Source organism: Capra hircus, chromosome 10 (assembly GCF_001704415.2).
Source record: "Capra hircus breed San Clemente chromosome 10, ASM170441v1, whole genome shotgun sequence".
NCBI lineage: Eukaryota > Metazoa > Chordata > Mammalia > Artiodactyla > Bovidae > Capra > Capra hircus.
Genome location: NC_030817.1, coordinates 37,292,562 through 37,364,650, shown reverse-complemented (window position 1 = coordinate 37,364,650; position 72,089 = coordinate 37,292,562).

The window sequence follows — 72,089 nt, the reverse complement described above, 5'->3', positions numbered from 1 at the left end:
CCTGCAGCAGAAAACATCATCTGTCAGATTAATGAGGGAAGCTGATAAGGATCTGAGGGTAACAAGAAGAGAGAGGGAAATGGATTTTGTTGGCTATAGTTGCTGAAAGTGTGTGTGCATGTATAGGAAATAACTTGAAGGAAAGGTGGGAGGGAAGAAGGCCTTAATTCCACTATACGATGCTGGAGTAGAGAGTTCTTGGACCTTGGAGCTAGAGCAGCCTGTTTTATATCCTAGTTCTATTTCTTATTAGCTGACTGTGAGGTCTGTAAAGGAAGGATGAAGTATCACTTGGGAATATCTTCAGCTAAACATATAGGACACCCAACCAACAATGGCTTAAGTAGTAAAAACATTAAATCATATCCTTTTATGGGGTTCTCTGGTGGCTCAGTGGTAAAGACTCTGCTTGCCAATGCAGGAGACACATGTTCCATCCCTGATCTAGGAAGATCCCACATGCCACAGACCAACTAAGCCCGTTAGCCACAACTATTGAATCTGTGCTCCAGAGCCTGGGAGTACAAGAGAAGCCATCACAGGGAGAAGCCCATGCTCACAACTAGAGCAGCCCCCTGCTCGCTGCAGCTGGAGAAAAGCCTGCGCAGCAGCAAAGCCCCAGAACAGCCAGAAATAAATAGATAAAATTATTAAAAGAAAGAAAAAACAGAAAAGCTAATGTCAAGCTATAAAAAAAAAACCCCGATTAATTTATTTAAAAAATTATATCCCTTAAAAAGAAGTCCTAGGACTTCCTTGGTGATCCAGTGATTAAAACTTCGCCTTCCAATGCAGGTGATATGGATTCAATCCCTGGTTGGGGAGCTAAGATCTCACATGCCTTGTGGCCAAAAAATACCCCAGAAAACATAAAACAGAAGAAATATTGTAAGAAATTCAATAAGGAGTTTAAAATGGTTCACAACAAAATAATCATTTAAAAAAAGTCTGAAGGTCAGCTTTGCAGGACTGAGGCAGCATCTTAACAATGTCATCAGAGTCCAAGCTCTGTTTTTTTTTTTTTTTGTTTTTTGCTTTGACATCCAGAGTATTATTAGGCTTGTCAAGTCATGATCCCAAGATGGCCACCTTAGCTCAAAAACAATGCCTCCCATAATCATATTCAGAACAAAAAGGCGAAGTCTGGGAGAAACACAGCTCTCTCCTCACAAGGCTCTGGTCTTTATGTGCGAAGATACTCTTTCCCAAAAGTTATCTGGCTGACTTCTCTTTATTTCTCATGTCCAAGATTGGGTCATCTTTGGCCCCATCAGCCAGTGATTTAGTGTGGGAATGGATGGTTCCATCTTCTTGGCCAAGATCTGATAGCAACTAACTCAGTAATATCTGTAATATCTGTCTGATAGGGGGGTTAGCTTGGGAGATGCTGCATATAAATCTGGTAGCACTGTGCCTAGCCCATCTCAGATGCACTTTAAATGATCATTATTATAACTTTAAGCATAATTCACATTTTTCCTACAATCTTTTGTTGCCCTGTGAAGATTTAGATATAGTTGTACTCTTGCCTGGAAAATCCCATGGGCGGAGGAGCCTGGTGGGATGCAGTCCATGGGGTCGTGAAGGGTTGGACACCACTGAGCAACTTCACTTTCACTTTCACTTTCATGCATTGGAGAAGGAAATGGCAACCCACTCCTGTGCTCTCGCCTGGAGAATCCCAGGGACGGGGGAGCCTGATGGGCTGCTGCCTATGGGGTAGCACAGAGTCGGACACGACTGAAGCAACTTAGCAGCAGCAGCAGCAGCAGCAGCAGTACTTAGTATATAAAATTTTGGACTCTGCTTTGACTTCATCATATTTGTCGTTCAAGCATTTCCCAGTATTTCTACATAGTCTCACTAATATCACTTTAAAAATGATTGTGTGAAATACAATCTGTCAAATGACTGCAATAGACTTTATTTTCGTATATATTGTACTCTTCCAGTTAGTTTTTCAATAGTTTAAGACTTTGTGTAAAACCATGTATATTTTGGATTGATTATTTAGGATAGTCTAGGAATGACATTATTAGGTCAAAGGATGAGGCAGAGATTGGCTAGGTATTTACCAAACCATGTGGTTTCCCTCCTGAACCCACAGGTGCTAGGTGTGGCCAGTGAGCGGATTCTTGCCAGTGGAATGAGGGCATATATGATGTACCCTACTCTGGGGCAAAACACCTCTGAAATCTCCTTCTCTCTCTTCCCCTGGATGTCTATGCCCTGAATGACCTTGGTGAAGATGACAGACCTATAACAGCCTGGGACTCTGAATGGTCATGTGGGGCAGAGCCTCCCCTCCAGTTCCATGCTACTGCTTAGAATGTGGGAAACAAAGGCTCACATGTTAAGCTAGTATAGATTTTGGAGTTATTGGGTATGGCTGCTGTTGCCACAGCTAATGCAGAAAGTGGTCCCTTGAAATGGTAACCACTGCAATGAATGTCATAAAACTACATTTATTCCAATTTTCTCAAATTTGGAGCACAATCTTTCAGCATAAAAGAAGAACAACAAAAAGAATCATTTAAATGAAATGCATTAAAATAATCAAGTTGAAAAGTTAATGCGCATATAGGAAGAAAATAAACCCACCTATGCAAGTTGCTTGGAATGATGCATAATTAATGCTACTATAACTCAATAAAATTTACTTATAACACCAAGCTCTGGGAGATGGTGAAGGACAGGGAAGCCTGGCATGCTGCAGTCCATAGAATTGCAAAAAGTTGGACACAACTGAGAGACTGAACAACAACAACTTACCACAGTAATTTCTAAGCAGATCATATATTTATTTTAGTTTGAGGCTATCAATTAAGTAATAAATATTTTTAACTGTGATGAGTGTTTGTTATTTAAAACTTTTGTAGTGCCCCACGTCTGGAGCATGCTACAGCCACATGGGCAGGCAACTCAGGATATGTGAAGACTCTTAGTTACTTTGGTCTGCATCCCCAGAGTCATACTCTGAAGCTGTAGTTCTGATTCATGCCAGCAGAGGAAATTGTGTTACTTTAAACCACTGGGTAATCTGGAGAAGACTCTTGAGAGTCCCTTGGATGGCAAAGAGATCGAACCAGTCAATCCTAAAGGAAATCAACCCTGAATATTCATTGGAAGGACTGTTGGCTGAAGCTCCAATACATCGGCCACCTGATGATGGCCAGCTTCAGGGAAAAGACCCTGACGCTGGGAAAGATTGAAGGGAAAAGGAGAAGAGGGTGGCAGAGCATGAGATGATTAGTTAGCATCACCAACTCTATCGACATGAATTTGAGCAAACTCTGGGAGATAGTGGAGGACAGAGGAGCCTGGAGTGCTGCAGTCCACGGGGTTGCAAAGAGTAGGACATAACTTAGTGACTGAACAACAAAGACAATGATCTGGAGGGCTCCTGAGAGACTGGCTGGATTCTGGTTCCACTAGGGAGCTCTGAACTAAGGGAAGAAATAGTGGCAGAGGCTAATACATTGATTTTTGTTCCCTCTGGGAGGCACAACCTCAAAAGGATAGCTAGGGAAAGTCAGGCGGTTGGGAAGCTCATTTTGGGAGGGGGAGGAGGTTGCCTGAGTCTCTTGGTATGTAATTAATCATGCCCAACAGCTCTGAGTCAGGTAGCTATTTCCCAACTGTTCAGTGAGGAAACACTGATGAAAGTGCAACTCTATGCCTAGGGTGTAGTAAGCATCAGATGATGATGATGAAGATAACAACTAGGCCACTGGACTTTTCCAGTGACTTTGACTTCCAACTTCTGGGAGCAGGGAATCAAACCCTGCTGTGGCTGGTCTGGTGGGCTTGGTCCCAGCTTCAGTGAGGAGCTGAGAAGACAGCTGGGAGGTCTGGAGGGAAGAGATCTAGGCACTTGAGTTTGATGCAGGAATAGTACTACCCAAAGGTGTGAGCTGCAGTTCCATTTTGGAAAAACAAAAACAAAAATATCTGATACATCTTAACTCTCTCTCCCTAGAGTTAAATAAATTGTCACAGTGAATGGAATAGCTTTTGGTCAGGGAAAGAGTGAGGTAGACCTATGTGAACTGACTTGCTGCTACTGCTGCTAAGTCACTTCGTCGCGTCCGACTTTGTGCGACCCCAGAGATGGCAGCCCATCAGGCTCCCCCATCCCTGGGATTCTCCAGGTAAGGAACTGTGAACTGACTTAGGAACAGTTCTAGACTACAGTCTCAAGTGAAATTAACAAATTTCAAGCATGATATATACAGTAATATAGTTTTTTAAAAAATTGTGTATGAGGAAAAAACAATTCAGTCAACTTAGTTAGATCTAATAAAGTCTTCCCCTTCTCCCTTCTCTCTCTCTTTTTAAAAAAATAAGTTAGAAGTCTTTCGGACTTCCTTTCCTTTCCATCCTCCTCACCAAAGTGGTAACTCCAGACACCAAGGTACCTGCCAGCTCCTTGTGGTGGTGAGGAGCAGTGGTCCCTGTGCCCAAGGTCTCTCTTTAGCCCTAAGTATTCTGTACAGAGAGAATGTCCCTAATATTTCTGGCCACTGCTCACCCTACCAGCAACTGTGTCTTAGTTTGGCAGCTGGTAAACCCTTGATCTCTTCTTTCTGCTTAGCCTGTGGTCCTCCCAACTGCGCTGGGTGCTGACTGTCCCTTGAAGTCTGGCTGTGTCTCCAGTCAGGGTTAGCTATCATCTTCTTCAAACCACAGGATTGCCTGGCCCTGTTAAGCCACCCACTTCCCAACCTGTGCCATTTATCCATACTTTCAAGGGAAAATGGAAGCTTTTGAATAGCTTCCGTGCCACATGGCAGTAGAGGGAGCCCTCCAACTCAGAACTTCCTTTGGTTTCAATACTGTAATCACTTGAGGGGGTTTCCTCCTTTCAGAGCCTTGTTTTAGGAAGTGGGGGAAAGTCCTTCATACTGTGCCCTCACCTTCCTCCTCAAGCTAACACATTTCTCTCTCTTTCTTTCCACAATTTTCACTAGAATTGGAGTGGTCATCATACATATTTTTTCCATGAGTTCTTCCTGCAGCCATGTATTTCTTCTTTTCACAGTCCTTTGACAAGAATTGACAGGCTTTCTAATTCCTCTATATGGTGAGTTTGTTTTAGTAAAGCCTGTAATAAGCTCATGATCTAGGTCACTAAGGCTGAATCTAAAGGTGGCTAAAAAAAATTAAAAACTTTTTTCTCTGTCAACAATAAAGCCTTGATTTAGGGGTACCATATTTTATCAATTTGAAGATGCCATTGTTGTAAAATGCACTATTATTTTACATACCATTAAGACTATGATATACTGTCTTAATGATAGTTCTGTGGAAGGCATGAATTGATCATAGTACTCTCTTTTTGCAGTAGAATCTTTTTTAATCTATACCAAGGGACTTGGGATTTCCTTTTGCCTTTAATCACGATGCTTGGCAAGTGATGGGCAACACCTTCCTAAGTGAATCAGTAAAATAGTGTGACTGAGTTTCACAATGGCATGTGTGTATCTTTCTTTCTAGGTCGAGGAGAGCTCTTGATTTTTGTTTTGCACCAAAATAGAAAATGTAATCATTGATCTGAGTATTTACCTCCCTATATTAAATTTATTTGAGGAAAATTCCATTGCCTTGTTTCGCTGCCTTTCTGTATATGCAATATATGTATTTTTTTAATCCAATGACAAATCATATTGTAATATTTTTGAAGATAATTTATGCTATAATTGAACTCAACCCAGAAGAAGATGAATAGATTCAGGGAGCAAGGAGACCATTAATTGAGTCTTGAGGTGTTCTTGATGGTGGCCAGACTTGGGTGTCCTGCTGCTGCTGCACCCCACCAGCGTGTTAACATCTCTGAAGGAAGACCGAAGAGGAAAAGAGGAACACATAATAATAGTGGCTTGGACCGTTTTCAATTTCTGTCTTTCTTTAAGGCTCAGGCTGAATGCCCTGACTGCAATAAATCTTTTCTTGACCTGCTAGAGATCAGATTAGATTTTCTTTTAGGTTCTTCTCCTGTTATAACCCTTAGCACAGGTTAAAGGAAAAAAAAAAATGCTGGTTTAATGGTTTATCTTCTTACTGAAAAGGAAACTCCACAAGGGTTTGTGTAGTAGGTATTTAGTATAAATGTATATATGTGTTAAAAGGAAGGAATAAGGAAGTCATGTTATTCTTCTGCTATAATCCTTACATGGATTTCTATTTCCCTTGAAATAAAACCCAGACTCCTTATCATGGCCCACAAGCCCCCTCCAGCCCTCTCTAGAGCAGCCTCCTCCTCGCTCACTAAGCTCCAGTACAGAGTTGCCTCGGGCCAACCTCGGATCCCTTGCCACTTCTAAATCCAGCCTCCACACACGTATCTGATCATGACTCTGCCCTGCTTTCCTGTGCTTCTTGCGTCTCTGCTGCAAAGCAAACCTTCCACTATGACTTGCCCTTTTCTCCCTAAACAGCTTCCTCTTTCATCCCTTGGATTCTTGGTTTCTCAGGACACCATGCTGCTCCTCCCGCTGGTGCCCTGCTTCTGTTCTTCCTTTTATTTTCCTTCATCCTTTAATACTCAGTCTTTCCCAGAAGCCATTCTTAAACCCCATGCTAGCTAAAGTCCCTCACCCCCACCCCCACAGGCTCCTACATTGTGGATATCTTTGTATCTGGTCACTTACCACTTTGAATTAAAGTTATCTCTAGATAGCTGTCTTTCCTATTGACTGTAGAATCCCTGAGAGCAAGATTTATATTTTCTCCACCTTTGCATCCCTGGTGTTAAGCTGCATCAGCCGCACTGTGAATACCAATAAGCGTGTGTTGGATTCCCTGGCAATCCAGTGAAGACTCTGCACTTCTACTGCAGGGTGAGTGATTTGGTTCCTGGTTGGGGAACTAAGATCCCACACACTGTGCGGCATGGCATCCCCCTCTTCCCACCGCCCAAATGTGTGTGTGTTAAGTGGAATTAGAATTGAGCTGAGCATCACATACCAGCATACTATTTTCTGAAAGGCCAAGTATTCCCTGGGGTAGGGAGGATCACAGGTAACCCAGGGGAGAAGTTTTTCTGGGTAATCCTGGGGATGGTGATGCATTCGATTGCCAGGTGGTGCTTGACTAAGGTCCTCAACCACAGTAAGCGTGAACTCTGTCAGTTAGCCCAGGCTGTGACCCTTTGTGAGCAGGCTGGGGTTCCCTCAGAGCTGTAGCCCTTCCTCACATACTCTGGGATGGAGGAAGGGCCTGCAGGCAGAGTGAATAGTATGTGCAAAGGCATGGAGGCATAGAATGACTGGGGAAAGACTTGCAGTTTTATATGACTGGAGAAGGGGATTTAGGATGAGGAGTAGGTAATAAAGCTGGAAAATCCACACTAATAATATTCATAATAACTAGTTTACTGAGTATTTACAGTATCTAGGCACCGGGCCAAGGGCTATAAGGGTGACTGCATTTTGTTCTCCCTACCACACTGCCAGTCATTTGCTTTTGGCTCTTAAATCCATTCCCTCCCATCATCTGGCTTTGCTGGGGATCACAGGAGCTAGCAGTCCTCAGGTTTCATAGCTAACTTCCAGTCTCGCTGGCAGGGTCCAAAGAAGACCCTGATGGGAAAACAGAAAGCAGGGAGAAGGAAGAAGTCAGAGTATTTCTCCCTCTCTTACACTGTCTCCGATCTTTCACAGCCGCTGTGTCTCCTCTCTGGCCCTGGCTCTGGCTCACAGGTTGCTCCCATGTTCTTCTTGCTGGCCCAGCTCCCACCAGAAAGGCTCCCCGGAGTCCTGCCAGGGGAGGCTGGATCCTATGCTCCAGAATTATGTTCCTATGGCCCCAGGAGTATAGTAACACTCTACTGTTGCAAACCTCTGGCTTGCCTGACTGTCCCCTGCTTGACTTCTCAGTCCTTTTATCATCTGCTGAATAATACTCCATATGCTATATTAAATATCCTCTGTTTGAAATACTAGTGTGGTTTCTGCTTTCTCAACTGAACCTGGACTGACATACTACCCTCTGTGGGAGGCAGGCTCTATTAAGAATCTGTGTCAGGGCTGAGGAAGCTGAGGCTTGGAAGAGTGACAAACTCAGGCCTCATAGCTAGGGAGTGGGAGGGCAGGCTGTGCTAGCTGGGAGATGGCCTTAGAGTGCAGGCATTGGGTTCAAACCTGAGGAGGTGGAGACCAGGAAAGGCTTTACTCAGAAGAGTGACCCAATCAGAACTGTATTTTAGAAAGGACAGATTCTCTTCCATCTCCATCAGGGTTGCTTATCCCAACAAACTACCTAGTTTCACACAGATCTAAGTTGCAGAAAGGCACAAAAATGCCTTGATTGATACTGTCTTTCTGTTTTTTTGGTTTTCTTAACCATGTGCTATATTTTCCCACAGATTTAGCCAAGAATCATTCACTACTGAAAAGTCTTTTGTGTATCAAACCCACCTATTGCCACATGACCAATCAAAGTCTTTTGGTCAACAGATTGTTTCCAAGTCTCTGTATGTATTGTGAGAATCTGCAAATACTTCTTTTATCAGGATTTTTGGCCCCAAAGTGTACCGAATGCACAAAATGAATTGACAAGATACAAATTATTCATGAGAATGTAAAATTAACTCTACACATGTATACAAATAAATGAGGCAAAATTACGCTTTAATACCTACTTTTGTCTTACAGATATGCCTGAGGTACCAATAAATTTAATTATAAAAATTTATAATTTATAATGGCCAATCCTAATATATTTTCCCATGGAAACACTGTTCTTTGATATTTTTAGGTTCAGCCAGTTCAAAGTGTCTCTTGATGCTATACAGCCACTATGTATTAATATTTCATAGTTCTTTATTTATCTGGATAAAAACTAGACTCATACAACTCAAAGGCTGCATTTTTGATTCCAGCCCTTTCTATGTGTCTCTCACCTCTTTTTAAGCTTTCTAACCAGCATAGGATTATACAAAATGCAGGTATTGTTCAGTGGGAAAAATTGTGAAAAAATGAAAAAAAAATCTATTAATCTTTCAATGCCCATTGGAATGAAAATGTACTCTCGCACTTTACATTTCTGATGAAGAATCTTGTGAGCCCATGAAAAGCTGCATGTGTACTGATTAAGAGGGCTTCCCTGGTGGCTTAGACAGTAAAGAATCCTCCTGCAATGCAGGAGACCCAGGTTCAATCTCTGAGTGGGGAAGATCCCCTAGAGAAGGAAATGGTATCCACTCCAGTATTTTTGCCTGGATAAGTCCATGGACAGAGGAGCTGGTGGGCTACAGTCCATGGGGTTGCAGAGTCAGACACAACTGAGCAACTGAGCACAGCAATTAAGAACATGGATTCTGGATCCCAGGTGCAAATCCAGACTACCTACTTGCTAACGATTTGTAATAATTTGAACTCGTATAAATTGCTTAATCTCTCTATGCCTCAGTTCTGTCACATGTAACCTGAAGGTAAGAGTAATGCCTCTGTCACAGCTTTGTTATGAACATGAACTGAGTTAATTGGTGTGAAGCATGTGGTCATTATTTATTGCTATGAATTCTTGTGAGAGTCAGACCATGGTTTGGTGTGGAAAATTTTTATAAATATTTGTCTTTATAAAAGAAATAAATATATTTCTATTATTTACTTAATTATTTAATATATATATATATAATTTAACAAAAGGGGGAACATTAATATATTTATAGGTGGAGAAAAGACAATGGCAAGCAGTACATTTTTCAAACCCCAACTGATAACATCAAACAATTCAGGCTTCATTTTAGTGGATCACAGCACCATTCATTCTTCCCTGAAACGAGAATGGGAGTCCTTATACTCCATGAAGGCAAGTCTCCAAGTCTGGTGCAAAAGAGAGGATGGGGAACCGGTTGGAGACTGAGTGCTGTAAGACTCGAGGGAGAGGTGCTGGGGACCTCCTGTGGGATGCTCACTGCTGCACAGACCCTGAGGATTCCCTAGTGGTCCTCTTTCTTTCCTCCCAGCGGCAACAAAGACAGGGCGCCCTGTTTTTCTCTCTTCAGCACCACCTACTGCTTCTGCTCAGGGGTCCTTGTCTGAGCCCAATCCATTGTACAGGTGTCTCTAGCCCACTGAGGCTAGCACATTCACTTTTGGAATTTCTAAGTTTAAGAACGCATGCTGATAACCGGGAGAATGTAGAACCTTAAGAGGGCTTGGGGCTCTCCTCTCCACTCCTGTCTGTGATCCCCTCCTCACTTCATGGGTTCTGTGGCTGCTGTGAATTCTTTGCTCTGGCTCCTCATGCAGGAAAGATTGTGAATTTTTTTTCAATTGGAGTTTTAGCTATCCTGCAGGGATCTGACTGATAGCTCTCCTTCTGCTAGAAATTGTAAAATGAGAGAACATTCAGTGCCAGGCCCTTCTGGCTGACTCCCTTTAGGAACTGCTTGCTCTTGGTCTCTTTCCAGGGCCTTTAGCTAGTTGTTTTATAATTAATCTAGAGTTGTAATTTCTGAAATGGTTAGTATCAGAGAATTTTTCTTGGCTATTCACAGAAATGGAACCCTTATATTTGAACTTACCTTAAAAATTCATCCACTGAGTCCTTAACTTCATTTATTGTATTTTTTCAGTCATAGAGTTTCCTAGTTCTTTAAAAATAGTTAAATTTAACTGTTAAAGTAATCAATCTTGCTTGTTAATTCTCTTCAGTTCATTTCAGTTCAGTTGCTCAGTCATGTCCGACTCTTTGCAGCCTCATGGACTGCAGCACGCCAGGCCTCCCTGTCCATCACCAACTCCTGGAGCTTACTCAAACTCATGTCCTTTGAGTTGGTGATGCCTTCCAACCATCTCATCCACTGTTGTCCCCTTCTCCTCCCACCTTTAATCTTTCCCAGCATCAGGGTCTTTTCAAATGAGTCAGCTCTTCACATCAGGTAGCCAAAGTATTGCAGTTTCGGCTTCAGTGTCAGTCCTTCCAATGAATATTCAGGACTGATTTCCTTTAGGATGGACTGGTTGGATCTCCTTGCTGTACAAGGGACTCTCAAGAGTCTTTCCCAACACCACAGTTCAAAAGCATCAATTCTTCAGCACTCAGTTTTCTTTACAGTCCAACTCTCACATCCATAGGTGACTACTGGAAAAACCATGGCCTTGACTAGACGGACTTTTGTTGGCAAAGTAATGTCTCTGCTTTTTAATATGCTGTCTAGGTTGGTCATAACTTTTCTTCCAAGGACTAAGCGTCTTTTAATTCCATGGCTGCATTCACCATCTGCAGTGATTTTGGAGTCCAAAAAAAGTTAATTCTCTTAATATACTATAATTATTTTAAAGTTGTATCTGATATTTTCATATATGGATCTACTGTGGGTCTGGTTTTTTGGTAGTGAAATTACAATTTTACCCTCAACTGAAATTTTAAGATCAGAAATTGAAGAAAGGATAAGTTCATTTCTTGATCTTACCCTTCCTGTTAGTTGTATACCCATTTCTTTGCTTCTCTTTGCCACAATATCTTTAAAAAATGATTTAATCCAAAGCTTTCTTGTCTTCATTAATTTTTTCCTTAAACTCAGTCTGATCATTCTTCTCTCTTAAGTTCAGTTCAGTCGCTCAGTCACGTCCGACTCTTTGCGACCCCATGAACCGCAGCACGCCAGGCCTCTGTGTTCATCACCAACTGCTGGAGTCTACCCAAACCCATGTCCATTGAGTCAGTGATGCCATCCAACCATCTCATCCTCTGTCGTCCCCTTCTCCTCCTGCCCTCAATCTTTCCCAGCATCAGGGTCTTTTCAAACGAGTCAGCTTTTCACATCAAGTGGCCAAAGTATCGGAGTTTCAGCTTCAACATCAGTCCTTCCAATGAACACCCAGGACTGATCTCCTTTAGGATGGACTTGTTGGATCTTCTTGTAGTCCAAGGGACTCTCAAGAGTCTTCTCCAACACCACAGTTCAAAAGTTCTCTTAGCTCTTCACAAAAACCATTTTTTGGGGTCACTAATGGCCACCATATTGTTAAGTCCAGCATTGTCAGTCCTCATCTTTTTGGTTGGTCTGTTGATTATTCCTTCCTGCATGATAAACTTTCTTGGCTACGAAGACACTGAACACTCGCTGGTTGCTCCTTCTCTCTTCTCTTTTCTTTCATTGTTTGTTAAAGATGCAATGCTCTCTCTATTAAAAAGGATTTATTTATTTGACTGCAGGTCTTAGTTGCAGCATGTGGGATCTTTGATCTTCATTGTAGCATGTGGGATCTTCAGTTGTGGCATATGAACTCTTAATTGCAGCATGTAGACTCTAGTTCCTTGACCAGGGATAGAACCCCAGTTCCCTTCATTCAGAACTTGGAGTCTTAGCCACTGGGCCACCAGGGAAGTCCCTCCTTCTCTTTCTTCATTGCTGTTTTTCCACTGTTCTTCTCTTCCCTTTTCTCTCCTCTGCCCTCCCCCTTCCTTTCTTTTCATCTTTCTTTTTTTCCCAGGGCTAAATTCTCTACCTTGTCTCTTCTTTAGCTGTATTTATTCCCATGGTGATCACCACCTGTCTCACGGTTTTAAATTTCTTCCTTATATTATAACTCCAAAGTGTGTATTTCCAGCCCAGATCTCTCTTCAAAATTCTATACTCATCTATTCAGTTCTCTACTTGGTGTCTACACTGGATGTAAAACAGGCATCTCCAGCTCAGTAGATTCAAAGCTGAACTCCTGCTTGTCATTTTCCTAGACCCACTCCCCCCACGATTCCTCCATCTCAATTTTTGATGTTTCCCAAACTTTAGACTCTTGAGTCAAAATTCTCACAGTGATATCCTCCCTCCGATTAGTTAATGAATGAACTGTGAAAGAGCTTTATTGAGGTAGAATTTATATACTATAAAATTAACCTGTTTAAAGTGTACAGTTGAAAAGTTTTCAGTATACTTACAGTGATGAATAGCTATCACCATAGTCTAATTTTAAGACATTTTCATCATGTTCCCAAAGGAATCCCGTATCAGTTAACAATCACGCCCTGTTTTCTCCTCTTTCTGCTCTCCCAAGTCTGTCTCTATTATCTGCTTTTTTCCACTCTTGGGTTTCAATCATGTTGCAGTTTTGTATTCATTTTATAAATAAACTCATACAAACATTTGGAGAAGGAATGGCAGCTCACTCCAGTATCTTTCCATGGGAAATCCCATGGACAGAGGAACCTGGCAGGCTACAGTCCATGAAGTTGCAAAGAGTTGGACATGACTGAATGAATGAGCAGAAACATTAGTATCAAACATTGTATATGAAAACTCAGTAAAGATAATTACGGAAACAGTAGTATCAAACATTGTATATGAAAACTCAGTAAAGATAATTACAGATGCTCTGTGATGATATCTTACTCTAGAGAGGATTAACTTTTGCTTCTGGCATTCAGTTAGTCATGGCAACAGCAATCCCGGTTCATGACACCAATCAGGATTGAATGATTCAAACATGGTTTTCAGGTCCTGTGAGGATTGGTCTATTTCTGTGTTCATTCTTACCCTGGAGTAATTAAAAATCTGTTGTACTTACTAAGCCTATTTTTTGCCCTCCTGGCCCTAATTTATTGAAGTTGGTATTTGGAGGGATCCTTTCTTCTACAGTCATATGTTAATGTCCCGTGGGTCTGCAAATTAAACTGACAAAAAGTAGATTAGCAGGAGAAAAAGTTTACTTGTGTGTGTAATGTGCATACATGCAGGAGCACCCAGTTGTGACTAACTCAAATGGGTGGTTAGATTTGGGACTTACACACCTAACAGAGTAGGGCAGAGGGAGTCGGGAGCAAAGGCTCCTCTGGAAAGAACAAATAGGTTTCTTTAGGGAAGACAAATGGGTTTTTAGGAGAACAACAACAACAAAAGGCTAAGAAGGTTTGCAGTGTTTGTTTTTGCAGGTGCAAGTGGTCTTTCTGTCACAGCCATGAAACTCCCTGGAGGGATTTATGGTAGGTTTACTCTTGTTCTCTCCTGGTAATACACCTGTCCTGCAAAGGGAGTTTATGCAGACTCATTTCTGAGAAGTTTCTTCTCTAGTCAGATAAGTGAAGCTCCAAGGAAGCTTCTTTCTTCATCTGTTGAGTTTCAAATATTTTCTGCTTAAACTAATCCTCACACTAATTCTGGGGTTCTCAGTGAATACCTGCAAAGTCTTCATTCAGCTACTCAGACTCTCAGATGCTTTCTGAAATTAGAAAATTGGGAAAACCATCTTTAAATGCTATACTATTCTCTCTTGGTTTTCTTTCTATTTTGATTTTATAATTTTCTCCATCTAGAGGGATTTCCAGTGACTTTCAATAGAATAAAAAAAATTTTCATCCAACTTTTCTATTTGTACTCTGCCATTGCAAGAAGGAGGACATTTTAGGTATCATTTGAAAGACTAAAAAAAAAAAATATGAGGATAAGTACACAATAGTTCTCTATATACTGCTGTGCCTCTTTTACTTGCAGTTGTTAGCAATCCCTCAAAGTCTGCAACCTCTAATATTATGTTCTTTGAGTTCTAACTGGAGTCAGTTCCTGGCTTAATCACCTGGAGGCAGTGTAAATATACACTTGGTTTCTCACACGAGTTCATCAGAATATTTTCCTCTGATTAACAAGACAAGGGATGGGACTTGTGAAGCTACTTTGTCATACTTGCTGCCAGTGTGAACAAGCAGTCAGACATAGAATGTGGGAGAGTATCATACATTTTTCTCCATCCTCTTGCAAGAAAACGTTACTCAATCTAGGTCTCTGTTTTCCTCTCATCCTTCCATGGATCTCTGATGTCTATGAGGCTCTGAATACTTAATACATTTGAGCTTTATATACTCTTTTCATTTAACTGTTCCCCTAAAATCTTCTTCATTCTTAAGTGTAGACCACTCATCACAGATCTATTTGTATATATCATTTTGGAAGCTATTATTGTTCCTCATCAGAAAATATTATTATTACTTGGTTCTGTTTGCTACTTTTTCACATTGGTTGAAAGAAAATTGCTTTGAGAAATCTACTTTTCTCCCTATTATTTTGCTTTTTAAAATGACATTTGTCCAGGCAGACTAATTCCACTTTAATTGCTCAGAAGACTCCTTATCTTTTGACACTGTCAACTAAATTATTTGCAATTAGGTAGAACAAGATCCCTTAGAAGAAATGGAGTAGCCGTCATAGTCAACAGAAGAGTTCAAAATGCAGTAACTGGATGCAATCTCAAAAACGACAGAATGATCTCTGTTCATTTCCAAAGCAAATCATTCAATATTACAGTGATGCAAGTCTATGCCCCAACCAGTAATGCTGAAGAAGCTGAAGTTGAACAGTTCTATGAAGACCTACAAGACCTTCTAGAACAAACACCAAAAAAGATGTCCTTTTCATTATAGGGGATTGGAATGCAAAAGTAGGAAGTCAAGAAATACATGGAATAACTGACAAACTTGGCCTTGGAGTACAGAATGAAGCAGGGCAAAGGCTAATAGAGTTTTGCCAAGGGAACACACTGGTCATAGCAAACACCCTCTTCCAACAACACAAGAGAACCACAAGGACACACAAGAAACACATGAACATCACCAGATGGTCAATACCGAAATCAGATTGATTATATTCTTTGCAGCCAAAGATGGAGAAGCTCTGTACAGTCAGCAAAAACAAGACCAGGAACTGACTGTGGCTCGGATCATGAACTACTTATTGCCAAATTCAGACTTAAATTGAAGAAATTAGGGAAAACCACTAGACCATTCAGGTATGACCTAAATCAAATTCTACACAATAATACAGTGGAAGTGACAAATAGATTCAAGGGATTAGATCTGATAGACAGAGTTCATGAAGAACTATGGATGGAAGTTCACGACATTGTACAGGAGGCAGTGATCAAGACCATCCCCAAGAAAAAGAAATGCAAAAAACCAAAATGGTTGTCTGAGGAGGCCTTACAAATAGCTATGAAAAGAAGAGAAGCAAAAGGCAAAGGAGAAAAGGAAAGATATATCCATGTGAATGCAGAGTTCCAAAGAATAGTAAGGAGAGATAAGAAAGCCTTCCTCAGCGATCAATGCAAAGAAATAGAGGAAAACAATAGATTGGAAAGACTAGAGATCTCTTCAAGAAAATTAGATACCAAGGGAACATTTCATGCAAAGATGGACACAATAAAGGGCAGAAATGGTATGGACCTAACAGAAGCAGAAGATATTAAGAAGAGGTGGCAAGAATACACAGAAGAACTGTACAAAAAAGATCTTCAAGACCAAGATAATCAAGATGGTGTGATCACTCACCTAGAGCCAGACATCCTGGAATTTGACGTTAAGTGGGCCTTAGGAAGCATCACTATGAATAAAGCTAGTGGAGGTGATGAAATTCCAGTTGAGCTATTTCAAATCCTAAAAGATGATGCTGTGAAAGTGTTGCACTCAATATGCCAGCAAGTTTGGAAAACTCAGCGGTGGCCACAGGACTGGAAAAGTCAGTTTTCATTCCAATCCCAAAGAAAGGCAATGCCATAGAATGCTCAAACTACTGTACAATTGCACTCATCTTATATGCTAGCAGAGTAATGCTCAAAATTCTCCAAGCCAGGCTTCAGCAGTATGTTTACTGTGAGCTTCCAGATGTTCAAGCTGGATTTAGAAAAGGCAGAGGAACCAGGGATCAAATTGCCAACATCCGTTGGATTGTTCATGTTTGGGAACGCATGTAAGAATTTAAGATTTTAAAATTAAAAAAAAAAAAAAAAAAAAAAAAAAAAAAAAAAAAAAAAAAGACCTAGAGAAGGGAAAAAAAATATCTAGAGTGTGAAATTTTCTAGTTGGAATCTCCATGGGTCTCCACCTTAGTTCAGAAAACTAGAAAGACACCAACTCTTTCTGATATACAAAGCCATATAACATATAAAAATACCAAAATGAACCCTGCAAAAAAAAAAAAAAAAAGCAAGAGAGTTCTAGAAGAACATCTATGTTTGCTTTATTGACTATGCCAAAGCCTTTGACTGTGGGGATCACAACAGACTATGGAAAATTCTTAAAGAAATGGGAATACTAGACCGCCTGACTTGCCTCCTGAGAAATCTGTATGCAAGTCAAGAAGCAACAGTTAAAACTAGATATGGAACAACAGACTGGTTCCAAATCAGGAAAGGAGTACATCAAGGCTGTATATTGTCACCCTGCTTATTTAACTTCTATGCAGAGTACATCATGAGAAACGCTGGGATTGATGAAGCACAAGCTGGAATCAAGATTGCTGGGAGAAATATCAATAACCTCAGGTATCCAGATGACTCCACTTTTATGGCAGAAAGCAAAGAAGAACTAAAGAGCCTCTTAATGAAATTGAAAGAGGAGAGTAAAAAAGTTGGCTATAACTTAACATTCAGAAAACTAAGATCATGGCATCTGGTTCCATCACTTTGTGGCAAATAGATGGGTAAACAATGGAAACAGTGACAGACTTTATTTTTTGGGTGCTCCCAAATCACTGCAGATGGTGACTGCAGCCATGAAATTAAAAGACACTTGCTCCTTGAAAGAAAAGTTATGATCAACCTAAACAGCATATTAAAAAGCATTACTTTGCTAACAAAGGTCCGTCTAGTCAAAGCTATTTTTTTTCCAGTAGTCATCTATGGATGTGAGAGTTGGACTGTAAAGAAAGCTGAGTGCCGAAGAATTGATGCTTTTGAACTGTGGTGTTGGAGAAGACTCTTGAGAGTCCCTTGGACAGCAAGGAGATCCAACCAGTCCATTCTAAAGGAAATCAGTCCTGAATATTCATTGGAAGGACTGATGCTGAAGCTCCAATACTTTGGCCACCTGATGCGAAGAGCTGACTCTTTCCTGATGCTGGGAAAGATTGAAGACCGGAGGAGAAGGGGATGACAGAGGATGAGATGGTTGGATGGCATCACCAACTCAATGGACATGAGTTTGAGTAAACTCTGGGAGTTGGTGATGGACAGGGAGGCCTAGTGTGCTTCAGTCCATGAGGTCACAAAGAGTTGGACACGACTGAGCAACTGAACTTAACTGAAGTGGGAGCAATAAAACTATGTAATTAGGTCTGACATTTTAAGAATCTTTTGCATCAGACTTTTTAATCTGTATCTAGCCTGACTTTTTTCTACACATCATATAAATAATTTTATATTTCCAGCTGTTGATCTAACAATTGCTAAATTTTAAACAATTTATGTTATAATGTATTCCTTTAAAGGAAAATGTGACATCTTCCACTTATTAGAACTCTGGTGCCCCTGTTTTTTGTGCCTCTGGTTTCAGCTCATTGCCTGTGGGTTGAGAGTGTCCTCTAGGAACTAACATGATCCTGTGCAAGTTAGGAATTCGAGGTAAAAGCCAGGGATGAGGGAAAATGTGAGAATTGTCAATAGACATATGAAACGAAGTTATGGAATTGTGTGAGATCATTGAGGGGCAAGTATAAATAGAGACACAAAGAGATCCAAGGCTGAGTAAGGGGATTCTAACAACCAGAGTTCAAAGAGAGGAATTCTAGCAATGAAAAAGGATACAGAGCCATCAGTGAGTTAGAAGAGAACCAAGAGAGAGTGGTGTCCAAGAAACCAAGAGGTGAAAGCATAAATATGTTCAGAACTATAACGTTTCCCCCTGAGCGTGCACTAACTGCATTTCACAACTTTGCAAGCTTCATGTTTTCATTGTTATTCTGATAAAAACATTTCCCTATTTTACCCAAGATTTCTTGTTTAACTCACTGGTTATACAGACATGTGTTACTTAATTTCTGAACATTTGGAGATTTCCCAGTCATCTTTCTCTTACTGAGTTTTAATTTAATGAAGTCAGAGAACATATGCTATATGATATAAATCCTTTGGTTATTATTGCATAGTGTCTTTTCACAAACTGATTAGAGATACAGCTTTAAGTAGAAACAACATGACTTAGTGATGGATCGGTTGGTGGAAAGTGAAGCAAAATCAAGGTGTCAACTCTGTGAAAGTCATGTTTTTTAGTTTTTATCATCCTTGGCACTTTCTATCATATACAAGAGTTACTGAGATTCTATGAATGAGAACCTGTGTTTCTAGAACTTACTGGGTAGTGGACTTTTCAGAATACTTTGGGAAACACTGTGCTCGATCCTCCCTTACATAAAGGAAGGGTATTCTACATTAAAAATAATTCATGCTAAATTCCATTACTGTGAAAGCTTCCCTTTAAAGCAGTTTGTTTTTTTTTCTTTAGGATATATTTTATATCTGTATTTTTTTTAATGTGTGTGTGTGTGCTCAGTCATGTCCAACTCTTTGTTTACTTATTTCAATTGTAAGAGATATATATAGAAAACCCTTAGGATTTAAAGATTCAAAATCTTCAAATGGAATTTGCAGAAAGTATTTTGGAAAATGCTCTCCTTGCATTTAAGGAGGGTATGGGGCATTGAGAATAGGCCAAAAGTTAAATATCACAGTTACGAAAACCTCCCTTTAAGGCATTTGTTGTTTCCTCAGTTGTTCTCTATTAACTTTATCTACATCAGTTTCCTGAATTCTTACATTTTGAACTAAAATTTCAGAGTGGCCTCTTGCTGCCAAATTGCATTTTCTTTCTCACACACAGCTTGAGCATCAGAATTAATGGAATATGCAATGTGTATTTCCAATGCTGTAATTCTGGTGCTTGTTTTTAGAGTAAAGCCGCTGATTTGGCAATAAAATTCTACAGCAATAGCTGTCTTTCATCAGATAATAGACAAACACTGTCTTTGTGTTGCAAGATCAAAATGTTCCTGCTTTCCTGAATTAAATTTCCTCTTTGATTTCAATGACATGATCCAATTATTTTGATACATTGATAATACAGTGCCTTTTGCATATATCCTATCAAATGTAAACTTTGTTTGCATCCCATCAAATGTAATGATACCATTAAAATTTTCTCTTAAGTCGTTTAATTGCACTAGATAATAAAAAGCACGGTGGTTAGTCCAGTGGTTAGTCTTATGGTTTGAGCAGTCACAAGCTATTAAATTGGAAATCAATTATTTCTGTAAATTCCTTCTTTATCAAATACATTTTTATAATTCTTACATATGCAGTAAGAAGAAGACACAGGAAGCACTCAGAGTTTTCTGAAAGACAGGGATTTCTATCTAACTATTTAGAGTCGTGGAGAAGGCAATGGCAACCCACTCCAGTACTCTTGTCTGGAAAATCCCATGGACGGAGGGGCCTGGTGGGCTGTAGTCCATGGGGTCACTAGGAATCGGACATGACTGAGTGACTTCACTTTTACTTTTCACTTTCATGCATTGGAGAAGAAAATGTATTTTAGGACCATAAAGAAGGCTGAGCACCAAAGAACTGATACTTTTGAACTGTGGTGTTGGAGAAGATGCTTGAGAGTCCCTTGGACTGCAAAGAGATCAAACCAGTCAATCTTAAAGGAAATCAATCCTGAATATTCATTGGAAGGACTGACACTGAAGCTGAAACTCCAATACTTTGGCCACCTGATGCACAGAGCTGACTCATTAGAAAAGACCATGAATCTGAAAGATTGAAGACTGAAGACAGGAGGAGAAGGAGATGACAGAGGATGAGATGGTTGGATGGCATCACTGACTCAATGGACATGAGTTTGAGCAGGCTCCAGGAGGTGGTGAAGGACAGGGAAGCCTGGCTTGCTGCAGTCCATGGGGTCACAAAGAGTCAGACATGAGTGAGTGACTGAACAATAACAACATGTTTGTTATATACTTCATGACTTAATTTTATTGCCCAATATATGATAAAGGCCCTGTTGTGGCCTAGCATCTTCTGGTCATTTACTTGATACTTCATCTTTAGAACCTAGGATTTTACCAGCAATAGATTCTGAAGGCAACATGTAGGGCAAAAGGAAAAGAGACTGGAAAATCCTTAAAAACAGTTCTCAAAGTGTGATCAGTAGAAAAGCACATCAGCATCAGAGAGCTTATCTGAAAGGCAAATTCTCAGGTCCACTGAATTGGAATGGTGATATTGGAGCCTCAGAATCTGGTTTTAACAAGAATCTGGGTGATTCTGTTGGCTGCTCAAGTTAAATTCTCTGGCGATAAATTACTGGGCCAATGGGCTGATAATTTCTATGGTTCCTGATGCTGTTTCAGATCGGATGCCTGCTTAGAAAGGGATGCTGACTAAATCTGGAACTGTATGAGGTCACCACAGCATGATCTCTATGGCGATATCTTCCTGAAATATCAATTTATTGCTTACAATTGATTTTAATTAGAGGTTTATTTGCCTAGTGTCTTAACTTCCTGACCCTCCCTGTGGTTGTTCTATGGGTCAGTGAGGTTAGCTCTGGTGCATGACCCCACATCTATCTGAGACTTCTGCTCATGAGTTGCTCAGATGTTCGCTGTAAATTTGAATTGATGAAATAATCATAGGTCTATTTACTCTTATGGAAAATAATAAAAACATTTGAGAGGTCAAAACTGGATTAAATGCAAAAAAATAGAGGCACAGACAAAGGGAAGGAAGGAGCATGGATTACTTGTGGTCTTTGTTGCTCTGGGCCCACCCTAACTGCTGCTGTCCACTGTGCTAATCCATGAGGGCTGTACAGCTGGGCAACTAAGTGAGGTATGCATAACTTGCTTATTTCCAGGGAATCTGGATAACTTATACTGCCATTAGCTATAAATGTGCTGAGTTATCCAAACCTCCCCTGGGTTTAATTGAAAAGTCCTATCCACCCTGTTGTTTTTGCTCCTGCTTTTCTTCAGCTTAGCTGGCAGTCCTTGAACCCAGACACAGTGCCCCAAAGGGAGTGTTGTGTGGTGCTTTGGTCATGGCTCACGCCCAGGTCCTGCCATCTCTCATCATGTATCCCCATGCTCCAGAAACTCGATGGGCAATGCCTTGTTCCTTAGGCAGAGAATGCATCCCTAAGCTCTTGTTGGGGAATGGAGCCATTATTTCACAACATATCTATAGATTTAGAGATACCAAACTTAAGATGCTAATCAGCATGCGTGGGCCTAGAGAGTATTATACTGAGTGAAGTAAGTAAGACAAACAGCATACGATACTGCATATATGTGGAATATTAAAAAAGGGTACAAATGAACTGATCTACAAAAGAGAAACAATTCAGATGTAGAAAATAAATTTAAGGCTACCAGAGTGTAAGGGGAGGGAGGGATAAATTGGGAGATTGGGATTGACATATACATACTTCTATATGAAAAATAGACAACTAATATGAAACTATTGTATAGCCCAGGGAACTCTACTCAGTACTCCGTAATGGCCTATATGGGAAAAGATTCTTAAAAAGAACTGGTATATGTATATGTATAACTGATTCATTTTGCTATACACTTGAAACTAACATAGCATTGTAAATCAACTCTACTCCAATTAAAAAAAAGGATGTTACTATAATCTGTAAAATAGATAGCCAATGGGAATTTTCTGTATGACTCAGGGCATTCAAACGGAGACTCAGTAACAACCTGGAGGGGTGGGATGAAGTGGGAGGTGGAAGGGAGGTTCAAGAGGGAGGGGACAAATGTATACCTATTGCTGATTCATGTTGATATATGGCAGAAGCCAACACAATTTTGTAAAGCAATTATCCTTTGATTAAAAATAAATAAATAAACAAAAATGTTAATCATTGACTTGAAGCCTTTGGATTTTGGATCTGGTATCAGATTTCTCAGGGATATATTTTTGCTGTTGCTGATATGGCCAGTATTTCCCTTGGGCAGGCCTAGCTTCCATCACCTGGGGTTGAGGAGCAGTGGCCCTTGCTGGACAGGACATGCACTGGCCAGTTCACCGCAGGCACTGCTCAGTCCACAGAGCTCGCTTAAGAGTCATTGAAGTTTCCTGCGCTTGAACAGCCTCTTTGTCTCCAGCTGCAGGCTTCCTGTCCATCTGCCTTTTCTGAGTCCCCAGGATGGCATCTCTCATACTTGCTAAACAGGGGCTGTCCTTGCTTTGCTGCTCTGATTGGGTGCTGCCACCACAACGGCTGTTACTGGTGCTTTCTACCAATGACTCCAGCCTCTAGGGCTGGCAGTCTGCTCAGTGCTCTGAAGGTTCTATCTTTGAGGGCAGGGACACAGTCTCTCCCCAGAGAGTGCTGTGCTCTGTTCAATGGGTCTTGCAGTAAAGCTTGCTCGGCTCTGACCACTGCATAGTTTGGTGCGAGCTCTGCAGTCTCTCACCCGAGATGCACCCAGACCCAGCCAAGGGCCTGCGAGGGAAGGTTCAAGAGACAGACACAGGCCACCCCTGCATCTTGAAGCCAGCTCTCCCTTATGTGTGTTTTACTCTATCGGGGAGTCTGGCTTCCTTTAGGATGATTTTGTTTCAGAAGCTCTGAAATGGAACTCTTTCCAGTTTGGTTCTGTTGGGCCTTCCTGTCCTGCTTCTTGGCTCCCACATGCTCTTCTATTGCCAAAGCCCAACTTGCGGTTTTTAACTTTCCCTTCAGGAAGCTTCTCAGTCTCCACAAAAACCAGAGAATGCAACAGATATGGGGAACAAAAATTGTCTAGACTTACCTCCTAGACCTGAAATGCATTTATATCTCAGCCTCAGACAGCACGCATTTGATATTCATGATAACATGGCCCTGGCTCCCCAAACAGGCCACAACAACGTATCTGATTCATATTAGTGTCCCCTATGTGACTGGCACTGGACCTCGTGCTAACTGGTGTTTAATTAATGTTTTAATTGAATGAATAATACTTGATGGAATAAAGGAATGTTTTAAGACAAGGAAGAAAGTTGTACACAGCAAAGTTGAGGTCGGATTTCACAAGTTTTCAACCTGTGCCTTCAGATAGAATTATTTAGTTTCTAATTTAAAATGCTTGAGGGGCTTTTAAGTCACCTGAATAACAATGTTCTCTGAACTAGAAAGATGGGGACTGTCTGGTAGCTATATGTGGCAGAGCAAGTACTTATCGTTTGATGTTAAATGAAAATTTAGATTTAAAGCGGGGTGTAGAGCATGATCCCACTTAAAAAATGTATTTGCAGAGAAAAGAAGAACTGCAGGACTTATGACACGATTATTAATAGTGTTCCCTGCACGGTATGATTATAGTTATGTTTATCTTTTTTTGAGATATCAGTTCAGTTCAGTTCAGTTCAGTCGCTCAGTCATGTCCGACTCTTTGCGACCCCATGAATTGCAGCACGCCAGGCCTCCCTGTCCATCACCAACTCCCAGAGTTCACTCAGACTCACGTCCATCGAGTCAGTGATGCCATCCAGCCATCTCATCCTCTGTCATCCCCTTCTCCTCCTGCCCCCAATCCCTCCCAGCATCAGAGTTTATTCCAATGAGTCAACTCTTTGCATGAGGTGGCCAAAGTACTGGAGTTTCAGCTTTAGCATCATTCCTTCCAAAGAAATCCCAGGGCTGATCTCCTTCAGAATGAGCTGGTTGGATCTCCTTACAGTCCAAGGGACTCTCAAGAGTCTTCTCCAACACCACAGTTCAAAAGCATCAATTCTTCAGTGCTCAGCTATAGTTTCCTAAAATCTGTCTGTGATAACAATGGACACATACTATTTTTGTGTTAAAATGTTAGATACAATATCTGAAAATTTTTATTTTATTGATAATTATAAGGAGGCAAATAGAGTACAAGCAAATTGAGTTCCTCCAGGTAGTTCCTGGAAACAAAGTGATTGAAAACAAATGCATATCTAAATGAATTCTATTGCTTAAAAAATTCTAATAGAAAAGTGTATGAAGCCTCTCAGATATCCTCCTGGGAGGAAATATCAGGCAATGATAATGTTTATCAAAGAAATCCTCTACATAAGATAGAATGGGTAGCTTTTCACCATGCTTTTTTTTTTCTTTTTTTTTTTTTTCACCATGCTTTTTGTACACTGGGGAAAAAAAGACAGAAAATGTTCTCATGAAATTTCAGATGACCTTTGTGTAAGGAAAAGAAATCCTATGAAATATTTTTTATCATGATCGTTGTGATCATTATTCATGATAATAATAGCAGTTTAGGCATAGTGATGAGGATCACGGCATTGGCATGGCACATTCAAGTTTGGATCCTGGCTATTATCTACTGTATGATCCTGAGTCAATTATTTAACTTATTGTTAATGTCCTAATTTTTAAACTGATAGATAAAAATGTCAGCTTTATTGATAGAGTTCTTGTGAGGATTAACTGAGATAATGCCTGTAAAGAATGTATGCTTCTGATATTTAATACATATATAGTTGATAAAATGATAATGATAGCAATTGTTGGTACCATTTATTGATAGTTATATATCCAAAGCATTATTTTATTACCTTTATGTGTTTCCTCACATTAACTTTAGGACATAGATGACAAAACTAAGCCCCGGAGAATCTGAGTTACTGGTCCAAGGTAAAAAAACTGGTAACAAAAATTGCTGGAGCTGAAATTTGAACCAGTATCAACCTGATTTGGATATTTTCTCCAGTAGTTCAATATCCCACCAAATTAAAGGTTGATAAAGTATTCATGATTGTAATGATTTACTTTTGGTTCACACAAGAACTCTGATTCACTGTGGTAGAAAAATATTTATCTGACCACCAGGTGGCGCCTGACCAAGGTTCCCCAATAAAACACCGCTCAGAACCCTCACATAGTTTCATTCTGAATCATTTGCCAGGTTCTATCTAGGTGGGTGAAATCGCAAAAGGCAGCAGTTCATAAATGAAATAAATGCGTTTATTTTTAAAATGGGGACGATTCTATGTAGGCTATGAGACTAAATATGGGAATGACTTGGGACTATTTTGGAACTTCTGTTCTTAGGTGCACAATTTATTGGATGAATGTAATCCACTTTGATATATATATAGAATCTGATTTAATAATTTTGATGGTAGCTTTCAGTTCAATATGGTTTTTATGTACTTAGTTATATTACTGGAAACTTGAGATTTATGGTAGAAATGGCAGGTAGCCTTTAATTCTGGTTACAAAGTAGAGCAAGGGCATCTATTTTCTTGGCCCTGAAGGAACTGAACAAGCACACACCTATGTTTCATAAAGACAAAATGTGATCAAATAGAAGCAAGTATGTTGTCATTTAATTGGCAGTTTACCAATTACTTCTAGGGAGTGTTTTTTCCCCTGTTCAGTTCAGTTCAGTTAAGTCGCTCAGTCGTGTCTGACGCTTTGCGACCCCATGAATCGCAGCACGCCAGGCCTCCCTGTCCATCACCATCTCCCGGAGTTCACTCAGACTCACGTCCATCGAGTCCGTGATGCCATCCAGCCATCTCATCCTGGGTCGTCCCCTTCGCCTCCTGCCCCCAATCCCTCCCAGCATCAGAGCCTTTTCCAATGAGTCAACTCTTCGCATGAGGTGTCCAAAGTACTGGAGCTTCAGCTTTAGCATCATTCCTTCCAAAGAAATCCCAGGGCTGATCTCCTTCAGAATGGACTGGCTGGATCTCCTTGCAGTCCAAGGGACTCTCAAGAGTCTTCTCCAACACCACAATTCAAACGCATCAATTTTTCAGTGCTCAGCCTTCTTCACAGTCCAACTCTCACATCCATACATGACCACAGGAAAAACCATAGCCTTGACTAGACGGACCTTAGTCGGCAAAGTAATGTCTCTGCTTTTGAATATACTATCTAGGTTGGTCATAACTTTTCTTCCAAGGAGTAAGCGTCTTTTAATTTCATGGCTGCAGTCACCATCTGCAGTGATTTTAGTCTTGGCAATTTCTGAAGTTTATAAGTCTATAAAATCTTTCAATGAGCCACTTAATTAACTTGTAGCACTTTGTATCATTGTCATTACAAGAATATGCACAACCATCCTATAGTTGAAACCTATTGAGAATATTTGCAGCTTAAATTTGCCAAGATAGACATTACCCTATAATGTTAACAAATCGGAAATGAGAAGGATAAATTCTGAATGATTAAAAATTGAATTATTCAGTTTTTAGATCACATGGGGCATTTTGCTTCTTATTCAAATGTTGAATGGATAAATAATAAATGAATGAATGCTTTACAATGTGCAAGGCACAGACTTAGGTATTATAGGGAATACAAAACAATAGCTGCCATGGTCTCTAATCTCTGGAAGGTCAGAGGCATTAAAAAAAAAAAAAAACAAGAGAAGTAACTTAAGAGTTAAGTAACAGTAAAAGGCATCACAAGGAAGATAGAATTATATTCCGACTGAAGGCAACATAGGATGAGTGCCGTGAATCTGAAGGAGAGAGGGATTTCTCTGAAGAACTGTGATCAGGGAAGACTTCCTGGAGGAGGTGAAAGTTGGCTTTCAAAGATGGGAAAATTGGTGGAAGAAGAGGGCACTTCCAAATGGTGAAGAAAGTAGAAGATGAAAAAATGAAGTGAATCAAAGCAATGAAGATGGGAATATACAGTATATGGGTACCTGTGGTATTAGCAATAGCAGGCATCTGTGTGAGCTCTGTGGCTAAGTCATGTCCAACTCTTTGCAACCCTATGGACTGTAGCCCTCCCGGCTCCTCTCTCCATGGGATTTTTCAGGCAAGAATACTGGAGTGGGCTGCCAATTGCTTTTCTGGGGATCTTCACAACCCAGGAATCAACCTGCATCTCCCGCATGTCCTGCGTTGGCAGGGGATTCTTTAACCACAGAGCTACCTGGGAAGTCTCATAGCAGACATGGTAACAGGTATAACAGCCCATGCTTCTTAAACTGGGGCTCTTATTTCCCTGGTGGAATTCTTGACCTCACAGTGTAAATGGGGGAGTGGTTTCTTCAGTGCCAATCTCACTTGTTCAGAGGCAAATCCAGCTGAGAGGGACCACAGAGAAGGTTATTTCCAGCCCTTGAAAGTCATGGTCAAATGGTGCTTTTGCCTTGCCATTATTTCTTTTTTGTATTATCTAATAATTTTGCCAAAAGGTGGTCAGGGAAAATAACAAAAGGAATTTGAACAAATTCATCATTTTTTCCTTCCTGTTGATAGCTCTTGTATAAAGATTAAGAGATATTTTATGAATGATAAAATGAAGTTTGGGAATCATTTGTTAATTGCAACCTCTTGTGTGCTTTCTGGTCTCTATTGTTAGCAGAGATAATAGAGTTGGATATCAGCAAAATGTACTGTAATAACTACTAATAGGAGGATGTACATATTTTTCAGATCAAAGACACATTTGATTTTTGGGAAGAAACAACTGGTTCATTTGGCAGAAAGTACTGAATAAGTCAAGCCAACTCAAATACTTTTCTGGGTCCTGAAAAATAGGCCTCCATTTTTAACGATGACCTGGCTGAAAAGAGAATCTTGAGCCTCAGCGGGACGGGCTGGATTTCTTCTATAGTCATAGAACAAACCTCTAAAGATGTTTCTGAAACGTCTAGTCAGCAGAATGCTTTTAAGGGTTGGACTGCAATCTAGAGCAAGTGGCTGAGAAATGCTACATTATTAGTATGCAACAGATAGGGATAGACTTTGGTCCCAGAGTTTCAAATGACTTGGGAACTAACTAATGGATATATGTGGTATCTTTTGAGGTATTCAAGGCACATCCTGCCTTTCAGAAGTTTTTGAAGGGAAGGGATGATAGCAAAGTAATGCATGTTTTCATCTGGAATATTAAGAGTGTTGCAGAAGGCAGGTGTTGATGCTTTGGATGAAGATTCCAGGTGAGATCTAAGGTGAGGTGTTCACTTAGGGGACTGTGGTGTATAAAGCAGACCCGTGGACCTCGTCTACCCCATCCTAACCTGTATGCCCTGTTCCCACAGATCAAATGAGACTGGCTCCCCAAACTTCTGGCTCTTTTCCCCTTGTCCTCTGGGAATCTGAGCTTCCATGTTGTCACAGATGATTCTGAAAGCTCTTAAAAGAGTGTATCAATTCAGTTCAGTTCAGTTGCTCAGTTGTGTCCGACTCTTTGTGACCCCATGGACTGTAGCACACCAGGCTTTCCCAGCCGTCAACTCCCAGAGCTTGCTCAAACTCGTGTCCATTGAGTCAGTGATGCCATCCAACCACATCATCCTCTGTCGTCCCCTGCTCCTCCTGCCTTCAATCTTTCCCAGTATCAGGGTCTTTTCCAATGAGTCAGTTCTTCGTATCAGGTGGCCAAAGTGTTGGAGCTTCAGCTTCAGCATCAGTCCTTCCAATGAATATTCAGGACTGATTTCCTTTAGGATTGACTCTTTTGATCTCCTTGTATCACTGGTATATAATTTCTCTGTTGCTGCTCTGACAAATAGTTACTGTTGTTCCGTTGCCCAGATGGGCCACAGGGCAATGCTCGCTCCAAAGTCTCTATGGGAGAAGCAGTTTCCTTGCCTTTTTTTTTTTTAAACTCCTAAAGGCTACTTGCATTCCTTGGCTTGGGCTGGGGGTGGGTGGTGTGTGCGTTGGGGGGTGTGTTCTCCATCTTTAAAGCCAGCAATGTAACACCTTTAGATCTCTCTCTCTGCCCTCTGTTTCTATTGTTATATCTCTGATTCGGACTGTCCTGCCTTTCTCTTGTAAGTACTTTTGTGATTACATTGGACCCACCAAAATACTCCAGGAGAATCTTTCCATCTCAAGATCCTTTACTTAATCACATCTGTAAACTCCATTTTACTACGTAAGGTAATATATTCACAGGCTCTGGAGACTACGACTTGGGCGTCTTTGGAGGGCTTGTTCTTCAACCTACGATAATCAAGTACTCTGGGGACTAATTCTTCGGTCACCGCATGAGGTCTGCTGTTTTCTTCTTCCTACACTGGGTCTCTGGCATGTGGTTTCATTCAGTGCTGATGCCGCCTTCCCACCAATGGCAAAGGCAGTGGTGCCACAGGTATCCCTCTCCCCGCAGAGACAAGGTGTTCCTGTGGGGACTGCCAGCCCTCAGACTGAAGGTGGTGGTGTCAGCCTTGACACTGCCCAAGGCCACTGTTTCCCTTCTTCTTCTTTTTTTAAAAATTTATTTTGTTGAAGTATAGTTGATTTAAAATGTTGTGTTAACTTCTGTTCTATAGAAAAGTGATTCAGTTATATATATATATTCATATTCTTTTTCATATTCTTTTCCATTATGGTTTATCACAGGATACTGGGTAGTTCCCTGTACTATACAGTTGGACGTTGTTTTTGTCCATCCTGTATATACTAGTTTGCATCTGCTAATCCCAAACTCTTAATCCCTCCTGCCTCAGTCCCCTCCCTACTGGCAACCACAAGACTGTTCTCCGTGTCTGTGAGTCTGTTTCTGTTTCACAGATAAATTCATTTGTGTTATATTTTAGATTTCACATATAAGTGATATCATATGATATTTGTCTTTCTGTGCCTGACTTCACCTAGTATGATAGCCTCTCAGTCCATCCATGTTGCAACAACTGGCATTACTTCATTTTTTATGGCTGCGTAATATTCCACTGTATATATGTACCATGTCTTCTTTATACATTCTTCTGTTGATAAACATTTAGGTTGTTTCTATGTCTTGGCTCTTGTGAATAGTGCTGGGGCTATGAACATAGGGATGCATGTATCTTTTTCAATTATAGCTATGTCTGGTTTATACCCAGAAGTCAATTGCTGGATCATATGGCAACTCTTTTTTTAGTTTTTTGAGGAACCTCCATACTGCTCTCCATAGTGACTGCACAATTTACATTCCCACCAACAGTGTAGGAGAGTTCCTTTTCTCACACCCTCTCAAGTATTTGTTATCTGCAGACTTTTTAATGATACTCTGCTGCCCTTTGTGTTGTGACCATCATTCACACAACCACCACTGCAAAGGAGACCAACACCGTTGCCATGTTTCAGCGTTTTCTCCACCCTCTTGGGAATCAGATGCAAGCTCAGGAGTGGGGCTGCAAAGCAGGCAGAGTGAGTGACAGATACTATTCTCTGTGTGTTGAAGCAGTTTCTTTCTTTCCTCTTGAAATCAGTCTGTCCCAGCAGGCTCCCGTGTCCCTCCTCACGCTACCAGTTCTCCTTCCAGGCCCAGATATTTTGGAATCGGAGTATAAACACAGCTGGGACTCGGGCTGCTCCATAACACATGCTTCCCAAGTATTAACATTCCATGCTTGAGGAACTCTGGCTCCTCCAAGAAACTCAGAGAGAGAATCAGGAGAGTTCTTAATTTTTTCACACTTTCTACCTAGTCTAGGCTTAAGCATCTGGATCCCATTGGAGGCCATTTGTCCTAATTTAGCACTTCCTATTAATTTTGTAAGGGATTACTATTGAAATACATAATTGAGCAACTTCAGAATTTACAAGCCATGTCAAGTGCCATGCCAAATAGAGCTTGACTGGATTTATTACTGTTGAAAAGGAAATCTTTGATTTCACTCCTCCTAGCTACTATTGATTCATTTCATACCGGAGTCTGAAATTGGAGCCATAGAAAACATTTCCCCCCGCTCCTTTGATCTGGTTGGAATAAATGTTTTCAGTTCATGAAATTAATAGCGAAAGACTTTTCATGAATTTCTATGAATTTTTAATAAGTGTTACTCACGATGGGCTGTGTTGATATTTTGCACACTGTTCTCTCAGGAGATTGAGGCATCTGAGATCCTACCCCAGCTTCAGTTTGTCCAACAGGAATCCTATATTCATAATGTTCAGGGTAATGGATAAATCTCTGCGTATGTAGGTTGACCTTGTGGAGGAGGCAGGGGCAGGCTAGAAGTTTTTGAAGTAGGGAATTTCCCTGTACATCTTCCAGCTTCATCATCTTGATGGAGAGGCTACAGGTTTCTGATAACTGGGCAGTATGCACAAGTCTTTAAGGATTAATGAAGGGGAGGAAAAAGAGGGGTAGGTCTGGGAAAGAGTGAGTTTCACAGAGGTCATGAGAGGTGCATGAATAGTGTCTGACTTACTGGGCTGTGGTTCTTCCTTTGGCCATTTCACTGATAGCTAGGATTTTTAAATTTTTATTTTTTTGATGCTTACTGTTCCCCTGGGACATTGCCTCCTTCAAAATGAGATTGTCACTCGAGGTTCAGCTTATTCTTGTTTGGATATAATTCCTGATATCCTGCAAATGTATATTTATACCGAGATATACTTATTCAACATGAATTTTGTAGACAGAGCTGTCACCAGGTCCCGAGAATAGAAAGAACGCTTCTGCCATCTTCTGGACATCCTGGGGAACTCAAAGGATTTTTCCACAGGAAGAGAGAGAGTTTGATGAATTTCGTTTCAAATTTACTTCAACAGATGAAAATTTAGCCAAGTATTAAACAGATTAATTTTTGCCTTTGTGAAGGCTTGCACGCCTTTGATCATTTCGTTGTTTTAATGAACTCAACGTGGTTGTTTCCGATTTGGCCTTGGAGTCTTGGCCGGTGGCCACCGTCTGCGTGGTGGAGTCTCACCGCCTCCAGCTTGGGTTCCTCACTTTTGGCAGGGTTTGCCTTCCCACTGATGGAAGGTTTACAAAGAGAAAAAAACCATTATGTCTGAAATTCTGCCAGGACACATCAGCGTATTTCCAGGCTGCCATCTATCCTGTAACTCTCTTTAGATTTAATATTTAAAAAAAATTACAATGCACCTGTTTCTAAGGAGAACTACCTGTCATGCAATAGCATGCTTTTATTAAGTCAGCAAATTAAAAATTTTATTTATTAGAGTTTACAACTTGGGTTTCTTCCCTTAGGCGTTCTGATCTCTGGGTTAAGTACAGCTTGTTCCAAGGTCACCCTCCCACCCGCCATAATTAGCCCAGAGAGTTACCAGGGGCTTTTGACACCAGCTTCCCCCAGGGAGCTGAGTGCAGCAGCACCATCTGTGGTCATCACCCTAAGTGACTCAGCAGCTCTGCTATCTTTAGAGTCTGGTCTCATCCCACACAAAGGTCTTTTCAGACCCCAGTTTGACATTATAATATTGTACCCCGGCCCTGCAGGGTCAGAGAGTATAATGCGGTGATTCAGTATCTGTCTTACAGCAGAAAAAGGGCATTCAGTGTTCTGCTAAAGGGCAGGTTGACGACAAGGAGCGTGCAAGGCAGCATTCAGTGGATTCTGCCACTTTGCTTGGGTAGGAGGAAGGCATCTTACCCAAAAAAAAGAATTGGCTCCAAAAGCACACGGATTCTTTTCTGTTGATTTTTAGGTTTTTGGTATTAGGATCAGATCTAAGCTGGTTGGGTGTGGTGATAGAAGAGGTTTTTCTCTGTGAGATTCTGCTCTTGTTCTGTGGCTAGTCAACTGAAGAAGGATTTGTGGAAGCTAACCTCAGTTGTTGAGAGGGTCTGCTTAAGTTGTTGAATATTTAAGTTTTGGTGATGTGCTTGGAAGCTAAAATTGGTGACAGGTTTTTGAAATCTTATCCTCTAATCTTGTTTACTCTGACTAGTTTCTGTACCAGGTCCAGTTTCCCTAAGTGTTTTATGCCTGCCCATAAGTGAGAATAACAGAGTACTCAGGAAAAGTGGGATATTGGGTTTTCTCCATGGAATGTTTCATATCTAAAGTAGCCTTTTATTTCAGAGCAATTTAAAACCTAGATCCTCACTTGAGCACCAACTTATAGGTAGGAGAGTGAAAAATAGAATAGAAAATGTTCTTGCGGACATGATTTATCAAAACATACTATTTACCTTTTAGGGAAAAAAAAAACTATAGCCATAATTTGTCCCCTGCTAATTAGCATGCCATTTCTCAGCATTATTGACAAACAACAACACCAATAATAATATAGCTAACCATGTTTCTCAGAACTTGTATTAAGTAAACTTCTTCCAAGTTGCCTGTCCCACTTGGATGACAATGTCTACATTATTTGAGCTTTACTAATTTCACAGTAGTCATTTTTTGCTTGGGGCAGATTGAAAGAAAATTTACCATTTATGAAGATCTTGTTTGCTAAGAAATTTAATATTCCCAAGAACGACGGGATCATCTTGTGGAGAAGAGCTCTGCTGGATGTTATGACATTTGAGGCCTGGTTTCATTCTGCTACTTACCAACTCTGTGGTTCTGGCTAAGGGATCTCTTTAATCTAAATTCCCTCATCTGGAAAGTGATTGGCATAATGATTTCTATTGCCTCTTCCAGTTGTAGAAGTCTGTAACCTGTCTTCAGAAGAAGAGTCATTTTTGAGGCACCCTCAGAATGTAGATAACATTCTAACAAATTAATCTTTTCATTTAGTTTTGACTGTGCTGGGTCTTTGTTGCTCTGCATGGGTTTCTCTTGGTTGTGCGTCTCATTGCAGTGGCTTCTTTCATTGCGTAGCACAGGGTTTGGGGTGTGTGGGCTTCAGTAGCTACAGCACTCGGGCTCAGTAATTGGGGTTCACAGGCTCCAGAGCACGGACTCAGTAGTTGTGACACACGGACTTAGCTACTCTGCAGCATATGGAATCTTCCTAAACCAGGAATCCAACCTATAACAAATTAACCTTGTATCTATACTTAAGGAGGCTTTAACATATGTGAGCAGTTAAAATGTATCCCCTATCCATTTATATATCTATCTTTCATCTTCTAGCTACCTACACATATACATTATGTTAGGTTATCAAGGAAGCAGATTAAGCTGCTCTTAAGCATGGTACCAAAAATACTGAAAAAGAATCCAGTATTTGATAAATGAAAAGCCTGATCAAAATTATCATGAGAAAAATAATTATTAGATTTTCTTATACTTAAATACTCTCTATATTGGTCTTATAACTTTTAAGGTAGAGCTTCTTTAGGTCTTAAAGATTTTATCTCTATCTTGAGTTCTGTCTCTAGCTCTAGACTTCCCTTTCTACATACATACACGTGCACGCACTCTCCCACACATACACACACACATTTGACACATCTGCCAGGCACCCACTGAGCATTTCACATACAATGAATACGCAGATTAACTTTACGATATAATATAACGGATTTGGAGATTGTGGTTGTCCCCTCCGCATTCTCTATGCTCATCTGCATTATGTTTTGCTGTCTTAGAGCCATCTCTTTTGCCAAAGAGGTGGCATGTGGATAAAGTTGGTCATATTAATGGGAAGCCTAGCACTTCCCTGGTGGTCTAAGGGTTGAGACTCCACACTTCCAAGGCAGGGAGCACAGGTTCCATCCCTGGTCAGGAAACTAAGATCTCACATGGCTGCATGGTGTGCGACTAAAAAAATAAAACAGAACAAAAATAATAAAGAAGGAAAGCCCAGGCTTTTTATTAGATGACTTGAGAAGAGATTCCTCTGTTTATTGAATATAAATGAGAAAACATGAAATTCCAGAAGCCTCTGGTAGCCATCTTGTTACCAGAGTGCATCCAACCTTGGAATGATGTGGACGCTCCAAAGAACGGAGCAGACAACGCAAAGACGCTCATGAAATCCTTGAGCATTGAACCCTTCTCTACCACTGGACTTTTCAATAATATAAAACATTAAGTTCTCTTACTTAGTTGGGTTTTATGACTCATCACCAAAGGCATCCTGGCACAAGTAAACATCCTCCCCACTTTACTGATGAAGAAACTGAAGCTCAGAAAAGTTGAAGGTGGCTAGACACTAGGATTCAAACCCAGGTAGTCTGACCCCAAAGCCCAAGCACTGAACTGCTACATTATTTTTCCTCTTTGAGAAAACTTCTGCATAATTCAGATGTCAGCCACTTAACATTGGTTTACTCTCTACTTGGGGACTAAATCTAGAATATTAAAAGTGAAGTGTTTCATAAAGAATGAGACTTGGCTTGCTCGGTATAGGGGCTACTGTTTCTGCATGCCCAATCCCTCTCCTCTTTCCTGCTAATAGCCCTCCCGCACTCTCCTGCAACACCTACCCTCACCACGTAGCTCAGCTGCCAGTTCAGATTCTTGCCCCTAATCTCCTCTGGAACCTGTGTCTCCTGCAGGCAGAGTGGGTGGTGTGGTCGTCTATGGGAAGTACCACACAGAGAGGCCCAGAAGCAGCTGCAGGAGCTCCCAGGTGTCTGTTCTTCCCGAGGCCTGATTGTCCCTCTGTTCTCACAATTCTCTGAGCTCTTGTCATATCCTCCCCACAAATCTCTTTTGGCTTTAAGTTAACCAGACTTGGTTCCTGCTGGTGGTAAGGAAATGTCCCAGGCTATACTTCCGGCAATATTCAAGGCTCCACTCCCAAGGCCACGTATATATTTCAGTGATTGATGGACTGATAGGGTTTGTGGTTATTTCCATGCACCAGTAAGCCCCAAGAAGACGTCATAGATAGTCAGTTTTGCCTGCCTATCTCATGAGTTTCCAGTTTAGCAATATTCAAAACATTCTTTTAGGAGGGATTGTGAAAACTTCTGATTTGTTGAAAAGATATCAAATTACCAGAGAATTATGTACTTTACACTTAGTAATTAATTTAGTGGGGATATTAGAACTAATTAGTGTTCTATTATTCCGCAGTGGCTCAGTGGTAAAGAATCCACCTGCAATTCAAGAGACACAGATGTGAGTCCAATCCTTGGGTTAGGAAGACCCTCTGGAGGAGGGAATGGAAACTCCAGTATTCTTTCCTGGAGAATCCCGTGGACAGAGGAATCTGGTGGGCTACAGTCCATAAGATCTCCGAGTTGGACATGACTGAAGTGACTGAGCATGCAAGCACATATCCCTATTTAATTACCCATCCCCAACTCCACTCAATTCAGGACTGGTAAATTCTTCTTACTAGTGTCTCTGCTAAGTTGATTCAGTTGTGTCTGACTCTTTGTGACTCTATGGACTGTAGCTCGCCAGGATCCTCTCTCCCTAGGGATTCTCCAGGGAAGAATACCAGAGTGGGTTGCCATTCCCTCCTCCAGGGGATCTTCCCTACCCAGGGATCGAACTCGTGTCTCTCACATCTCCTGCATTGGTGGGTGGTTTCTTTATCATTAGAGCCACCTTAGAAGCCTCTTTTACTGCTGTTGGGCTGCCGTCTATGGGGTCGTACAGAGTCAGACACGACTGAAGCGACTTAGCAGCAGCAGACAAAGAACTCTAACCCACATCCTAATCTGTGTTTTTCCTTCCATCATTCTCTCCTCGAGTATCTGTTAGGAAAATTATAATGGAGGAAGTCTTGTTCAGGCTTCAGAAGCAGGAGAGCAGACTTCTGACCTGCTTCTGACCATCCTAAACACTGGCCAGATTTCATGTCTGCCTGTAAGTATAGCAAGTCAGGCAGCACTTGGGTAAGAAAGATAAGAAAGAGAGTGGGTCTTGGAATTCTTGAGCTCCTAGAGGTCTGGCCAGTCCCTTGGGGTCTTATGAAATCCCATGACTCACAAGGTGAAACAGACAGCATTGTGAAAAAGTTTCAGTAAAACCAGAGCAACATTTTTCTGTGCAAACTGATGGTGATATCAGTTTGTGGCTGGGGATTATAAGCAGGAACCCCTCAAAGTCCAAGCTGAAGTCTCACCCATGGGGTGGACACATTGCTTGGAGCCTTTCCCAATTGGGATTCCAGATTGCTGTCATTCGGGACTTCCCTGTGCTGTTCAAGTCTAGATGTAGGTCGGCCAATTTGGTGGGGTACACACTGTTACTTCAACAACCTATAAAAATTGAAATAGTTTATGTGTGTAAGGCATAGTTTCTTTTGTTAACAAATCCTTTGAAACTAAAATGGAAGCAAAACTTTCAGCAAAGCAGTTTCATGGTCAAAGGTATCAATGACTCCTCTGCTTTCTGTCCTCAGAATACTTAGAGAGACCATTTATCCTGCCCCTAGAGTTTGGGGATGGCATCACCGACTCAACGGACATGAGTTTGAGTAAACTCTGAGAGTTGGTGATGGATAGGGAAGCCTGGCATTCTGAAGTCCACGGGGTTACAGAGTCAGACATGACTGAACGACTGAACTGAACTGAACCAGAGTTTTGGGATCAAAAGAACAGTTTCTGGGGAAGTTTAGCTATGTGTACTGAACCCTTGGAAAATAGCAGGATTTTTTCTCTGAAATACTTTCCTCCTTGTTCCCTCTCCCTGACCATCTTTTACAACTGTGTATTTCCCTCTTACCTCAAATCTAGGACTAGTGTCAACTTGCCCTAGTCTTTCTCAGCTGTCCAGAGTATGATTTACTGGTGCTCAATTCTTGAGTAGGTCCTGAAAAATTCAGGAAGTTTATTAAGAGCCTCAGCTGTTTCAGGGGAGGAGGGTCAGGATTCCAGATGGAAGGGTGCTGCCACCAGGCTAGATGTCTGGGCAAGCAGGGCTGAGCTCTGACAACCCATTTAGCTCTCTGATTTGCAGTTGAATTTCCTGCTCTCATAGACTGTTTTTTCAGGGAGCTTGGTGTCCTGTACTGCCCTCTAGCTTCAGTAAAGAGCCATCCTAGTTCCCCAGAGATTTTAACCAATTTAAAGCTCAGAGTGAAGGGACTGGAATCTCTGTATTTTTTTTTTCTCTTTCAAAAAACCCCCTCTATCTCTTCATAAATTCTTGGGTACAAACTTCAACCTAGGTGGCACAGGCCTTTTAAACTTCCCCCAGCAGCATCCATGCTCTAAGCTGGATCAAAAGTTCTGTTACACCAACATATTACAGCATTAAGTGAGCAAACCATTCTCTACTACATTTGATGATATAGTTTCCTATAACACACGTCCAGTCTAACATAAAAGATCCAGATCCTCTTTTCACAAGTGTGTTCAGTCACCAAGCCGTGTCTGCCTCTGTGTGACCCCATGGACTGTAGCATGCCAGGCCTCTCTGTCCCTCACCATCTCCTGGAGTTCACCCCCATTCATGTCAACTTTTTAATATAAGGAGATCAATAAGTGATATCTAAAAGAGAAATATCAGGAAATATTAGAATCATATTAGTTAGAAATATTGAGGTAACTATCATAAAAAATATCTAAAAGAGCTGAAAATGTTTGCTTCTGAACAGTTATTGTTATAATCTTATGGCATTATTTTAATTTTTAAACTTTTAGCTTCTTGAGTTTTAAGAAAATGAACTTTAAAAAAAACAGCATCTTTTTTTTTTTCCTTTGAGGGACTCAAAATTTGTCTCCATGGGTTATGTATATGATCTCAAAGTCCTAATTTCTTTTTGATCTCACTCTTTAACGTTAGTAGATTTCCTCAAATATATGATAGCCATGGTTATTATTTCATATTGAAGCATGTGACACTGACTGTCAAAAAAAAAAAAAAAAAAGCTGATTGTAAGCTCTGTGTGTGTGGGACAGAGGCTTTTAGAGAGGTAGCCTGAACTGTTGAATAACTGGAATGAGCTTCTTCATTAGAGTCCCCAGATGATAATATCTTTAGGGGTTTCCTCCCTGAACTGATCTTTTTCCAATGTGACCTTGCTGCCTCTCAAGAGATGAGACACTGTTTTCAGTCCATTGAATCTGTTAGACCTTGACACTGTTTTGACCAATAGAATAAGTGGAAGTGATGCTGGGCCAGTTCTGGGCTTGGTCTTCAGCCTTGCAGCTCTGCTTCCTATGTCTGGAAGCCATTCTCCATGTAAGAAGTCCAACTCTCCAGTGGCCACTCTGCCTTGAGAAGCCCGTCATGAGAAGCCCAAGCTCAGATTATGGAGAATGAGAGTCTTTAGGAAGAAAGATACACACACACACACATGAGCAAGACTGAGAGAGAGGCCAAGGATCACTTAGGTGCCAGAACATGAGTGATGGAGATGTCTTGACAGTGGTTCCTCCCAATGTAGCTACTTCAGCTGATACTGTAAGGTTCAGAGATAGAACAATCAGTCGAGTCTTTCCTTAATTCCTGATGCATAAAATTGTAGCAAAACAAAATGGTTGTTTTAAACCATTAAATGTGGGCTGTGCTGTAACCTATATTCAGAAGGGAACTCAAAACCTGGAGCTTCTCCCTAAGGGGCAAAGGGCTTGAGCCTCACATCCGGCAGCAGTTTTTAAGATCTGCACCTGAGAGATGAGCCCTTCAAACATCTAGCTTTGAAAGCGAATGGGTTCGCATTCCAAGATCAGCGAAGCTCTAATGAACTGAGAAATGGTTTTTATTATAACAAACAACAAAAAAGTATAAAATTGGTCTTTTTTTTTTTTACATTCCAAAAGGCATAACTGAAACTTCCATTGAATTTTTGTCAGAAAATACTTGAGGTTGGCTGGTTGAATTACTTCACAATAAAAAAACAGATCCTCCAAACCGAAGACAGGTGAAGTCCTCACTGTTATTAATTTTTTCCCCTGATTTGACCCTCAACTCTTCTTCAGCATGAAAGCTATCTGGCTCTAAATTGGACCAGAGAAATTTTAAAATCAAATATTGAAGGTGTAATTTCTTAGGGGAGGAACAAAAGCAATAGATTGCAAAATCAAGTCTAGAAACAGAAATTCAGGTGAACAATGAGTAGGAGAGTTGTGGCATCTGAGAGTTGGGGAAAGGAGTATGAAAAGTAACAGGGCATTTTTGGAGAAATCTTCTTGTTGGGTGAACTCCAAGGGCAACAAAAGTACATTCAATGACTTGAGGTAAGTTGATTAGGAAAGACTTGGGTGTGAGGTCAGGTCCCTGGAGCTGTGCAACCAAGAAATGTGAAAGCCCAGTTAAAGGGGAGTTTGGTGACTGGGAGATTCAGTGATCATTAAATGAAAAGGCAGGATTAACTTAAAGGTATAAAGGAAGTTTATAAATTCTAGATAATTCTCCAACTTGTGAGGAATTCCAAGTTTTGTGATGAATAAGAAATTCTCTGGCAGCAAGCAACTCAAAGAGGAAAAAGATAATCAAATAACTATAGCCAAGCATAAGGGAAGCAATATGGAGTTAGTACTTGAGGACATAGGCTTTCTCATTAGATATTCTGGGATTTTGGTCTTTGTTTCTCCCTGGCTGGTCATGCTATTTTGGGCAAGTTATTTTCCCCAAGCCTCAGCTTTCTTGCCTTCAAAAGTGGGATAGTGAAATGTAAATCATAGGGCTATTCTGAAAATTCAATGAGAAATTATTTGTTAAGCACCTAGCAGGTGCCTGGTACATAGTAAGGCTTCCCTGGTGTATCAGACTGTAAAGAATCCGCCTTCAATGCGGGAGACCTGGGTTTGATCCCTCGGTTGGGGAGATCCCCTGTAGTAGGAAATGGCAACCCACTCCAGTACTCTTGCCTGAAGAATTCCCATGGACAGGGGAGCCTGGTGGGCTACAGTCCGTGGAGTCCCAAAGAGTCCAACATGACTGAATGACTAAGCATAGCATAGCATAGGTACATAGTAAACAGTAGCTGCTGCCATCACCAACACTATTATCTTCATTGAGGCAGGTCTGGGTTGCTGCCCACAAATTTGTCATGCTCCTTTCCCATAGGAAACTTTTTCTGGAAAGTGGCTGCTCAAACAGGGACTACAGTTCCCAACAATTCTTGCATTCAAGTGAGACCATGTGACCAAGTTCTGGCCAATGAAATGCCGTGTGTAATAATGTACATCACTTCCAGGCTGGCCTATGAACCTTTCCTGGGTAATCTGCCTTCACACTTTCCTCCTCTGCAAGCTGTGTGTCAGAGGCCAGTGTGACCTTGGAAACCATGTGTTGACAATGTGGATACTTTATTAGTCTGGTTCCTGAATGACTGTGTGGAACAAAGATCTCAGGGTTTATCTTCTACAGCAATTAGTGTTACCTTAATAACACAGATGACATCATTATGGCTCAGGTTTGCAGTAGCCTGGTCAAGTCCAAGCTCAAGAATAATCCTTGGAGAAACCATCCAGGAAGAATCTTAAATTGACATTTACCAAGATGGCAAAGAAAGGGGATGTGACTCAGCTCAGAAGACAAATTATGGCTGCTCTTTATACTTTAAAAATACAGATCACATTAGGTGTTTTGTCCTGAGATTTCTTTACATTGTGTTCTAAACTGCTGACTGGATATTTGTGTGGAGGATCTCGCACTACAGACAACCCTCAGCAGAGGGAAGCGAGGAAGAGGCCATGGCCTTTGCAGGGGAAAACCCAATTTCCTTGGGTGTTGGAGCATTCATTGTTAGTGACTAATGCCAGGAAACTTTGATTCTTGGACTCCTTCTTGACTGGTTTAATTCCAAGACACAGCAAGTCTTTCTACTACTCTATTGAGGGTTCAAGTTATTTTAAAAAATGAACAACTTTTAAAAATGTTAGGTGTTCAGATTTCATATCTAGCATCTAGACAGGCAAGATTATCTCAAGAAAAACCCAGTGGCTGGGAAGTCCAAGCCATTCAAAGACATGTATTGTTTTCCCTCTGTTGTTATTTGTAGCAGCTGTTCTCTCCTCTTTTTAACCCCATTCATCTCATTTATCATCTCTTCTCAAAGTCATTTTTAATGCAGCCTTCACTTATGGGCTCTGGGTGAGACGGTGAGGAAGAAAACCACTTTTAGAAAACAATTGTTGTCAGTTCTTTTGATTTACATGACCAGGAAGAAGTAAAAAGCATCAGGGGATACTCAGGAACTAATCAGAAGTGCAAGGCACTTGAATACCGTGGTGCATCATGGTTGAAAAACAATGACAAAATGGTACTCCTTCGGATTTTTCTCTCTGATAAGTCACCTTGACCAAGTGTGAGAATTATGGTCTGGCAGGTGACTGATTCTATGTGGAGGGCAGAATTCTAAGATGACCCCTAACGACCACACTCTTGTACAATGACCTCCCTTTGAGTGTGGGAGAGACCAGTGTATTGGATGGGCTATCACCCTTGTGATTAGTTGGTTCTGAGTTAGTCAAGCACTTCCCTAGTGGCTCATATGGTAAAGAATCAAAAGGGAGATTGTCCTGTGTGGGTCTGAACTAAAAATACGTACTTTTAAAAAGAGATTAACGCAACAAAGACCTTCCCCTGATGGCTGGAGGAAGCAGGTTGGGAACTACCCATGGAGTCCACATGATCAGGACCCTCCCAGGGAGCAGCCTCCATGAGCTAAGAGTGGTCCCTGACCAACAGCCAAAAAGAGAGTAGGGAACTTCCTGCCAACGTCCTGGATGAAACTGAAAGAGGACCTTGCGTTCCAGATGTGGGCACAGAGCTAGTCACAGCTTGAATTCAGCCCTGTGAAATCCTGACCATGGAGCACAGTTACACTGTAGTCAGGCTTAGCCAGCTGACACATCAAAAACCATCAGATACATCCATCCTTGACAGTTTCTCGGTCTATAAACTATCACTCTATCTATCAAAACTCATTACTGCATACCTATACTTCCAATTCCAATCTTGTGTTTAAGATTTATCTTAGCCTTCTTCCTTTGCATATTTAAAAATGCCTCCCAGAGAGTAAGAAATATGGCTCATATTACCCTCAGTACGCTTATCCGTTCAGTCGATTGAGTTATCTGTTGGCAATAACCAATCTCCACACCTTCCATTCACCTGTACTTGCTCTCTCCACCTCACTGTCTAGATTCCCAGACTGCTGGCTAGGCAAGCACTGCACTCCTCACTGACTCTTCCTTGGATGCTGAGGTCTTTGCACACAAAAGGGAAGAGGAAGAAATGAAATATGGAATTGGAAGGGAGGATGGGAACTGGGACAGGGAAGGAAGGAAGTTTGAAGTATGTTTACTTTTTTTTTGCCATGCCATGTAGCATGTGAATCTTAGTTCCTCCAACAGGGATTTAACCCGTGCCCCTTGCAGTAGAAGCACAGAGTCTTAACCACTGGACCACCAGGGAAGTCCCATTTGAATTATTTTAAAGTTCTTCCCCCCCACACACACTTTCTTGCTTTCAATCTCCCTTTATTCAACCAGAGGCGTCCATTGCCTTCGGGAAAAGTCAGATTTTTAAATCAGGAATGCAAAGAGGTGAAAACAAGTCCATATTCAACCTTTGACTCCCTATATGAGAAAATTTGAGTCCACAGTAGCACAAAAAATGTTTAAACTTTGGCTTTATCCGGAGAGCAGTGTTTTCTAAATTCCAAATTCTCCCTTAAAACATGAAGACACTAAATTGGTTGACTACGTTAAAGTATAGAGGAGAAAGCTGATAGCATGTAAGGGATGCTCCTGCCAAACAGGGAGAGAAAGTGGAAAGTCTTCTATAGGGAAGAAGAAGTTGTGAAAAGATGGAGGATAGGGTGAAGTTGCTACCTGAAGCCTCATCCTGGGGAGGATTTTTGGAAAAAAGGAGAAACATCAGATAGTTGAGGGAAGAGCTTAGAGCAGAGGTTACTATCTGTGCCAATGATAAATTTCAGAGGACACTGAATTTTAGTGTTCCTCCTGAGTCCTCACGGCAAGTGCAGTAGAACGGGATGGCAGTAGGGCACACTTAGGGAGAAGGAGGCCTGAGAACAAGCCCTCTGCTCTCTATGGCTTGTAGCTGGCACAAAGGGACGCAGATGTTCTGACGTCCTCTCACTGTGCCCTTGGCCCCCTGGCCCCCTCCATGAGACACGTGGAAAGTAACAGAAAGTGCATGCTGGCAACCTTACCAGCTGGATGACTGGAGCAAAGGGAAAGGGTCTTCGCAGGTGAGGAAATCAGGCAGCCTTCCCAGGGTGGGGACAGAGCAAGAGTGGCAGCCACACCTCAGGGAAGCCTTGGCACCAGGGAGAGCTGAGAAGGGCCCCATGAGGAAGGACCACTCCCCACCATGCTGAGAGCACAGCTCCAGAGCCAAAACAGCCAAGGCTCCCTGCAGGGCAACAAGAGGGCAGACAGAGCCCAGGTCCAGAGACGCTGGGACTAAGACACGGAGCAGAGCGTGATGGGCATAGCAGAGGATCTTTTATCCAGCCCTGTGAGGCGATTTCAGTTTATCCCAGGGGATCATCTTGATGTGGAGGGGACGGGGTGAGGGAAATCCTCTTAAGGCCTGAAGAATCCATTCTGTTCACACTTAGAAAAGCTATTGAGCCAAGAGAAATTGAGTTGATCACAGAATTTTTAAAATTAAAAATCCTATTTGTCATCTCCTGTTTCCAGCACCCTACTACTCCACCACCAACCTCAAGGAATCAGAGAATGAAATTGCAGGAGTAATTGGAGATTGATAACAGAAAAATAAAAGACAGTGTATTTTAGTTTTAGTGTACACACATGGACCTTAGCATATCACTAAACGGTCGCATACCTCAGATCCTGCCTTGGGGAGTGAGAGCCATATGGACACCGTGTTGTTCCGTACTGGAACCACACACTTAAGTGCACCGGTTGGAATTCCTTTGGCCTGGCTTTCACTGATTCAGCAAATTACTTAGAAGAGGATGATCCATTGTCAAAGGATGATTCTTGCAGGGAATGCATGTCTGGCAGACATAGCCCTCAATTTGCAGATTGTTGCGGTATCTGTGGTAACAAGGATTCTGTATCTTTTTCCAATTTAAGAAAATTTCTTGCAATTCTCTGGAATGATGATATGTGATTCTTGACATCTGAATGAACTGATATAATTCTTACAGTATGCTGCCTACGGTGGGTGTTTTGTATTGAATTGCTTTACAATTTTCAAGGTGAATTTAACATCTTGGGATTACTGGTGAATCTGCTTTACATTCCAGGGAAATTTTCCTAATATAGGTGAACATTTTGGTAACTTCCTGGTTGTTCCTACAATGGTTATTTCCATGTGTAAAATGTGAAGCCGTCCCTTCAGGGTTGATACTGCAATCTTCCTTCGATATGTTGTGAAGAATGTTATCCTTACCATGAACATCTAGACCAATCCTATGGATGTTTCCTTATTATTTCAAAAACTACAGAGAAAAAGGAATTAATAAGTGATTGGGCAAGTCCCTGACACCTTAGCAATGCCTAATAATAAGTAAAAGCAATGACAGAGGTGAATATTGCCCTGCGCTTAAGAAAAGTCAATTCTGCTGCCCTATCAAACTGACCGCCTAAGTCTAAATAGAAGAAGTAAAAAATTGAAGTGGAAAATTGTAATGGATTCCTTCCCTCACAGATCTAAAATAAAATTACCTCTTAGGAACTAGTCTTTTAATTAACTACTAAAATACTGTAGGTTTAATCTTTTAATAAAGTAAGTACTGTTACTGGAAGACATCTTAGTAGATGAATCACCTGAAACTTCATTTCCACTTGTGAGAATAAAAAAAGTGGTAAGTAGTTTTATTAACTTCCTGTCGTGTTTGTCTCTTGCCAAATTCAGTTTCACTAAATATGAGCTCATTTGTCCTTTTTGATATTTTCCTTAAAGCCTTTAATTTTAAGAGCTGAAATCATCTTGAAGAAGATAAAGGAAATACTGGATAAAAAGATGAAGGCTTTAAGAAGGAAGGGAAAAAACTCTGTTTCCTTGGAGCAGACTTTGTTATTCAGAGTGTTTATGAAAAAATGATAAACACCATGGCAATAAGACAAATAATGATTTGCACTCTAAAGGCCATTCCATGTAGTCATGTATTAAACTATAAAAGAAAAGAAATTAATACAATTTTCCCTTGGAAAAGCTTAAGAGGCAGAGGGAGTAAGGTCAGAATCTATTAGATAGCTCCATGGAAAAATACAGAAGGTATGAAAATATTCTGAATTTTGCTGCATACCATGAGATCCACAGCAGGGTAAAACAGAGGAGAGAGAGGAGAAAGTTCTGGGCAACCAGGTCTGAGGAAGGGACAGAATGTGTTCTGTCCACAGTGGTTAGAAGGAGTTAGACTCACTCTACAGGAGGGTTACATGTGAAACTGTGTGATCTCAGAGGGCTATTGCTACCACTGGCTCCTACTCTTCACTCTCTTAATCTTCTTTCACCTCATGTTCTCACCAGTGAGTAAGAAAAAAAAAAGATAACTGCTTCTTGGTGAGCATGTATCATACACCTGACACCATTCTAAATGTTTTACTTTTCTCAAATAAGACAGTCTATTAAGATGTGGACATGTTAAAAAGTAACTGATGACTGTGAATTCATATAGGGTCTTTTCTCCATTGATTAGTGCATGGAGAAAATGGGGTACACAATGAGCTCTAACTTCAGGTCTTGAATTGTTCAGGTCTGAGGTCGTTTACCAACTTTGCTGCCCAAGAGACTTGAACTCTAGGGTTTGCTGTTTCTTGGTGTGGTAAGAGCATTTGACAGAGGGCCACGAAATGAAACATCTTATATGACCATGACCACTATTAGGAGGGTAAGACAGAGATGGTTAGGTGTCTGCAGTTGTTAGGAATGGCTGCTCAGCCATCGTCCTGCTACATTTCCTTGACCGCTTTGTATCTGGGTGGGGCCATTTGTCCATTGTCACGAGTGGATGTGACACTTTCAAACTGCTGTGGTTAAAAAGCATGTCTATTTTCTCTATCCTCTCTCTCGGCCAACAGGATCTTGATGCCTGAGGTGACTTGGAAACCCTGTGTGAAGATGGCAGAGGTTCCAAAGCCCAAGTTCCTGATAAATTCTTTCGTAGAGCAGAGACCCTCTTCCCACACCCCTTCCAGTCCATATCAACCTCTGCACACTAAACAGGAGCACCTGTTTTATTTTATACATGATATAAACTCACATAAATAACAACTGCTTTAGCTCTGAGACTTCTGGGTTTACCTCTTGCAACAGTTAGGGTTACTCTAATAAGGAAGACTGTTGTGAATTATTAAATTATAAAAGTTTATGTTAGTTTTCTTAACAACAGAAAATTTGGTATTGAAAGAGGCAAGATAGAAAGAGTTCCATTTAAGATGAATTCAAGGCAAATTTTTAGAATTTATAGCAAAAAAACCCCAAAGTAAGTTTGATATTTTTTCTTGGAAAACTAGCATATATTTAATAATTTCAAAGAAAAGCAGGTAGAATTTGAGACTGCAAACCAATACACAGAAAAATAACTTTCATTTCCATAGAGTTTCATAATTATATTTTTTCCCTTAATTTATTTAATGCTTACAGTAACTCAGGAAAGTTCATGTGGCAATAATAATGATGGTTATGAAAAATAGCAGTAAAGATTTTGAGTGTTCTGTTCCATGTTCTGCTTTGAGCCTTGCATATACATCTTATTTAATTATGACAACGCCACCCCAGAGATTGGCATTGTAATTATCCCTATTTTAAAAATGGGAAAATTGAGACCTAGGGATATTGAAGGCCAAGTTAAATGTCACGTCCTAGTAAGCGGTGAAGTCAGGAACCTAACCGGAGGCTGCCTGTGAGGGCTGTGCCCTTTACCTCCTTGTCATGCTGACTTCCACCTTGTGCTTGGCGTGGTTGCCACTTGCGGAGGAGGCTGTTATGGCCCAGCGAGTTGAAGTGAGCAGCTTGGTCCAAACTGCCAGGGTTTGTCAGAGTCAGATTTCCTGCCTCTGCCTCCTTGAGTACTCTTTCAACTTGGAATACCATAAATTAAAGCAAACACTAACTTTATGGGGCAGAGAGTCAATATTTTTAGAGTGTTTATAGAAAGGAAGTAATTTTGGCCTGGCAAAAGAGCAGACTGAAGGTAGTTTTACATTCCTGTTTCAAAAAGAATCTTTTAAATTGGGAAAATTCCCATGGTGCTGGATCTGTCTGTGGGAGATTCAGGGAGAGCAACCCCTTCTGTTCCCTCTCCAGTCCTTTTAGAAGCAAATTTTGTAGATTATCTCACTGGGCTTGCTGCCTTTCTGAGTCTGATCCACAAAATTGCTTGGTATTTGGCAAATTTTGACTGGCAAGAAAGCATCTCGGTGGTTAGCTTTTGTGTCTGACCCTTGCTGGAATTTAAGGCCAGTTTCAATCTCCCACCTGTCTCCATTCTGACACCACAGAACTGCAGCCAGGAGGAGAGGAGCCAAGGTGGGCTGGACCACACAATGGTTAGCAGGGCTCCAGAGTCACCCTTGCTGGGTTCAAGGCCCCCCTCCATCATACTCTGGTGAGTGACCTTGAACTCTATGCCTTAGTTTCCTCATCTGTAAAATGGGTATGTTAGTCAATCTGGGCTGCTATGACAAAGTACCATAAACTAGGTAGCTCATATGCAACAGAAATTTGTTTCTCACAGTTCTAGAGGCTGGAAGTACAAGATTAGGGAGCAGCATGGTTGGGTACTGGGGATGGTTCTCCTCTAGGTTGCAGACTGCTGTTTTTCATTGCATCCTCATGAAACAGAAAGAGGGAGCGAGAGGTCTCTGGGTTCTCTTTCATGACACAAGTCTCATTCATGAGGCCTCCACCCTTATGACCTAATCATCTCTCCAAGTCCCCACCTTCTAGTACTGTCACATTGGTGGTTAGGATTTTAACATGTGAATTTTGGGGAAATGCAAACATTCAGTCCATTGCAATGGGAATAAGGGTTTTACTTTATGTGGACAGACAACATAATGCATATCAAAAGCATAGGCTTTGAGCTGATTCACACTAAGTGCTCAGTAAAATTTAGTTATAAAAGAAACTGTTTGAACAAGGACAAAGTGTCTAAGGAAAGAAGCGCAACAGAAGCTTCTTGTTTATTGGGAATTGTCGAGTCAAATTTTCACCCATGCCTACGAACTCCGGATTTGGCCTGGCAACAGGTTTGAAGGAACCAGTCTCCAGTGGGTTTTGAAGAAACAGGCCCCATGTCTAAGATGTAGAGTTTGGCTTCAGAGCTCCCGGGAAGCAGCAGGATCCTTGGACAGGACTGCTCATTAAAATCAGTTCCGAATACCCCTCCTTCATTCTGGAAAAGAGCCATCAGGTGGCTCTTGGGGAATGTTTCACACTAACTTGTGAGTCCTTTTTTCAGTTTTATTCTCATGTTTTCCTGCTCAGAATTAAAAAAAAAATTCCTGCTGTGGTCATTTTGATTTCACCATGGGGATTTATTTTGAGGGGAGAGGGAATGTCAGGCTAGTCCATTCAATATCCAGTTAGTGGAGGAAACCAGCTGCTTCTCAAGGCAAAGGAAGAACAAGCTCCGTGTCCACCTCCTCTTCTCAATTATTAGGTCTCTTATCCCATGGCTGCCCGGGAGGAATGTGTGAGAGCCTCCAGGAAACAGGGTACTCAGTGGGCCCTGGAGCTGAAGGCAGAAACAAGCAGATCAGACAAGGTTGATGGGCTGGTGGGTGAAGAAAGGAGGAGGGAAGTGAGAGATGGGGCCACATGCCTTTGTCCGAGAGTAGCTGACAAGTAGGCTGCTCATGGGCTAGGATAGTGCTATTTCCAAGAAAGGAAGGGCAAGAGGAAGTGGTGAGCTTCTCTGTCCTGGAATGCGGCCCACTTCCAGCAGGTCTTCTCTCATTCCCCATTCCGCTTCTTGCTTCTACTTCTAGAAATTCAAGTCCTTGGGCCTTCTTTGTATTTCTGCTTGGCTAATGAGTTTCAGTGGACTTCCCAGATGGCTGAGTGGTGAAGAATCTGTCTGCCAAGCAGGAGATATGGGTTCGATCCCTGGGTCAGGAAAATCCCTTGGAGAAGGAAATGACAACACATTCTAGTATTCTTACCTGGAAAATCCCATGGACAGAGGGGCCTGGTGGGCTACAGTCCATGGGGTCGAAAAGAGTTGGACACAGCGACTAAACAACAACGAGTTTCAACAACAGTTCAGAGTCTCTGGGCCCTTTCAATGGACTTCCTCCTAGGCTCATCATCAAGATCGGATCCCATCAACTATTCTTGTTTTCAAGTGTATAAATCATAAATCACCTTCATGAGGACAGAGCACTAGACGGGGAGGCTGGAGCCCCAGGATTGTCCTTACTTGTGATCTTGTCATCACTGCAGTGAAAACCATGGTGCAGCCCCAGCTCCTCACTCAGGACTGAGGACCCGGCCCCTCAACCTCTGGGGGTATTGGCTACTGATGGTTCACAGCTGAATCTATCTGTAAACATTGCCTTTGGTCCAAAGCACAGGTCCTTAATGGGCACAGTTTGGTCCCCCAGGGCATTTGGTGATGTCTGGAGACATTTTTGGTTGCCAAAGCAGAGGAATGGGATGTGACTAGTGTCTAGTGGGTAGAAGCTGGGAATGTTGGAGGCTGGAGCAGTGATCATAAAAGCCTCATGTGGAGGATGTCAAAAGCAGCTAAATACTAATAGAAGGACTTGTGTCCCTGATAATTATCCGGCTACCTCTAAGATCATGGTATCTGGTAAATAGATGGGGAAAATGTGGGAAAAGTGTCAGATTTTATTTTCTTGGGCTTCAAAATCAACGTGGACTTTGACTGAAGCCACAAAATTAAAAGATGCTTACTGCTTGGAAGAATAGCTATGACAAACCTAGACAGTGTATTAAAGAACAGAGACATCACTTTGCTGACCAAGGTCCATATAGTCAAGGTTATGGTTTTTCCAGTAGTCATGTATGGATGTGAGAGTTGGACCATAAAGAAGGCTGAGCACTGAAGAATTGACACTTTTGAACTGTTGTGCTGGAGAAGACTCTTGAGAGTCCCTTGGACAGCAAGGAGATCAAACCAGTCATTCCTAAAGGAAATTAACCCTGAATATTCATTGAAAGGGCTGAAGCTGAAGCTCCAATACTTTGGCCTCCTGATGCACATAGCTGACTCAGTGGAAAAGACCCTGATCCTGGGAAAGACTGAGGGCAAGAGGAAAATGGGGTGACAGAGGATGAGATGGTTGGATGACATCATTGACTCAGTGGACATGAGTTTGAGCAAACTCAGGGAAATAGTGAAGGACATGGTAGCCTCACATGTTACATGGGGTCGCAACAACATACAACCTCTGGGCTAATTTTTAGGACTGTTATGTAAGAGAGAACTCTGTTATAGCAGCTAACCCAATCCAAGCATTTCTGCGTGCCTGCTAAGTCACTTCAGTTGTGTCTGACTCTTTACGACCCTAGGGACTGTAGCCCATCAGGCTCCTCTGTCTATGGAATTCTCCAGGCAAGAATACTGGAGTGGATAGCCATTCCCTTCTCCAGGGGCTCTTCCTGACCTAGGGATTGAACCCAGGTCTCCTGCATTGCAGGCAGATTCTTTACTGTCTGAGCCACCAGGAAAGCTCTGTGATTAAATTCCATGCTAAGTTGCTTCAGCTGTGTCTGACTCTGTGCCACCCTATGGGCTGCAACCAGCCAGGCACCTCTGTCCATGGGATTCTCCAGGGAAGAATACTGGAGCAAGTTGCCATGCCCTCCTCCAGGGAATCTTCCCAACCCAAGGATCAAACCTGCAGCTCCTGCATTGCAGGCAGACTCTTGACTGCTGAGCCCCTGGGGAAACCCAACCCAGGCATACCTTGGAGATATTGTGGGTTCAGTTCCAAACCACAACAATAAAGTAAATATCTCAATAAAGCAAGTCACCTGAATTTTTGGTCTCTCAGTGCATAGAAAAATTATGTTTATGGTATACTGTTGTCTATTATGTGTGCAATTCTAAAAAAAACTGTGTAGAGACCTTATATTTTATTACTAAAAAAGTGCTTAACTTCATCTGAGTTTTCAGCAAGTCCTAATCTTTTTGCTGGTGGAGTGTCTTGTCTCGATATTGATGGTGGCTGACTGATAAGAGCGGTGGTTGCCAAAGGTTGGTGTGGTTGTAGCAGTTTCTTAAATAAGACAACAATTTTCTTGATGCCCCCAATTACAACAGTAACATCACAGATCACGGATCATAGATCACCATAGCAAATACAAAAGTGAAAAATTTGAAATATTATGAGAATGACAAAACTGTGACACAGAGACACCAAGTGAGTGAATACTATTGGAAATAATGGCACCAATAGGGTTGCCACAAGCCTTCAATTTCTAGGAAAGGCAGTATCTGCAAAGCATGAAAAAAACAGAGCAATTAAACAAGGTCTGCCTATATGTAAGTTGTATACATCCTTAGCACAATAAAATGATGATAATAAAGGCTATAAAAAGTGAATTATTTTTAGCGATATTTCACTAATCACATTTTATTTTATTATTTATTTATAATATTTATTTATTTGGCTGTCTTGGGTCTTAGTTGTGGCATGTGGGATCTAGCTCTCTGATCAAGGATCAAACCCAGGCCCCCTGCATTGGGAGCATGGAGTCTTAACCACTAGACCAGCAGGGAAGTCCCTCATTAATCACACTTTGAATTTACATTCTCAAAATCAACCACATGATTTTATGATTGAATCCTAATAGATTTATCCAGTAATAGAAAATGAAATTTCCACTCAGTTTCAGGCAAACAGGGGAAAGCAGAAAGCTTTTGTGTGACTTTTGCCTATGTGTGTGTGTGTGTTGTTTCTTACCTGCCCTCAGCTTCAAATATTCCCTATGCCAAGGTGGCGGTTTTCGGGGTAGCGTATTCTGATCCCCCAGCTTCCCAGGCGGTGCTAGTGGTAAAGAAGCCGACTGCCAGAGCAGGAGACCTAAGAGAAGTTGGTTCAGTCCCTGGATGGGGAAGGTCCTGGAGGAAGGCATGGTAACCCGCTCCAGTATTCTTGCCAGGAGAATCCTGTGGACAGAGGAGCCTGGTAGGCTACAGTCCATGGGGTCTCAAAGAATGGAACACGGCTGAAGCGACTTAGCATGCACACAGGCACACATTCTGATCTCCTTCATAGCCCAGGGGGCAGGAGATGGATGGGATCCTAGTTGTTATGGTACCTTGTAGACTTTGTCCTTCGGCCCTATCCTTCTTCCTTAACACTGTCCTGCTACTTTCTTAGGCTTTTTCATGACCCTACTGGATCCTCTAGTCTCTCTGTTACTCATGAAACTTTAGTTTCATTTTCTCTTGCTAACAGCCTCAAATATTCTAGTATTTGAATAAGTTTAAAATTTTAAGAGGGAAACTGGCTCATCTTTATGGGCCAGACTAAGTCAGGTTATGCTTATTAACTCCCTCATGGATTTACTGCCTTTGGGTCAATGATCACCTGGTCAAGGATTTTGTGCCTGTGCCCCTGACTCCATCCTGTCATCTCCCTGAACACAGGGCAAAGGAAGGGCTTAGAAGAGGAAGTTGGGCACTTCCAATGATATGTACAGTTCCCACAGAAAGCATTCCCATTTGTCAGAAATCAAACTCCATTGTGTCAGGAAGAAACTGCTTATTAGAGAGTCTGCCTTGAAAGTTTTATGCAGTTCTGTGAGATCTTAATTTAGTTGAAGATGATCTTTCTTGATTTTGCATGTAATTATTGACTTCAGAGGAGATTTTGATACAAATTCCAGATCTCTGTTAGGTATGCAGGAATCCTACAAGGGGAAGCAGGGTCAGTCAGCCTCTTAGTATTTTAAGAATGTGGAATGTTGAATGGGAACAGTGTCAGAGTTAAGAAATTGCACATTTCAGGGATAATAAGAGTCATCTCATGGGGGTTATCATAGTGATTAAATGAAGTAACCCAGATAATGCACCTGGTATTTAATAGACAATCAATCCATGCTGGTTGTTAGTATTCCTTGTGGACTCAAAAGTCTTGAAATTTTGAAAACAATTATCTTTGAGTGGTTTGGTTTTTCTGCTTTCATTGTTTTATTTGGTCAATTTCTGCCATGGAAAAGAACAATTCCTCTTATCATTGAGATATAATTATCCAATATCCAAATCCAATATCCAAAGGAAGCCTCAGCATTCTAAAAGCTTTTAAGTTGCCCTTAGGTACTTTACCTTTATTGCTGGGTGCTTCCAGTAAAGTATGATTAGTGATGCCTCATTCAGTTATTTTAAAGAGAGATAGTATGTGCAAACTCGAATACAACTGAGAGAAACACATTTTGTTTTAGCAGAAAATATGGGCATCAGTCAACTTCATATTCTACTTTGAAATTATAAAATGCATATCGTATGGCTATTTAAAGAAATGAAGTTGAGGAAAAGGAATCTTTTCCTCTATCCTTTTAGGTTTAATTATTGAGGTTTGTGAATTAAAGTGACAAAAGATGGGTCAACAAGAGAAAATATATATAAAATCATGTTTAAAAAATTTTTACGTTTTAATTTTTGCCTGCGCCGGGAGTTCATTGCTGTATGTGGGCCTTCTCCAGCTGTGGAGCGGGGTCTACCTTCTAATGGTGTGTGGGCTTCTCACTGTGGTGGCTCCTCTTGTTGCATGCTCAGTACTTGTGGCACATGGGCTTAGTTACCCTGATGCATGTGGGACCTTCCCAGACCAGGGATCGAACCTGTGTCCCCCGTATTGCAAGGCAGATTCTTAACCACTGGACCATGAAGGAAGCCCTCATTTTTAACTTTATAGGCAGTGGGTTTCCATAGGAAAAAGTAAAAACCCAAAGAGGCAGTTAGATCTAGGAGGTCATGTACTGTTTTAACAAAGGGTGATGCATTGTGGAAAAGTGACTAGACAAAGGAAAGGGGATTTAGGTTCCTAGGGCAGTAGCTTGTGGGGAGGTAAGTATATGGGGAAAACTAATGGTGAATAAAGGTTGTGCTAGTGGTAAAGAACCTGCCTGCCAATGCAGGAGACATAAGAGAGGCAGGTTCAGTCCCTGGGTCGGGAAGATCCCTGGAGAAGGAAATGGCAACCTGCTCCGGTATTCTTGCCTGGAAAATTACATGGACAGAGGAGCCTGGCAGGCCACAGTCCATTGTGTTGCAAAACGTCAGGCACTACTGAGGCCCGCCCACCCCTCCACACACACAATGTTGAATGACTTTTATTTAGTAAGATTTGTTTATGCAAACTCATCTTGGTGCGACCTGTGGTAAACGTTCTCCTTTTGGTGTGAGGTAGGGGGACACATTCACAAGGGAAATTCATGTCACCTTTGTGCTGTAGTTGCTCAGTAGTGTCCAACTCTTTGCAACTCCATGGACTGTAGCCCACCAGACTCCTCTGTTCATGGGGATTTTCCAGGCAAGAATGCTGGAGTGGATTGCCATGTACTCCTGCAGGGGATCTTCCCAGCCTAGGGATCAAACCCAGGTCACCCTCATAGAAGGCAGATTCTTTACCTCTGAGCCACCAGGGAAGCCCAAGAATACTGGAGTGGGTAGCCTGTCTCTTTGCCAGGGGATCTTCCTGACCCAGGAATCAAACCAGGGTCTCCTGTACTGCGAGTGAATTCTTTACCAGCTGAGCTACCTGGGAAGCCCATGTCACCTTTACAAAGAGAAATTTATGCCCTGCTTTAGGCAGATAGGGGGAAGGCAGAGAGCTCCTCCTTTGCTTGACATTCCTCAGCTGCCTTCCATTCAAAATAATTCTTATTCCAAAGTGGCAAGGTCTGCTGCTGCTGCTGCTAAGTCACTTCAGTCGTGTCCGACCAGGCTCCCCTGTCCCTGGAATTCTCCAGGCATGAACACTGGAGTGGGTCGCCATTTCCTTCTCCAATGCGTGAAAGTGAAAAGTGAAAGTGAAGTCGCTCAGTCGTGTCTGACTCTTAGCGACCCCATGGACTGCAGCCCACCAGGCTCCGCCGTCCATAGGATTTTCCAGGCAAGAGTACTGGAGTGGGGTGCCATTGCCTTCTCTGGCAAGGTCTGGTTCCCTTCAAATGTAACTTCTATGTATTGACATGAAAAGATGTCCATGAAGTATTGTTGAGTTAAAAAAGCAAATTATATAATAGTTTTATACTTACGTTCCCATTTTTATGAAATTGTAATACATTGTGGTTAGATAGCACCACTGACTCAATGGACATGAATTTGAGCAAACTCTGGGAGATAGTGAAGGTGAGCCAGATGTGGTACATTCTGCTGCTGCTGCTGCTAAGTCGCTCCAGTCGTGTCTGACTCTGTGCAACCCCATAGACGGCAGCACACCAGGCTCCCCCATCTCTGGGATTCTCCAGGCAAGAACAATGGAGTGGGTTACCATTTCCTTCTGCAGTCTAGCAGGTCACAAAGAGTTGGACACAACTTAGCGACTGAACAACAAAATTTGTACCCAGAAAAATAATCAAAAAAGTATACCAACTTCATGGTGATTTTCTCTGAGGGTATTATGGCAATGCCCATTTCATATTAAAATATTTGAGTATGGCATTGGAAAGGACTTTGATGCTGGGAGGGATTGGGGGCAGGAGGAGAAGGGGATGACAGAGGATGAGATGGCTGGGTGGCATCACTGACTCGATGGACGTGAATCTGAGTGAACTCCGAGAGTTGGTGATGGACAAGGAGGCCTGGCGTGCTGTGATTCATGGGGTCTCAAAGAGTCAGACATGACTGAGCGACTGAACTGAACTGAACTTTTTATAATGAATAGATTTTGACATTTTGGAATTATTTTGAAATATTTTGAACTTATAAAAAAATAACAAATATTAAAAAGTGAAAACATGCAAGACAATTTATCTGAAGTAAATCTTGTAAAGCATGCAAAGGATTAAGCATAACTAGGTTGCTTTTTTTTTAAATTGAATTTTAAGTCAGCCTATCTGCCACTTGGTTTAGTTTCCAAAATTTTGGCTACTTCAGAAAATTTCTATTGATAACTACCAGGTTTTCTGTTAAATACCACAGTATGGCTTTGTGTGTGTGTGTGTGTGTGTGTGTGTGTGTGTGTGACTCACTCTCCACATGAATGCTTTCCAGCTCGGATGTCTTTTTTTTTTTTTGATCTTATTTCATTTCTTTCATTCTGAGTGTGTACTGGGTCCTTGCGAGATCGAGATCCAGACTTTGGATCTTTTTTTTTTTTTTAACTTGACACTATTGTATTGGTTTTGCCATACAGCAACATGAATCCGCCATGGGTGTACACGTGTTCCCCATCCTGAACCCCCCTCACACCTCCCTCTCCGTACCATCCCTCTGGGTCATCCCAGTGCACCAGCCCCAAGCATCCTGTATCCTGCATCGAACGTGGACTGGCGATTTGTTTCTAATATGATATTATACATGTTTCAATGCCATTCTCCCAAATCATCCCACCCTCGCCGTCTCCCACAGAGTCCAAAAGACTGTTGTATACATCTGTGTCTCTTTTGCTCTCTCGCATACAGGGTTATCGTTACTGTCTTTCTAAATTCCATATATATGTGTTAGTATACTATATTGGTGTTTTTCTTTCTGGCTTACTTTACTCTGTATAATTGGCTCCAGTTTCATCCACCTCATTAGAACTGATTCAAATGTATTCTTTTTAATGGCTGAGTAATACTCCATTGGATATGTGTACCACCGCTTTCTTATCCATTCATCTGTTGTTGGACATCTAGGTTGCTTCCATGTCCTGGCTATTATAAACAGTGCTGTGATGAATATTGGGGCACATGTGTCTCTTTCAATTCTGGTTTCCTCAGTGTGTATGCCCAGCAGTGGGATTGCTGGGTCATAAGGCAGCTCTATTTCCAGTTTTTTAAGGAATCTCCACACTGTTCTCCATAGTGGCTGTACTAGTTTGCATTCTCACCAGCAATGTAAGAGGGTTCCCTCTTCTCCACACCCTCTCCAGCATTTATTGTTTGTAGACTTTGATGGCAGCCGTTCTGACTGGCGTGAGATGGTACCTCATTGTGGTTTTGATTTGCATTTTTCTGACAATGAGTGGTGTTGAGCATATTTTCATGGGGAGGGAAGTAGGAGGGGGTTTAGGATGGGGGACACATGTACACCCATGGCTGATTCATGTCTATGTATGGCAAAAACCACTACAATATTGTAAAGTAATTAGTCTCCAATTAAAAGAAATAAATTAATTAAAAAAAAAAGAAAAAAGAAATGATCACATGAAAGGCACTTGGAACATTTCCGGTATGAACTGAATGTACCATAAATTTCAAGTTAAGTGCTCTTTCCACAGCTGAAGCTGTCTTATCCAGAAGTTACTTATGGAGTGACAATAAGCATATAGAACACAAATGAAGACCTTGAAATGAGAACCACGTGAGCATACAAAACAGTTGGGTCAAAGACAATCAGAGACAATTGTTTAAAGCACTGAGGATTTCCTGGTATGCGCAAGACAGAACAGCCTCTGTGAAGACTGTCTCCTTGAACAAAGGCAAAGCCAGCGTTTATAAAAAGCTAAGCCCTCAACATTTCATAAGAAAAAAGGATCAGTTGATTTAGGCAAGTCTGGTTCAGGACTGGTTAGTATGCAATGGAACAGGCAGATTACTGCCTATTATGTTGTGGTTTCTCTAGGAATTCTGTGTTCCCACTAAAGCTCATCCTCTTTATTCAGGCTCTCACCCAGAACTAATTTTCTTTATTTTAGACAGTTTTAGTCACTCACTAGTCTGTACTCCACTGTATAAATGATTATTTCCACATATTTAACTGTAATTTTATTTTTGCAGTTTAACCCAATAGACTCTGAACCACCCACAACAAAATGCTATATGTATTCACCTTCATCTGTTATGGCTACCACCAGGTTCTAGCACACACCAAGAGCTCAACAGATGTTTCAGTGAATATCCCAGCCTGTACAAAAGCTGGGTTTGAGAGTCTTCTAAAGAGGTACAGTACGGTGACGACTAGAAATTAAGTGATCTTAAGTTCACCCAATCTCTGTGGATACCTTTTTCCTCATTTTAAAAGGAGAAGCTTGGGCCATGTCAATGGTTTTCAACTCTGGGTGATTAGATTCTAACCATCTGCAAAATTTAACAATCTCGAATGCTCAGGCCCTTGCCTCACATGACTGGATCAGAATCTCTGATATTTAGGCACATGGATTTTTATTTATTTATTTTTTAAACTTTTAATTTTATGTTGAAGTATAGCCTATTAACCGGAGAAGGCGATGGCACCCCACTCCAGTACTCCTGCCTGGAAAATCCCATGGATGGAGGAGCCTGGTAGGCTGCAGTCCATGGGGTCGCAAAGAGTCGGACACAACTGCTCGACTTCCCTTTCACTTTTCACTTTCATGCATTAGAGAAGGAAATGACAACCCACTCCAGGGTTCTTGCCTGGAGAATCCCAGGGACGGGGAGCATGGTGGGCTGCTGTTTATGGGATCACACAGAGTCGGACACGACTGAAGTGACTTAGCAGCAGCAGCAGCAGCATAGCCTATTAACAATGCTGTGATAGTTTCAGGTGGACAGCAAAGGGACTCAGCCATACATGTATCCATTCTCCCCTAAACTCCTCTCCCATCCAGGCTACCATATAACATTGAGCAGAGTTTTCTGTGCTACACAGTGGGTCCTTGTTGGTTATCCATTTAAAATATAGCAGTGTGTATGTGTCCATCTCAAATTCCCTAACTATCCCTCCCCTTCCACCTCCCCCATCCCCTCCCCAGCTCTGGTCCAGCAACCATAAAAGTATTCTAAGTCTGTGAGCCTGCTTCTGTTTTGCAAGCTCATTTGTATCATTTCAAAATTCTTAGATTCTGCACAGAAAGGATGTCACATGATATTTATCCTTTGTCTTACTTCATTGACTATGAAAATCTCTAGGTCCATCTATGCTGCTGCAAGTGGCATTATTCCATTCTTTTTAATGCTGAGTAATATTCCATTGTAGGTCTGCGGCACGTAGTCTTTATCCATTCATCTGTTGATGGACATTTAGGCTGCTTCCCTGTCTTGGCTATTGTAAATAATGAGGCATGGATGGGGATTTTTTAAAAAGTCCCCTTGCTCCCTCTCCCCACCCTTGCTACCCCACGAGGTAATTCTGTTATACAGCCGTGTGGAGATTCACTGGGCCTGGCATCTTTCCTGTTGAGAGGGTAACAGGCAGGAAGGCTAGGGGTCTCCAAACAGAGGAAATAGGCTGCAAGTGCCAGATGGTTTTTTTATCTCTCTCTTCAGTGGCAGGAGGAAACAAACTATGAATGTCAGGGTTTTTTTCCCCTTCTCTATATGAAATTAAAAGGAGGTTTCTTTTAAAATTCTTTGTTGCTATGATGACGCCTGGTTCCACCTGAATTTGACTTTTCTCAAACCTTGAGCTAACCAATGCATTTTTCTTATGGAAATGTTTTTCTTAAGCTATGTTAATGAATTATGCATTTACTTAGACTCTGCATTTGTTCAAGTCGTTTCCACCCAAGACTCAGAACAGATAAGGGCTCAACAAACGAGTATGTTTTACTCATACAGTTGTTCTCCTAATCTATGTTAATGAAACTATATGTCTGCTTGGAAACTTGCCTTTCTCCAAGATTCATGCCAATCATTTCATGGCCTAGGATGATTTATCTTGTGCCAATGTTATCTCAAAATACATGTTATGGGTGAGGTGCCACTCTCTGAATTTTGAGACATTTCCTTTCTCTTAGCAGCCTGCTGATAGGTATACAACATACTGCTAAAGACTAGCAGGGGACACTCTTTCTGCCCCCTTCTGATGTCTATGTCAGAATTTTTCTCTATCTCTTTTATACTTTAATACAACTTTATTACACAAAAGCTCTGAGTGATTAAGCCTTGTCACTTGCCCCAGAGTGAATTCCTCTCCTCTGGAGGCCAAGAATCCCAGCATCTTTCACAGTTCAGCAACAACCTTTCACTATCTACCACTATGAGGAACGTATGATAATCTTAGAGAGAGAAGCAAATTAAAAAATCTCTAGTCATCGAGGATCATCTTGTGGAGTAGTAAATATTCTCAAGGACTTTGCTAGTACTTGAGAGGACATCATTATGCCGTGTAGTCCAGAATGTAATTGCTGTCTGTAATATGACACAGTAAGTGGAGAATGGAGAATTGGTTAGTATATTTAGTAAGATTTAATCCACAAAACTAGATTAAAAATTTCAAAACTAATTGATGTTTAAATGGGATAATGTCTGGCAAAGCCATGTATATGGAATACCTCATGCTTCTTGGAGGTATTTCTCCAAGAAAGGAATATGTTTCTTGGTCATGGAGACCTTGTCATGGTGCTTAATTGTGGTTACTTTCATATTTTAAGTGGTCTGGTATGTTATGGGGCTTTGTGATTTCTTGTTAAAGGGTGAAGATTAAAGACAAAAGCAAAAAAAGAAAGCAAACCAGAAACTTCTTCCTTGCCATCATTACCTCCTCTACCCATGGCTCTATTCTTGTGCCCTTTTCACAGAAAAACATCTCAACTGAGATTTCTGCCCTCCCTATTTTCCACTCATTGTTTTGCTCACTTTAATCTGGCTTCTTTCCTACCACACAGTGAAAACTGCACTTTCATCCTCATTTTTGTCTGTTCACCTATCAGTTCAGTAACTTTTTAACTTTATTTTTTTTAAATTTTAAATATAAATTTATTTATTTTAAAACTCCACTCTCTTCTGGTTTTCCTCCTACAACTGGCTGCTCTTTCAAATTTATTGTACTAATATTTCCTCCTTGACCTGATCACTAAATGTTGGAATGCTTTGGCATATCACCCTGGATGTTGATTCTTTGAGTTTTTGTTAGAAATAAAAGCCGAATATCTTGACTTGCTCTACCACACAGCAGTCAGTGGCTTAGCAGTGGCTCAGTTTTATTGAAACTTTTCAAATTGAAACTGAAATTTTTCTGAATGAGAAACATCATCTTCAATCATTGACAGGCTTTGGAAAATTTGTTGCAGGCTTGGTAGTGTTTCATTAATTCAACCTTAAGTTATAATCCAAAACAGTGCTTATATGTGAAACTTATACATGGAAAAATCATTGTGACGACAATTACTGTTGTTTGAATCACAAGTAACCTCAAGCTCAAATACTCTTCCCATGCCATCAACAGTTAAAAGAACATCTCCATCCCAATACAAATTTGCAGTAGACGGATTTTCTGAACTCAAACTGCAGTTCCTGCAGCATTTGTCAGACCTTTGTGTGAATGTGGAAGACATTTCCATATTCTGAAATCCATTTAAGAGTGCAATTGAGGAGCTTCCACCTAACCTTCAATGGGGAGTGATTAATCTGCAATGCCATGCCAAAATATCAAGAGAAGAGTCTAACAGAATTCCATAAATGCCTTCCAAGTGATGACTATGCTTAATGAAAATCATATGCTCGTGAACTGATATCAGTGTTTGTCAGTATCTATTTTTGGGAAAGATATTTTCAAAAATGAAATATGTAAAATTTTTACTACAGATCAGCACTACCATGAACCTATCAACCAATTTTGATAAGAAACACATTTTGAACCCAAATTAAGAAAATGTTATCCTCCCCCAAATAATTCTATTCTTCTCATTAGGCCTGTATTATGAAAATTATTCTTGGTTATTATACTCTGAATTTCATCAAGAAAAAATTTATGGAACTCTTCCCTCTCTTGCTATATAAATACTTACATTGTTGTTATTGTTTATTTGCTCAGTCATTTCTGTTTTGCAGTCCCATAGACTGCTGTCCGCCAGACTTCTCCAGCCACAGGATTCTCCAGGCAAGAATACTGGGGTGGGTTGTCATGCCCTCCTCCAGGGCATCTTCCTGACTCAGGGATTGAATCCCAGTCTCTGTGTCTCCTGCATTGCCGGCAGATTCTTTAGCCACTGGGGAAGCCCTAAACACCTATATAATATCCTTGATTTTGCTTCTTGATCCTTTACAGAAAAAGTTTGTCAGCTTTTTCTGACAAAGCTATCCGTCGTCATCTCTTCCCTGCGCACACAAAAGATTCTAGGCCATGAACGCTCTGGCTTCTCTTTCCTCATCCATCCTTGCTCTCTTTCTCAGACTCAACAGAGGCTTCCCTTCCAGAATTTTCACTTGCTGAATCCTTTGCCTGGAAGACCTTGAAAAGTTCATTCTTGTGGGACTGAACCCTTAGCCTGTGGGCTAGTTAGTGTCAGAATTGTTTGGTGTGGAAAATCTATAATCTGGTGTCAGAAGTGTTGTGAGTGTCATAGGAGTGTGAGAGTAAATGAAAACACAGCAAGTTTTTCCTAGACAAGCCTTACTACACTCTAGTGATTACATAGATGATGGGGGTTTCCCTGGCAGTCTAGTGGTTAAGACTATCTGCTTTCACTGCAGGGGACGTGGGTTTGATCTCTGGCTTGGGAAATAGGATCTCACATGCCATGTCTCATGGGGAAAAAAAGATGATCATTTTTCACTCTCTGCTTTTGAGATAGTGAGATATTTGTAAAGGTAGTTATGTAGTTATGCCCATTGTTCACCAGCTTGAGGAAGCAAAACTAAGCCCTTACATTTGTTCTGCAACTTAGAGTTATTTTAGTCACTAAGTTGTGTCCGACTCTTTGGAGACCCCTTGAATTGTAGTCCAGCAGGCTCCTCTGTCCATGGGATTTCCCAGGCAAGAATACTGGAGTGGGGTCAAACTTGAGTCTTCTGCATCTCAGGTGGATTCTTTACCACTGAGCCACTGGCGAAGCCCCTGGAAAACAAGTTAGCGTTACTATTTTCCTGGGCCTGCTAAGTCACTTCAGTCATGTCCGACTCTGTGTGACCCCATGGACGGCAGCCCACCAGGCTCCCTCGTCCCTGGGATTCTCCAGGCAAGAACACTGGAGTGGGTTGCCATTTCCTTCTCCAATGCATGAAAGTGAAAAGTGAAAGTGAAGTCGCTTAGTCATGTCCCACTCTTAGTGACCCCATGGACTGCAGCCTACCAGGCTCCTCCATCCATGGGATTTTCCAGGCAAGAGTACTGGAGTGGGGTGCCATTGCCTAATCAACAATAACTCCAGCTAGTCTTCCTCTGGGACTCCTTTTCCTAAATTTGAATGAGAGCCTGGGGCGGGCTGATTGGGGTCTTACCTTCAGACCTGGTTGTCCTCTCTACTTACTGATGGAGCCAGTACTCAGACTCACACCTTAAGGTGCAAAGAGGAGACCCTTGTTACTTACAGGCATGGCAGTGGGCTTCTCTGGTAGCTCAGAGGGTAAAGAATCTGCCTGCAATGCAGGAGACCTGGGTTCAATACCCAAGTCAGGAAGATCCCCTGGAGAAGAGAATGGCAACCCACTCCAGTATTCTTGCCTGGAGAATTTCGTGGTCAGAGTAGCCTGGTAGGCTACAGTCCATGGGGTCGCAAAGATTCAGATACAACTGAGCGACTCACACACACAGTGTGTTGACTACCAGCATTAGCACCAGCTGGGAGCTTGTGAGATATGCAGAATTCTGGATACCTGCTCTATTATTTGGGCTTCCCAGGTGGTTCAGTGGGGAAAGCATCCACCTGCAATGCAGGAGGTACAGCAGACATGGGTTCAATCTCTGGGTTGGGAAGATCCCTTGGAGGAGGGCTCCAGTATTCTTGCTTGAAGAATCCCTTGAACAGAGGAGTCTGACAGGCTATAGTCCATAAGGACGCAAAAAGTCTGACATAGCTGAAGCGACTGAACATGCGCACATACATTGTGTTACTTAACAAGTACCCAGGTGAATTGTATATCTGGACTCGGCTGCTGATTGGTCTGGAAGGTGGCTCCAGCTGATGGATGCTGGTGCCACTGTAACCTCTAAGGATCCTCTAGAGATCTCCATTCCATACAGCATGGCTGATTCCTGATGGTGAATGCTGCATCACTGGCCAGATGAGGATCGGGGACAGGGCCACATGTCTTCCTAATCCAAGTCATCTCATGGTGGGAAATTAACTCAGTAGATTACAAACAGTAACCTTCAGCAAAACCTGTTGATTTGGGGGTATTAGAACATTATAGAGTCTTACTGTTTCTCTTTTGGTCTGTATTCACCGTGGCCTGGTATGGCTCAATGCCTATCACTAGAGCAGCTCTGGGCAGCTCTCTGCCCCAGAATCCTGACCAAACCAATTCCTGGATTCAGACAGAGAAGAATGTTTTCCCCTGACTTAGTTTTCAGGACTGCTTGTCAAAGCCCTCATTTTCTAACCCAGTACTGACCCTTCTCTAAGATGATTGACAGTGGGAACATCCATTCCCTTCAGGGGAAACCCCACCTCCACCCACAGGGGTGTGGTCTGACATATGAAAGTTTGACATAAGCGCATTCTCTAAAGTTCAGGTTATTTGTCTTAAATAATATCTTATGTGGGATATTGACAGCCCTGGCAGCTTTCTTTTTAGTTTCTTCTCATCGTGGTTCTGAAACTTGGGAGTCTAGTGTCATCCTGGATTACTGGTTATATAAAAATTCACTTGACATGTTGTTTAAATCTCATTGAGAACAGTTTATACACTTGTATAAGGATCTAAGGAGGAAAAGTTTTGATTAAGGAGAACTGGCCGAGATATGGACAATAGTTAAGTGTTGTGAAATTTTCTATTAATCTCTCTAAACAAAAACTATTAGAAAGACTCTTGAATTACATTTATTTTGCTTCGTTCTAAAAGAGCTTCGCTATTCCTAATATATCTGAACAGAGCTTCTAGAATGACTTTGGATTGCTGAATGCTGCCTTGGAAACCTTACAGAATAGCAATTTTTAGCTTTTCTTTTCCATTTTAGAGATCTTGTATGTGCTTTAAAAATAATTCAATTATGTTGGCTGGAAGGCGGTTTTTCTGTGAAAGATTTTCTAGGGGTTGAAAAGCAGAAAGAACAACAAATAAGAAACACTTGTTGTTTATTGAATTTAGTAAAAACACCTTATATTTGGATAAGCTAAAAGGGATTTCCACATATATCATGTCACTTTCCACATATATCATGTCACTTCATCCTCCTATCAGCCCTAGATTTATACAGAGCAGGTGTTATTATTCCCATTATAAGGATTTGGAAAATTAGAGCCCAGGGAAGTTAAGTGACTGGAAAGTAGTGAAGTCAGGTCTCAAACCTGTCTCTTGCCTTGAAATTCATTCCCCTAGGTCTGGTTAAGAAAACGCTCAGTTCAAGTTAATGTGGATTGAGTAACATGTCTGGGCTGCCTATGTGGTTCAGGGAAATGAAGTAAAAGTGGCTCAGTCATGTCTGACTCTTTGTGACCCCATGGACTATACAATCCACAGACTTCTCCAGGCCAGAATATTGGAGTGGGTGGGATCTTCCCAACCCAGGAATCAAACCCAGGTCAGGCGGATTCTTTACAGGCTGAGCCACAAGAGAAGCCCGAGAATACTGGAGTGGGTAGCTCAGCTCTTCTCCAGGGGATTTTCCCGACCCAGGAATCGAACCAGAGTCTCTTTCATTGAGAATTCTTTACTAACTGAGATATCAGGGAAGTCAAGCTCTATGAACCATGGTGGTTCATGGAAACACCAGTTTATTAAGATAGGTCATTTCTTAGTCTTACTCAGTCTAAGACATTGGACCAAGAATCTCAACCAGGGTTCCCATCCAAACCTCGGTTCTTTTTACTATTTGCTCTTTCTTTTTCCCCTTTCTCTTTCATTTATTCCTCAAATAATCGCTTTCTTTCCACTTCAATCCCTCTGGCTTAACTTGATTTTAAAAGGACTTTACTATTAACATCCCAGAATGACTCAGTGTGAAGGAAACCACAGCAGATGCAGAAAAGGAAGTGGAGGAGGGAGTGTGGAAGGAAGGGGGGCGCTGAGGGCAAGGGCAGGTGTGGAGAGCAGCTTAGCGCAGATCCGCAGATCCGAGAATTTCTCTGTCCAGACTGGTATTCTGAGATGTTCCCTGCTGCTCTGGAATCTCTGTAAACAGAGGGATTTGTCTGGAATGACTTTACAGCTCAGCGGGAAGCATGCTAAGTGCCAGGATTCTCAAACTGTGAGTGCAGCTCAGAAATCCAGGGATGAGGTGTGTTGAGCTCTGCCCGCACCCAGGCAGGGCGTGAGGGCTGAAACGAACCTTGCAAAGAGACATCAACCACATCTTGGTGCTGTTATGATGAGCCACACCTAAAATATCCCAGAAAGCCATTAAAAAAAATAGCCCTGAGTTCTTTAGTTCTTTTTTCTATTTTTCAGGGTAGGAACATCCATGATTTAACTCAGCAATACTTTTTCTTCTCAAAATTCTTTTCAATGAGAGGAATCTAAATCTTTCCTGTGGCAATTTATTTCCCTTTCCTCTTTTTTCCTCAATGGTATATGTTTTCTAAGAGCCACATCGAGACCCAAGCCTTTTAAGAATCTTCAGAGAAGAGAAGGAAAGCATGGGTACTGAGGGTCTCTGGGCCATGACATGCAGAGTTCCACGGCAGTCTGTATTCCTTGTAAATACAAGGTAATGGAAGGGGATTAGTAACCCACGGTAAAGCCACAGGGCAGCACTGTTGTGCCAAAGAGAGAGTCCTGGGAAGGCCAGCTGAGCTTTCTGCTGTTCGACCATGTGCATAGCATGGCTGCCCAGTCCGTCTCCTGTCAGATGGCCACTCTGTAGATTAGCATAGCTGCCACTTGGTAATTCATCTTATTTTTGTAACGATTACAGGCAATGACTTTATAGGATTCAAATTCTAAAAACACTAATTACTAACTGTATTAGGTTTTCCCAGAGAAACAGAACCAGTAGGGTATCAGTAGCTCTGTCTCTGTCTCTATTTCTACCTACCTCTAGACCTGATCAGAATACCAGTCTCTATATCTATATCTCTCTATTGATCAAGAGTTTTACTTTAAGGAATTGATTCATGAGATTGTGGGAACTAGCAAATTGGAAAGCTATAGGGCAAACTGGCAAGCTGGAGATTCAGTTAAGAGTTGTTGCAGTCTTGAGGCAGAAGGCTGGAAACTCAGACAGAATTTCTATGTTTTACTCTAGAGGGAGAATTCCTTCCTCTTCAGTAAACCTCAGTCTTTGCTTTTAAGGCCTTCAACTGATTGGATGATGCCCATTCATGTTATGGAGTGGTAAAGTGATCACATGGATCACAGCCCTGTGTAGCTCAATGAAACTATGAGCCATGCCATGTAGGGCCACCCAAGACAAATGGATCATGGTGGAGAGTCCTGACAGAATGCAGTCCACTGGAGTAGGGAATGGCAAACCACTTCAGTATTCTTGCCTTGAGAACCCTGTGAATGATATGAAAAGGCAAAAAGATATGACACTGAATGAAGAGCTCCCCAGGTCAGTAGGTGCCCAATATGCTACTGGAAAAGAGTGGAGAACTAGCTCCAGAAGGAATGAAGAGGCTAAGCCAAAGCCAAAACAACACTCAACGGTGGTTGTGTCTGGTGATGGAAGTAAAGTCCAACACTGTAAAGAACAATATTGCATAGGAATCTGGAATGTTAGGTCCACGAATCAAGGTAAATTGGAAGAGGTCAAACAGGAGAGGGCAAGAGTGAACATTGATATTTTAGGAATCAGTGACCTAAAATGTACTGGAATGGGTGAATTTACTTCAGATGACCATTATATATACTTCTGTGGGCAAGAATCCCTTAGAAGAAATGAAGTAGCCCTCATAGTCAACAAAAAGAGTCCAAAATGCAGTACTTGCGTGCAATTTCAAAAATGACAGAATGATCTCTGTTTGTTTCCAAGGCAAACCATTCAGTATCACAGTAATGCAAGTCTATGCCCCAACCACTAATGCCGAAGAAGCTGAAGTTGAATGGTTCAACGAATACCTACAAGACCTTCTAGAACTAACAACAAAAAGAGATGTCCTTTTCATCACAGGGTGCTGGAATGCACAAGTAGGGAGTCCAGAGATACCTGGAGTAGCAGGCAAGTTTGGCCTTGGAGTACAAAATGAAACAGGACAGAGACTAACAGAGTTTTGCCAAGGGAATGCACTGGTCATAGCAAACACCCTCTTCCAACAACACAAGAGACGATTCTACACAAGGACATCACCAGAAGGTCAATACTGAAATCAGATTGATTATAGTCTTTGCAGCTAAAAATGGAGAAGCTCTAGACAGTCAGCGAAAACAAGACTGGGAGCTGACTGTGGCTCAGATCATGAACTCCTTATTGTCAAATTCAGACTTAAGTTGAAGAAAGTAGGGAAAACCACTAGGCCATGGTTCAGTTATGACCCAAATCAAATCCCTTATAACTATACAGTGGAAGTGACAAACAGATTCAAGGGATTAGATCTAATAGAGAGAGTGCCTGAAGAACTATGGGTGGAAGTTTGTAACACTGTACAGGAGGTGGTGATCTAAAACCATCTCCAAGAAAAAGAAAGGCAAAAAGGCAGAATGGCTGTCTGAGGAGGCCTTACAAATAGCTGAGAAAAGAAGAGAAGCAAAAGGCAAAGGAGCAGAGGAAAGATATACCCATCTGAATGCAGAGTTCCAAAGAATAGCAAGGGGAGATAAGAAAACTTTCCTAAGTGAATGTTGCAAAGAAATAGAGGAAAACAATAGAATGGGAAAGACTGGAGATCTTGTCAAGAAAATTAGAGATACCATGGGAATATTTCATGCAAAGATGGGCTCAATAAAGGACAGAAATGGTAAGGATCTAACAGAAACAGAAGATATTAAGAAGAGGTGACAAGAATACACAGAACTGTACATAAAAGATCTTAATGTCTGAGATAACCATGATGGTGTGATCATCCACCTAGAGCCAGACATCCTGCAGTCTGAAGTCAAGTGGGTCTTAGGAAGCATCACTACAGACAAAGTTAGTGGAGGTGATGGATTTGCAGTTGAGTATTTCAAATCCTAAAAGATGATGCTGTGAAAGTGCTGCACTCACTGTGCCAGCAAATTTGGAAAACTCAGTGGTGGCCGCAGGACTGGAAAATGTCAGTTTTCATTCCAGTCCCAAAGAAAGGCAATGTGAAAGAATGTTCAGACTACCACACAATTGCACTCATTTCATGTCCTAGCAAAGTAATGCTCATAAGTCTCCAAGCGAGGCTTCAGCAATATGTGAACCATGAACTTCCAGATGTTCAAGCTGGATTTAGAAGAGGCAGAGGAACCAGAGATCATATTGCCAACATCCGTTGGTTTATTGAAAAAGCAAGAGAATTCCAGAAATACATCTACTTCTGCTTCATTGACTCTGCCACCAAAGCCTTTGACTGTGTGGATCACAGCAAACTGTGAAAAATTCTTAAAGAGATGGAAATACCAGACCACCTTATCTGTCTTCCAAGAAACTTGTATGCAGGTCAAGAAGCAACAGTTAGAACCAGACATGGAGCAACAGACTGGTTCAAAGTTGGGAAAAGAGTACATCAAGGCTGTATATGGTTACCCTGCTTATTTAACTTATATGCAGAGTATATCATGTGAAATGCTGGATTAAGCAAAAACTGGAAACAAAATTTCTGCGAAAAATATGAATAACCTCAGATATGCAGATGACACCACCTTTATGGCAGAAAGCGAAGAGGGACTAAACAGCCTCTTGATGAAGGTGAAAGAAGAGAGTGAAAAAGCTGGCTTAAAACTCAGCATTCAGAAAATGAGGATCATGGCATCTGGTCCCATCACTTCATGGCAAGTAGATGGGCAAACAATGGACACAGTGACACATTTTCTTTTCTTGGGCTTACAAAATCAGCACAGATGGTGACTGCAGCCATGAAATTAAAAGACGCTTGCTCTTTGGAAGAAAAGCAATGACCAACCTAGACAGCATACTAAAAAGCAGAGATATTACTTTGTCGACAAAGGTCCATCCAGTCAAAGCTATGGTTTTTCCAGCAGCCATGTATGGATGTGACTGTAAAGAAGGCTGAGTGCCAAAGAATTGATGCTTTTGAACTGTGGTGTTGGAGAAGACTCTTGAGAGTCCCTTGGACTGCAAGGAGATCAAACCAGTCATTCCTAAAGGAAATCAGTCCTGAATATTCATTGGAAGGACTGATGCTGAAGCTGAAGCTCCAATACTTTGGCCACCTGATGCAAAGTGCTGACTCACTGGAAAAGACTCTGATGCTGGGAAAGATTGAAGGTAGGAGGAGAAGGGCATGGCAAAGGATGAGATGGTTGGATGGCATCACTGACTCGATAGACCTGAGTTTGAGCATGCTTTGGGAGATGGTGAAGGACAAGGAAGTGTGGTGTGCTGCAGTCCCTGATGTTGCTCAGAGTCGGACACAACTGAGCAACTGAACAACAGCAACAACATACTACTTTACTTAAAGTTAACAGTTTATAAACTCTAATTTAAAAAATACCTCAAAGCAACATCTAGAGTAGTGTTTGACCAAACTGGTCACCATGCTCTAGCCAAATCCACATGTAAAATCAACAGTCACTCTAGCTGTTAACTTATGAGCAAGTTCCTTATCTTCTTTAAACTGAGTTTTTTCTTCTTGCAAAATGAAGACAATAGGATAAAACTTAAATAAGATAGTAAGATAAAAAATTAATAATAAGATTAAAGGTCTGGACATACTAAGTGGTCAATGTATGTTAGCTATATTATTAACGATTCTTGCAAATTCTCAGGTACATTTGCATCATGGGTCCCCAGGGAGCTCTATTATTGGAAATGAAATAGAGCAACCAACTCTGTTGATTACATTTAATGATTTGCCAAGAGACCCAACGTTTAAACTGGTATATAGACATTGACTGCTTAATGTTAATTATAATT